The sequence below is a fragment of the Monodelphis domestica genome, chromosome 1, assembly GCF_027887165.1.
Source record: "Monodelphis domestica isolate mMonDom1 chromosome 1, mMonDom1.pri, whole genome shotgun sequence".
NCBI classification, from domain to species: Eukaryota; Metazoa; Chordata; class Mammalia; order Didelphimorphia; family Didelphidae; genus Monodelphis; species Monodelphis domestica.
The window spans coordinates 298,854,651-298,926,739 of NC_077227.1; the positions used below are offsets into that span (position 1 = coordinate 298,854,651).

Below are 72,089 nucleotides of genomic sequence, written 5' to 3' on the forward strand. Positions count from 1 at the left end.
TTAGTAGACTTGCGCTCAGCTTTCTTTTCCATACCTATACATGAGAACTCCAGGCATATTTTTGCTTTTACCTGGAAGGGTTCACATTATACATGGAGTCGTCTGCCACCGGGTTATGTGGAAAGTCCGAGTTTATTTGAGCAAATTTTGAGCCAAGACACAGCCAATATAACATTTAAAAATAGTAAATTAATCAATGCAGAAACATGTCAAGAAGATAGTAAACACCTTCTTTTGGAATTGCACAAAAGAGGACATAAAATCTCAAAGGATAAGGTTCAGTGGTGTCTCCCTAAAGTAGAATATTTGGGATTCATCCTGACTGCTGGTGCTCATTATATTTCTCCAAAAAGAATTGAGAATATTCAAAATTTAAGCGCTCCTACTACTAAGAAACTGTTGAGAGCAATTCTGGGAGCAACAGGGTTTTGCAGACAATGGATTCCTTGCTATGGGGAAATTACTAAGCCCCTTATAGCAATAACAAAAGTTCAGTTCCTGAACCCCTCAAATTAGAGCCTGAACACTTGTCAGCTCTATCTAAAAAAGGCTATCATGTCTGTCCCTGCTCTAGGCATCCCAGATTACAACAAGCCATTTACTTTGTGCATGAGCAAAGAGGAGTAGCTTCTGGTGTTTTAACTCAGACTTTGGTGTCTTCTCAGCACCCAATTGCTTATTATTCTGCCCAACTGGACCCAGTAGCAGCAGGAGCACCTGCATGTATTAGAGGAGTAGCTGCTACAGCCTTACTAGTGACAAAAACTGTTGATCTAGTATTGGGATGTCCATTAACAATTATGTGCCCACATGAGGTAGGAGCATTGTTGCTAAAGCATAGAACATAGGTTTTCTCAGATCAGAGAATTACAAGATATGAAATAACCTTGTTAAATGGTGAAAACATTACCTTAAAACGTTGTACTACTCTTAACCCTGCCACATTGCTTCCAGATTTACCTACTTCAGGAGAACCATTACACAATTTAAGCAGTCCACTCTTATATCTGCCACAGTTTATGTCTTCCACTATTTTAATCATTACACTTTCCAGTGTATTCAAATTGATTATATCAACATGCCTAAAGACAAGGGATACGAATATGCATTGGTTATTGTGGACAGACTAACTAGATGGGTTGAAGCATGTTCATCCAAGAAAAATGCCACTGCAATGGTAGTGAGATTTCTATTAAAGGAGATTATACCTAGACATGGCATTCCTGATACCATAGATTCAGATAAGGGGTCCCACTTCACTTCCCAGGTTCTACAGGAAATCTACAAGAACTTGGGGATTAAGTGCAACTACCATTCAGTTTATCGTCCCCAAAGTTCTGGTCAGGTCGAGCGTATGACCAAAGAATTGAAGACTCAGATAGGTAAACTCTGTTCAGAAACTCCCTTAAAATGGACAGATGTTATTCCTCTTGCTTTGTTCAACATAAGAACCAGGCCTAGGAATGACTTGCATATATCACCATTTGAAATGCTAGATCTAGGTCAGCCACTTTGGCATGGTAGGACAGTAAAGCCACCTTACTTGTCTATGTTAAAAGGGGAATGTGTTCTTCATGAATATTTAAAACAGATACAATGTAGGATTGAAGAACTAAGGAAACTGGGTTTGCTTATGCAAAGAATACCACTAGATTTTTCATTGCAAAAGATAAACCAACTGATAAGGCATATGTCAAGAACTTTAATAGAGAATCTCCTACAGAACCAAGATGGATTGGACCAACAATGGTTGTAATGACAACTCCAACATCTATAAATGTTGATCAAAGAGATCCATGGTTCCACGCTACACATGTAAAATTGCATCACACCCATAATGTTGAGTAGCCCTAGAACAAAGAACTATAATTGATAAGCAGTAACAGTCCCTAATGAAAACAAAGGAAATCACATGAGAGCATTTATCAACAAATAGTCCAGACAAGAGAGAATTGCACATGTTGAAATGATACCATGAAAGTACCCCTGAAGCAAATGGAGTTCCAGATAGTTCTAGAACAGTTCCAGAAAAGTTCCAGAAAGAAAAGCCAATAAAACAAAAAGAAATATGCATTTAAAAGACTAGCAGCCATAGGAAAAAAAAATCTCTATACATTTTTTACAAAGTTTCTGCCAATCATAGTAACAGAAAAGAAAGAAACAATGTTATTTCAAATGAAAATGTAACACCATGACCTAACTAAACACATTAAATTCAAATTCTATCTCCAAGACAGAACTAAAGTAAAACATACAATAAACCTCCTTGAGAAAAAGTCAAATATCAAACAGATTAGCAAACTTCAAATCAATATTCTTAATGAAATCCTGAGAACTTATACACAATGCTATTATGCTTACACACACCCATGAAGCTTACATGAAGAAACATGTGCAAAGCTTACTTAAACACATGAAGATAAATACATATAATGCTTACTTCCACACATGAAGAATAAATAATGAATTCTGACAAGCATTCATGAAGAACTCAGCTTACTTCCATGCACCATGAAAATTTCAATCTTACATACATTCACATGTAAAAACCTTACACACATGCAAATTTGTGATCATTCCAGTTTGATCATTCCAGTTTGATCATTCCAGATTGAAGAACACAGGTCTTCAATCAAGAGTGTAAGAAAACAGGAGAGTGGTATGCTGACCAGAAGATGAAGACAGAGTTTATACAATCAACATAAAAGGACATGGAAGGACTTTGAAATTTTTTACTTTGGATCATAAGGATATGTAAGAATGCATCATACATGTTAACATCACATATATGCATGCACATCCTACATAAAAAATGAAGTTATCTCATGGAATGGGTAAGTATACAACGTACTGCAGAGTTTCAAAACAAAGTTACACTGATATAAAATTTCTGTGGTAAATTCAAAGAGACAAAGATATTTCTTATCTGCATGAGTTTGCACAGAAATCATGAAAATATATGAATGCACATATGTAAATTTGCAATACGTACAACTTATGTACACATGTAGATACTAGTGTACTAATAAACTAACTATATTAGAATAATTTATTAATATTCTAATGACTAACAATAGTGACAGCTTAGTGAATTTGTTCAAGTCTTAGGGAAGTAGAGACAGACATAGAGCTATTTAAGTATAGAAGTAGGTTGCATTATGATTTTAGGTTAACAATTGTTAGTAATAGAATATTTTATTTAGTTGAAATTACAGACATTAGGAGATAAGACAGTTGCATATTCAAAATGTTATGGAAATTGTTGGAATGGTTTGAAAATTGTTACGTGATTTGTTATTATTTAAAAACAATGTTCATGTAAATCCCTATTACCTAAACCATTTCCCTATACCCAATCTTAGCATAGAACTAGGTAGAATAGCCAAGATAAGTTACGATTTGTTATTTTGTGAGGTTAAAGGAATATTCAAGATAGTACAGGGTAAGAATAGATAGCTAGAAATATATGAAAGGTAAGTATCATTAAAATTTTGCTGGTTGCAAAATTAAGACAAAAAAGGGAGGGATGTAAAAGAGAGAATATTCACGTATGCAGAGGACATGATCTGTCAGTCAAAAGGAACATTCCATTTGGAATGTTACCGGGAAAAACAGTTGGAGCTAAGCCAATGGCTGAACTGGATTTTTGGCTTCTGACAGAGTTGGGGAGAAGTAGGAGAAGCTTTTTGGTGTGGCTGATGTGTGGTTGCTGAGTCTGAAGAGCTAATTTGTATCTTTGATATTTACCTGACTGGTTAGAAGAAAAAGAAGAAAGAAGACAAACAATTGTCCTCCTATCTTTCTCTGACTGTCCCTGCTAGTGACTGATTGCCATTTCCCCAATATCCTCCAAACCAAGGCTCCCTGTATAGAATAGGGAAACTCTATCCCTCATACCTTATTCTCCATCCTTTCCTGTCTTCTCCAAATAAACCCTTACTTGAGGTAAAGAGAGAAAAAGAGTATTTCCTCTGAAATCTCATAATTCACCCGGAGTGACTTGAAGGGAGGTGGAAGCTGAAGACTTCTGAAGAGGGTAGGAAATAGGAGGTATAGGGAGAAAGGGTAGAGACAACTTGATCCATTAGTTATCAAGAATCAATCAATAGACACCCTCAGGAAGTATCTATTACAGATTATCTATTACAATATGAGAAGATGTTGAATTACATCCAAAACATAAATATAAAGCAATTGTGTGGGGGCAGAAAAGTCTCCAGTCAGATATAATGTTTGAATTGAGATTTTGGGGAAATTAGGAAGTCTAAGAGGGAGCGGTGGTTGCTTTTCAGGCATGAAGGGGAGCAAAAGAGAACAAAAGCAGAGAGGTGATGGAATGCCATTTGAAGCAAGTTTGGCTGGAACATGAGGAGAAGTAGTATATAATAAAACAGGAAAGATATATTAGAACTAGAAATTAAGGCGTTAAATGACAAATGAGTTCATGTGTGCATCCAAACATGATGTGGTGGGGGGTGGGGGGTGAAGAGTTGTTAGAGTTTATCAATCATGGGGATTGATGGTCACTGCAAGAGAAAGATCTATGCTTTAGGAATTCACTTTGGCAGCTGCATGGAAAATGGGTTGAAGAGGGGAGACTAGAGAAGGGGAATTCATATAGACTATTTCATCAGTGTTGGCAAGAGGTATGAATCATTCTACCAAGTAGTGGCCATGTGATTTGAAAGGTGGTAGATGTGACAATTATGGAAGCAAAATTCATGAGCCGTGACAATTTGATACTAGGATAAGGAAGAAGGAAGAGCTAAAAATGACTGAGGGTGTGAAACTGTTTGACTAGGATAATGGTATCTGGAAAGAAAGAGGAAAGGTAATATATTGTGACAGAATGGTGCTATCTATGAAGTTAGGTGGGCTGAAGCAAGTCACCAAATCTCTCAGTGACCCAGATAATTTGAAGACTTTAAGATGCAATAGTTGCTGATCTGAATTGGTAGAGGAGGTTCCAAATATTGGGGGGAATAATTGGATTGGTTCCAAACAAGATAAAACAAAATACTAAAGATTGTAGTTTGGATAATTCAGAGAGTAGTAGATTATCTTATCTGCTAGGAAGCCTATAAGGGCACAGTCCATAGTCAGACTGTCTTAGTTTCACAATATATGATGGTTTGGTGTCCATAGTAGCCTTGGGCTCTTTAACATATTGTCTTCACCAATTAAATGCCTGTGGAATAGGCTGGCTGCTAGCTGTTGATCATTGTATTTAGGAATTCTCCTTCCCTCTTTCCCTCCCCTCCTTGCTTCCTTCCTTCCTCCAGCCCTGTAAAATGTAAAATTGTAAAATGAGAAAATTAGATTAAATTAGTTTGTCTCTACTTTAAATGAATATTTAATAAATGCTTATAAATGACTTGAAATTGGTGATCCTAAAATGTAATAAATGTCAAAATCCCCATGAGAGTTGTCACTAAATGCTTAGAGAGATGTTTTCTCAATTAAAGAGAGTTAAAGGTTGAGAAAGAGCTGAAGGCGAATTTTCCAACAAGAGAGAATGATGAATGTATCTAACTTTCTTTTTGGTGGGGGATGTTTCAGGACTTCTGCTTATATTATATTATCCCTGCTTACTTCTATTATTCTATCCTCTTCATTTTCACCATCATGCTGTCCCAACCAAACAATTTTTGTACTTAAAGTAGTCACTTCAAAAATTCTTTCAAACAGTTTTATTGTGCCACTAGCAAAATCCATTAGGAGCATGAAATTCATAATAAGCCCTAAAAATGCAAATATTTATGAAATTTAAATTGTACCTTAAGCATAACAAATGATTATTTTGGTCCCTTTTCTTGGTTAAAGCAACAGCTTTATAATCCTCTTCTGTTTTTAGAATTGGGCTCTACCATCACAGTCTATCACGGTCCCAATTCACCTCTAATTAGGTTGCTTAGAACATCTTTTGGAATAGTTGTGAGAGAAGCTGAGTTTTATTGCTTCCTCCTACTCCAACATTTTTGACAGATTAAGAAGCCTCATTTTATGAGTTCATATTTGGTCTTAGACATTTACCAGTTCTGTGACCCTGGGCAAGTTGCTTAACCCTATTTGCTTTAGTTTATTCATTTGTAAAATGAGCTAGAGAAGGAAATGACAAAACAGAAAGCTTCGAATGGAGTCATGAAGATTGGACACAACTGAAAAATGGCTGAACATAGGTACCAGAAAAGAAAGTAAGGATCTGAGAATTGATTTTTTTTGTACTCATTTTGTGATTTCATGGATTCAGAAAATTCTTAGTGTAAAAATTAATTTTATATCTAATAATAAAAATATTATATTTTATGAGGTTTATTAAGGATTATTAGAAATCAAGGATACAAAATAAAAATCATGTGCCCATGACTGATTAGCCCATTCAAAATTCCCACACTTAGCTTACCACTATACTTGCTACATCTTTGCAAAGGAAGGAAGAGCACAGGGGAGGCTTTACTGAAAGTTAAATACCAATTGTGATCTCGCCTACATGAAGACTCAGGTGAGATTATAGGGAATTCTGGGAAATACCAAGGACGTCTGGGGATTGAAGTCTAAGGTTCAAAATCTCCATTTTTACATTTCCCCCTGAAACCCAAGGAAGGCTAGTCTCTCTGATGGGTCTTGTAACATACCAGCTAGGAAATGACAATAATTTGAGGATAAGAGGAAAAGAGAACAAAACCAATAATTGCTAGGCTCATTGACAAAAAGCCATTTAGGGGGCAGTCCCCTTCAGCATAAGCATATACATATACATTGAATTTCATTCAAACCCCACACAGTTCAAATCACAACATCCCAAAGTTCACTCTGGATCTTCTGGTGCAGCATGTTGTCTATGGAGGCATCTTCATGGTGCCTTCTCCAAACAGTTCACTTTCTGGATTTGGAGAGATAGCATGACTCTTAACCTAAAATTTCTCTCTCAAAAGGTATTTAAAATTTGCAATTTAAAATAATAATATATACAATAATTATACATTCCCCCCTAAAGAGGGTGTGGTTGAAAGACACAGGGATCATTTAGGGATTCATGGCTGAGTTATGAGGTATGTGAATCAATTGGCAAGAGAAATTAAAAACATCAAAAATACCCAAATAAAAAAAGATAATTTCTGGATGAAATATAGACTATCAAAGTCTTATGTGTAAACATTCTAAGTAAAGGAAAAATTAAATCTATAACAGGTCCTTGAATCAGGGCCCAATTAAAATGATATAAGCATTTACCCAGTTAGTAGCCAGGACTACAGAAAGTTGCCACATTATGAAAGACAGAAAAGGGACTAGATTATAGGAGTCAGATAGGAACCAAATTTGAGATACTTGGTAGAATGTGGAACAAGGAAGACCTGCCTTTAATACATGTTAAACAGCTGCAACCTCAAATGTCAAACACGTTCAAGTCCTCTTGTCCAGGCTCAAAATTTTTCATCAACACCATTGGGTTGGTCTCTTTGACATTGTGCTCGATTGACACTATGCAGTTTAGCTTTGTGTTTTTTTGGCACTGTGCAATGGCTCTCTTTGTATTTCCTCCTCCTGGAATCAGACAGAATAATTAAGCAAAGTCCCATAATTTTTTAAACAATGAATGGCATCATTTTTATAGTCTCAAGCTTTGGGGCATGCATTGACATTATAGCAATTGTATTTTAAACTTATATTACTGCAAAATCAAAAAAAGAAAACCTTAATATTGGTGACGTGCTTCAAATACAAAAAAGAGAAAAAATAACACTGAAATAGTATATTGCACATGCAAGAAGAATATAATAATAAAAGTTTTAAAAATAAAAATATAGCTTATAATCATTGACACACTGTGTCAACTAAGGAAATGTAGAATACAAGAGTTCTCACCAAAAATGAGATCCATTTCCTTTTCATACCTGGCCATGATCCACTGTGAGTACAAGCAAATGATTTTCACAAAGTAACAGTTTTTTTTTATAAAGAACAATATTACAACAGGTATTCAAAAAGTTCAGGTATTCAAAAAGCACATTCAAAAAGTACCAAAATTCCGAAATTCTCAATAGTCCAATTAATTACAATAGCAAACAAATCCACTATCATATTTCACATAAGTTGCTGTATGACATTTAAAAGGAAATGGATACTTTTCACAGGTTTTTCAGGTGTAGAAATATTTCAACCTTGGCAAATATATTTTTAAACAAAGTAAAATGTATTTGGATCTAGAAAATCATCAAGAAATTTAGGTATCATTCTGGTGAAAGAGTAAAGTGAGCTGAAGAGTTATAAATGAGAGAGGCTCCCTTTTTGGGAGCCATCCAGGGGTGCCATGCCCTGGGATTAACTTCCCAGCTCCTTTGATATGAGACTGTGATGTCCCATCCATTTACATGTTTATAAATGTGGGAGGTGGGGATTATAATTGTATTTCACTTCAGCTACTAAAATGGACGTTTTCTCCTGTTAGAGGCAGGCAAAATGATCAGAGTTGTTGGAAAAAAAATCTAAAAATCATGTCTAAAAAGCCCTTAAAATCAACTCATTAAATTTTTCAAAGGTTGTTGTAAACTGTATTTGATGAAGTCCATCCATTCTCTATGTGACAATTTATTAAGTCAAAATAGAAAAAAGACTGTTTTTATATATGGGCTTATTCAATAATATTTGTTTAGTATAGTTATAGGGGAAAAGCAACAGAATATAACAGTAGTTAAAACACAGTACATTAAAATGATTCAGTGTAACAGAATAGTATTGAATGCAGTAATATATGAACTTAAAACCAACAAAATCAAATCTTAAACAATACAATCAGCAAAATGCAATAAAGTACAGAGATTTTTATAAACATTGGAGTCTGAAAAGCCTTAAAAATATAACCTCCAGTCTCTTTAAAGTTTGTTTTTGTATTTTGTTTTGTTTTTTTATCTGTTGTGATTCCTCGTGTCAGTACTGTGGAATTCCCCATATTGAGGAAGAACATGAGTTTTTAGGAATCTCAAATTGGGCAGGCCCAAGTGGCAAAGAGTTGCAGGGAAATGAATCTCAGGTAAAATAAGTAAAATGATCAGTGCATTCAAAAAATATCTTTTGAAATACACCATGCTTGTAATCAACTTTCTGCTTGGAAAAGTCTCTTCCTTCTCCTCGTTCTTCCCCCTAAAGTCCCCTGCTACATGGAGGCTAATTGTAGCCTAAGGAAAGAACACCCCAGTTTTTACCAGTTGGTTTGTGATTCTGAAGACACAAGGGCAGCTACCAGCAGCCTGGGTCCTGGGCATGGGCCTGGGGCGATCTGGCTTGGAGGTTGAAGATCAGGAGTTGAGATGTTGGGGCTGGGGCCAGGGCCAGGGCGGAGGTGGGAGAGCGATCTAGGTCAAGCAGGTTGGGAGCAGATGGCTGGAGCAAGATGAATCAGAATCAGCTTTGCAAGGGGGGCCGAAAAAGCCTTGGCAGGAGAAACCTAGCTCAAAAAAAATTATCTAGGCTATATTTAAAAAAAAAATTGAGAAGTTCTTGTTGACAAGTGGTTGCCAAAAACTGTAAAAAAGTAATGTTATATCTCTAATAATAAAAATATTCTATTTTATGAGGCTTATTAAGGATTATTAGAAATCAAGGATGCAAAATAAAAACCACGTGCCCATGGCTGATTAGCCCATTCAAAATCCCCGCACTTAGCTTACCACTATACTTGCTACATCTTTGCAAAGGAAGGAAGAGTGTGTGGGAGGTGTTACTGCCAGTTAAATACCAATTGTGATCTCACCTACATGGAGACTCAGGTGTAGAGAATTCTGAGAAATACCAAGGACTTCTGGGGATTGAAGTCTAGGGTTCAAAATCTACATTTTTACAATAGTCAAGAGACTCTACTGATGCTCTGCAACTTATACTATTGAGAGAGTTGTCTGAGGCAGAGAGGGAAAGTGATTTTCCCAGAATCAAATAGCCAGTTTGTTTCAAGAGTTCTGATTTTGACCAAGTTTTTTCTGACTCTCTCCATTCTACCATGCTTCCCTTCATCCTAGAATTGATAGCCCATTTATATTATTTATACTATTTTCCCCTATACTCTGTGGGGGTCTTACATTTTTTTTGGTCAGAGATCTGAATATAGAAGTGATGTTATATTTTATTTATTCCCTTTCAAGCAAAATCCAAAAGAGCACAGGCAACTGGATATAGATCTATGTTTTTTTTTCCCCACAAGAAAATGAAGAAAATCTAGGAGAAAGAGCTACAAACTAGAAAAAATGTGAAATTTTTGCCTTTAGTACCTCTGCAGGAGGGATAGCCATTGCCATAATACTGTGAGCATATCATCACATTGATGTTGACTGTACACTTGGATGGTCTCATCCAGGGATGATTGGTTTCCATAATTCCATTTGGGCAGATTCAAAGCACATTTTCTCATCTAACTTTGAGCATATTTTAACTTGGGTTTCAGGCAAATAAAAGTTAAAATTCTCAGATGGCAGCTATTATATTTTCTTGAGACTCCAGCTGTCCTCATCCCTCAAAAATAGATTTGACATTCTTTTGTATGCATTAGGCAATGAATTTTTCTGTCATTATCTTTGTGTGGAATTGTAGCGCTGTTTGCTATACATACCTATTTGACTAGAAAGAATTGTAAGTGGCAGAAGGAGAAACAGACACTGTAATAAGTACCTAAATCTGTCAGGGTACTAAAAAGGGTGGAGGACACAAGGTCAGAGATTTTAGTTCTGATCTTTGTTCTGTGATTTTAAATAAGTGCCATCTCTTTGTGGGGCATCAGTTTCTTTCTCTGTTAATTGAGGTAGTGGAGAAAGGTGAACTCTAAAATACCTTCCAGCTCATATTTTCTAGAATTTGGCTTGTAATCTTCTTGACTTCAGGGAGTTTTTTCTTTATAACCCCTGTGTCAAACAGCCTATTGTGTATCATAATAACTGATAATAAATGTTAATAAATGTTTATTAATTAATTGATTCATTCAATCCAGGGGATTTTTGGTTTCATAGTAGTGTCAGTATCCCAGAGAGACACTAATGCTAATAATAATTTTATTCTTCTTCTTAATAAAATGTACCAAGGCAGGAGGAACTCTTGTTTGTATAATTGTCTTATTTCTACTCATGTCATGTCTAAACATCATAAGCCCAAGGCCAGAATCTTGTTTATGCTCCCCTCTGTAGAGATCTAGTTGTATGTTTGTGTCTAGGTGATTTTGATTCAGATACTCTCTTCTTTCTCTTTGCCCTCCTGCTACTCCTGCTCTTCATCCTTCCCCTGTAAAATTGTGTCTTCCCTTGTGTTAAGTAAAATTCATTTATAATGAAAGTCTATTGCTTTATTTATTAAGCTTTTTGCTTAGGGAATGGTTTTATTTCTTTTGTGGAAATTTCTAAGAACACCCCCAAAGACTATCATCATAATTATAATAACTCATATTTTTTGTAATACTTTAAGATTTGCAAAATTATTTCATCCCATCTGCCCTCTGAACTACGCATTTGAAAGATTATTACTCCCATTTGAGAGATGAGGGTGCTGAGACTTAGAGAAGAAGATTGTCTAAGGTTACATATCTGGTAATTGTCAGGGTCAGCTCTCAGACTTTCCTCCTAACTCCAAGTCCAAAGCTCTTTCCATTATACCTGGCTGACTGGTTTATTCCTTGAAATATCTAAGACATAAGCAGAATAGGAAGCAGAAAGCATGATGTAATTGAGTCCAAATTCCCTAAATTTTACAGAAGAAGAAGAAACTGAGACCAGGGAGTATGAGTTGCCCAAGGAATTAATCACTTGCCTGAGGGTCAGGTAGGCTTTGGAGTTACTAGTTTCTAATCTCTGCAAGAGAACTTGCTGAATTTGGCCTTTGTGGCCAGAGGGAACCTTTTAAAAGAGATTTTCCTGTCACAAAACTTCAATGGATAGAGTGCTGGGCCTGCAGTAAGGAAGTCTCATCTTCCTGAGTTCAAATCTGGCCTCAGACACTTACTTGTATGACCCTGAGCAAGTCAGTTAACTCTGCTTGATTCATTTCCCTCATCTGTAAAATGAGCTGGAGTAGGAAATGGCAAACCATTCCAGAATCTTTCCCAAAAAACCCAAATGGAGTAAAAAAGAGCCTGACATGACTGAAAATGACAGAACAATAGACTTAGAACAAGGAGAAATTTTAGAAGTTACCAGTCCCAAGTTCTTCAATTTATATATAAAGAGACTAAGTCTTAGAAAGGTCTTAAATGACTTGCCTGGCATCAAATAGCTACATCAGAGACAGGAATCTTTAAATCATAAACACTTTGGTTCATAAATCATAGGATTTGGAGCTAAAAAAGAAACTGAAGCTGATAGAAAGGAAAGGACATATCTGGGTGATTGAGTCACAACCTGAACCTTGACTTCAAATCTCTCTCCTATTCTATATTGGCTCAAAAAAAAGATAGGAGGGGGTGCAGTGAGATGACTAAGTGGATTGAGCTATAAACCCAGATATAGGAGATCTTTGGTTCAAAATCTTGCTTCAGACACTTCCTAGCTGTGTGATCCCAGGCAAGTCATTTAATCCCCATTGCCTAGCCCTTATCACACTAGCCTTGGAAGCAATACAAGTATTGATTCTAATTTGGAAAGTAAGGATTTCATTTAAAAAAATAAGGTAGGTCAGAAAAATATCCAGTCATTTTTGGGCAAACTTATAAATGGGATTCATGAAAATTAAAAAATGGCAATTTAGGGCATTCACATGTAAATGGTGGTAGAGTCCAGGAAAACAAAATGACTGGGATTAGCCTTTTCCTGATATACTGATTCTGTCTCAGCTTTATCCCCTTCTATTGCCTGGCACCCTAGCCATATTCTGGAGCTTTCTGTAATAGAAGATTCAATTTTCTCCACAGCCTCAGATATACAGATACACAGCCACAGATAATGTTTGACATTATCCCTTTGTATGGCAATAAAATGAGCACGAGTGACAGCTCAGTCCTTCCCTATAGAAACATCTGGTCTCATTCTGTATTGCCTACTGACTCTGCTGTATAACATCACCCAAATTTCCCACACCAAAGAACTAGAAGAGTGGCCTAGCTCTTAGGATAATCTGGATGAATGGCCAGGCTCTTTTTTACCCTATTTGGGTTTTTTGGGAAAGATTCTGGAATGGTTTGCCATTTCCTATTCCAGCTCATTTTACAGATGAGGGAAATGAATCAAGCAGAGTTAACTGACTTGCTCAGGGTCATACAAGTAAGTGTCTGAGGCCAGATTTGAACTCAGGAAGATGAGACTTCCTTACTCCAGGCCCAGCACTCTATGGAATGGAGAGTGTTTTTGTTTAATCTCTTCTTCCTGCAAAGGGATTAAGACCATATGTGACTTTCCCCCTCTAATAATCCATTTTATCTTTGCTTTCTCTCTGTTTCACTGTGAGCCCAACTGTGTCTTTGTACCCCTTTCTTTGCCTACCTCCTCATGCTTTCTTAACTGTCCAATGTTTAGATATTCCTTTATGTGAAGTTAAATAAGACCTTCCAATAATGCTTCCAGCATTATTGGCCAATTTGCCTCTTGTGGAAATCTCAAAGTCCCAGAAAAACAACTGCAATAAATAGCAACATGTTTCCCCAACATATTATTACAGTTTCAAATTCCTTCACAAAGAGAAAAAGACTCCCACAAGGGAAGGACTGTTGTGTTCTGGATCTGGCAGGAAAGATTATATTTATAATAAAAATATAAGAAGAAAATGTATAATATTAATAAAAATAATAAAAGTTAGCATTTATATAATGCCTATGTGCCTGGTACTATGCTAGGCACATTGCAAATATCATCTGATTTGATCCTTACAGCACTGGGAGGTAAGTGTTACCATGTTAGAGTTGAAGGAACTGAAGCAAACCGTATTTAAGTGATTTTTCCAGGGTCACCTGACTAGTATCTGAGAGTAAATATGAATTTAGGTTTTTCAGACTCTTGGCTCAACCTTCTGTACACTATGCCAACCAGTTCCTTCGCAGTGGTTAGGAGGAAGATCAGATTGCTTCTCTTATATCTACCAAGAAAGGGTGGGGACTAGTAAAAATGGTACAAGAACTTTGTAAATACCTAAAATGTAAGATGAAGGGGAGCACAAAGGTCATCTAGGCCAACTCCTATCTTAGTGGGATTACTTCCATTTGGATTAAGAAACCTGTAAATAGATGAAACATAGAGTACGATGAGGGGGATGTCTGTCAAAAAGAGAGGACTCCCATGGTTTAAAGTAGGTTTGGACTTCTCTCCACTTCCTTAGTGGTTGTGAATACAGATGAGGTTTCAGGTTGTAAAGGAAATCTAGTTTCAAAGCATCAGACATCTTTGCTATCAGACCAAACTCCTGCTCCAACCACCCAAGGTTTTGACATAGTTAAAATTGTTGTATTGGGTCTAAAAAAACCAAGAGGTTCTAGGCAACCTAGTTAACTATGGAAATTACTTGATTATTGTGGTTAAAACATGTGAATAAAAAAATATATAAAAATAAAAAAAATATATGAAATGCTAATGAGGTAATGGCAAAAGGTTCGGTTCCCATAAAGGCCCACTGGCCCCCAAACACCCAAATGTCTCATAAATTTGAGCCTTTTACCACAGGTGATATCTCTGGAGAGTGAAACCTGCTTGAGGTAGTAGCCATTCTTCATCACTATCACATAATTCAAAGCCATGCTCAATTGAGTCATTGTCTTCTTCCTAAAATCAGAGCTACCTAAAAGTAGGATGTAGTTACTTGGCAGGTAACTGAATTTCTCCATCACTAGTCTCTTCAAATAAAGGCCAGATGACTTCTCATCAGGAACACTATGGAGAGGATTCATCCCTGGATGATGTTGGACTAGAAGACTCTAAGGTCCCATTCTAGGGTTATTATATAAAAACATTTTATTTCCCAGACTATGCAAGGCTTTTCACATTTCTATCACCCTTGTCCATATTTTTACTTCCTTCAAAATAGTTCAGTTTGTTAAGTCATCAGGGAGGCAGTTTTAGCTATCTTTTTTGATATATATATAAAAAAATATATATATGCCTTGCTTTCAGACATTGCCATCAACAGATGACTCAAGTTGAGATCCTTCAACCACAACATTTTAGTGTTACTTTAATCAGCTCTAGCAGAGATAATGGGTGCAGTTTGTAGATGGATACTTTTTTAAAACTTTGGTTTAAAACTCTCAGACGTAAAGACTATAGTGAATTTTCTTAGACCTACCTTTTTGTTTGATTTTATTTTTTAATTTAAGTTAATTTATTTAGTAAATTTAGAACATTATTCCTTGGGGTACCAGATTTATATTATTTCATTCCCTCCCTTCCCCCACACTTCCCTCAGCCAAAGTGCAATTCCATTGGGTATTACATGTGTCCTTGATCAAAACCCATTTCCACAGTGTTGGTGTTTGCATTAGGATGTTCATTTAGAGTCTACATCCGAACCAGATCCCCTTGACCCATGTATTGAAGCAGTTGTTTTTTCTTCTATGTTTCTACTCCCACGGTTTTTCCTGTGAATGTGGATAGTGTTTTTTTCTCATAGATTCCTCCAAATTGTTTGGATCACTGCATTGACACTAATGGCGAAGTCCATCACGTACGATTGTACCACAGTGTATCAATCTCTGTGTACAATGTTTTCCTGGTTCTACTCCTTTTGCTCTGCATCACTTCCTGGAGGTTGTTCCAGTCACCATGGAATTCCTCCACTTTATTATTCCTTTGAGCACAATAGTATTCCATCACCATCAGATACCACAATTTGTTCAGCCATTCCCCAGTTGAAGGCCATCGCCTCATTTTCCAATTTTTTGCCACCACAAAGAGTGCAGCTATGAATATTTTTGTACAAGTCTTTTTCCTTATGGTCTCTTTGGGGTACAAACCCAGCAGTGTTATGGCTGGGTCAAAAGGTAGGCAGTCTTTTAGCACCCTTTGGGCATAGTTCCAAATTGCCCTCCAGAATGGTTGGATCAATTCACAACTCCACCATCAATAAATTAATGTCCTAACTTTGCCACATCCCCTCCAGCATTCATTACTTTCTTTTGCTGTCATGTTAGCCAATCTGCTAGGGAGTTGTTTTGATTTGCATTTCTCTGATTATAAGAGATTTAGAACAACTTTTCATGTGCTTATTAATAGTTTTGATTTAACTGAAAATTGCCTATTCATGTCCCTTGTCCATTTATCAGTTGGAGAATGGCTTGATTTTTTTGTACAATTGATTTAGCTCTTTATAAATTTGAGTAATTAGACCTTTGTCAGAGGTTTTTTAATGGAGATTGTTTCCCAATTTGTTGCTTTCTTTCTAATTTTAGTTACATTGGTTTTGTTTGTACAAACCCTTTTTAATTTGATGTAGTCAAAATTATTTATTTTACATTTTGTGATTTTTTTCTAGCTTTTGCTTGGTTTTAAAGTCTTTCCTTTCCCAAAGATGTGACATGTATACTGTGTTCACCTAATTTCCTTATAGTTTCCTTCTTTATATTCAAGTCATTCACCCATTCTGAGTTTATCTTGGTGTAGGGTGTGAGGTGTTGATCCAAACCTAATCTCTCCCACACCATCTTCCAATTTTCTCAGCAGTTTTTATCAAATACTGGATTTTTGTCCCCAAATCTGGGGTCTTTGTGCTTGTCATCGACTGTCTTGCTGAGGTCATTTACCCCAAGTCTATTCCACTGATCCTCCTTTCTATCTCTTAGCCAGTACCAAATTGTTTTGATGACCACTGCTTTGTAATAGAGTTTGAGATCTGGGACTGCAAGGCCCCCTTCCTTTGTATTTTTTTTTCATTATTTCCCTGGATATTCTTGATTCTTTATTCTTCCAAATGAACTTTGTTATGGTTTTCTCTAATTCAGTAAAATAGTTTTTTGGTAGTTCAATGAATATGTCACTGAATAAGTAAATTAATTTGGGTAGGATTGTCATTTTTATTATGTTAGCTCATCCTACCTATAAGCAATCAATGTTTTTCGAATTGTTTAGATTTAGTTTTAATTGTGTGGAGAGTCTTTTGTAGTTGTGTTCAAATGGTTCCTGTGTTTGTCTCAGCAGATAGATTCCTAAGTATCTTATATTGCCTCATGTGACTTTAAATGGAATTTCTCTTTCTAATTCTTGCTGCTGAACTGGGTTGGAGATATATAGAAATGCTGATGACTTATGTGGGTTTATTTTGTATCCTGCAACTTTGCTAAAGTTGTTGATTATTTCCACTAGCTTTTTGGTTGATTCTCTGGGGTTCTTTAAGTAGACCATCATATCATCTGCAAAGAGTGATAGCTTTGTTTCCTCATTGCCTATTTTAATACCTTCAATTTCTTTTTCTTCTCTAATTGCTACTGCTAGTGTTTCTAGTACAATATTAAATAATAAAGGTGATAAGGGCACCCTTGTTTGACTCCTGATCTTATTGGGAAGGCTTTGAGTTCTTCCCCATTGCAGATGATGTTTGCTAATGGTTTTAGATATATACTGTTTATTATTTTTGGAAACTCCCTATGCTTTCTATTCTATGCTATTCTATTTCTATTCTATGCTATTCCTATGCTTTCAAGTGTTTTCAATAGGAATGGGTGTTGTATTTTGTCAAAGGCTTTTTCTGCATCTATTGAGATAATCATGTGATTTTTGTCAGTTTGCTTGTTAATATGGTCAATTATGTGGATGGTTTTCCTAATATTGAACCATCCTTGCATTCCTGGTATGAATACTACCTGATTATACTGAAAAACCCTTGTGATCACTTGCTGGAGTCTTTTTGCTACTATCCTATTTAAGATTTTTGCATCTATATTCATTGAGATTGGTCTATAGTTTTCTTTTTCTACTTTTGACCTGCCTGGCTTTGGAATCAGTACCATATTTGTGTCATAAAAGGAATTTGGGAGAACTCTTGCTTGGAGACAATCTTGTGTTGAGTGAGAAAGACTGACTCGCTCTCCCTTAGGCTCTGGCCTAGACCATTTTGGCTTAGGCCCTTTTCTACTGCTTGGCTATTCTCTCTCTCACTCTCTCTCCTTCCCTTAATTCCTTCATTTATATTAATTAAAATCTCCATAAAACCCAGCTGACTTGGATATTTTCATATTTGGGAATTTTCCCATGGTGACCACTTATTTTTTTAGATTTTAAGTCAAGACACTAAAAATTATCCTTACCAGAGTGGCCAAAACCTTTAGTGTTTGGCATTTACAGTTTTTAACATTTACAGTTTTGGCAACCACGTTTTTGCAGTTACAGCTAATTCTTTCAAATAGTTTGTATAATATTGGGATTAGTTGTTCTTTGAATGTTTGATAGAATTCATTTGTGAATCCATCTGGACCTGGGAATTTTTTCTTAGGGGGTTCTTTGATGTCTTATTCAATTTCTTTTCCTGATATAGGGGTGTTTAAATAATCTATTTCTTCCTCTGTTAGTCTAGTCAATTTATATTTTTGTATATATTCATCCATATCACCTAGATTGCCATATTTGTTGCCATATAATTGGGTATGGTAGTTTTTAATGATTGCCTTAATTTCCTCTTCATTACAGGTGAGGTCTTCCTTTTCATCTTCGATACTGTCAATTTGGTTTTCTTCTTTCCTTTTTTTTTTTTAAATTAGATTGACCAGTACTTTGTCTATTTTATTTTAGACCTTCCTTTTGATAAATTCTAGGAGTCTAGTTTTACTTCTGGAGAAGGGAACGTGGACATACTCTGGTACGTTTGAGTATGAGTTTTATGTTTGTGACTCTACAGGAGAGATACTAAAGTGATATCTATGTCATGCAGAGGAGTAGTCCATACATAATGAGGACTGATATGCAGGAGGAACACTGTTCTTCACAGGGTGAGTAAATAGTCCAATATTTTTATAGCACTGAAAAGTACTTCCCTCACAATTCTTTCAGGTAGACAATCAATCAACAAGCATTTATTAAGCCCTGATGCTATACTAGGCAGGGTAAATGTTCTAGTTCTCAATATCTAGATAAGGAAGCTGAAACTCAAAGGGGTAAAGTGATTTGGCTGGGGTCAAGTGATCCTGGGTAACTGTTTTCTTATTAGCATTTGACTTAGACAAAAACCTTATATTATATAGCAAGATAAGGCTTCAAATATATATGCATATATATGTGTGTGTATATATATATATATATATATATATATATATATATATATATATATATATACCCTACATATGAGGTGACATCATAAATAAACTAAAAGATGTTCAGGGAAAAAATATGTTTTAGATAAATGGATAGATGGGCTAAGCAAATGACACATAAGATAACATAAGATGAAACAGTTTTTGTTACACAAAATTAGTTTTTTGCTTAACTAATTGAAAATAATTAAAATTAGAAAGGAAACACATACCTGTGGGAAAAGGTCTTTGCAGCAAATTTATTGATCTTTTAGCCAAGATATATAAGGAACTGATTTAAATTTATAAGATTAAGGGCCATTTCCCAAAGAGATAAATGGTAAAAAAAGGATATGAACAGGTGATTTGTAAGACCTGACCATCATATGAAAAATACTCCAAGTCAGTATTGATGAATGAAATTCAAATTAAAGTAACTTTAGTGCATATTCATCAGATTGTCAAAAATGACAAAAGAGGAACACGGAATGAGCTGGGTACTCTACCAATAGTTCACACAAGAATTGATCTAGCTATTTTGGAGAGCAATTTGGAATTCTATCCCAGGCAATTAACAAAGTGTGAGTATTCTTTGCCCCAGAAATACCATGACTATTCTTTTATTCCCTAAGAGATCAAAGAAAGAGATAAAGGATCTATAAGAATAGGCAGCTACATGATAATGATACTGATGAAGAACTGAGCTTGGAGTCAGAAAGATGAGTTTAAATACAGTCTCTCACAAACGTATTAATTATGTGACCTTGGGCAAGTCACTTCTATTCTTCAGTTTCCTCAACTGTAAAATATAAATAATTATGGAATCCTCTCCCAGGATTGTTGTGAGGATTGAATAAGATAATGTTTTTAAAGTACTTAGTACAGTTCCTGACACATATAAGGCACTATATATATAATGCTAGGTGGTGTAGTAGAGTGCTGGGCCTGATGTCAGGAAGACTCATCTTCTTGAGTTCAAATCTGCCCTTGAACACTTATTAGCTGTGTGATACTAGGTAAGTCACTTAATCCTGTTTGCCTCAATTCCTCTTCTGTAAAATGAGCTGGAGAAGGAAATGGCAAAACACTCCAGTATCTTTGTGAAGAAAACTGCCAAGTGGATCATAAAGAATAGGGCACAACTGAAATAAATGAGCAACAACAAAATTATTATTATTTACAAAACTATTTATACCAGCCCCAAATTGGAAAGTAAGGAAATGTCTTCCTACTAGGGAAAAATTAAATTATGGTACATGAATTCCATGCAATATTATCAAAAGAAATGATGAGATGGAGAGGTTCAGAGAAAATTAGGAAGATTTCTAAAAACTCATAAAGTGAACACAACTAGAAGAACAATTTAAATAATGACAACATTATAAAGAAAAACAACTTAGAATGACTTTAGATTTTGGTTAATGCAAATAAGAAACTACCAGTCCAAAAAACTGAAGATGAAACACAGCATTCACCTTCTACCACAAAAGTGATGAACTTAAAATGCAGAAAAAGATACATATTTTCAGATATGGTTAATGTGGGAATTTGTTTTGCTGAACAATATTTATATGTATTGCATTATTTGTAAGAAGGATTTTCTTTTGCTTTTCTTTTTTCTTTTTTGTTTGTTTTTTTCTCAATAATGGGAGAGGGGACAGTGGTAGGTCAGCTTATTTAAGGGAAAAAATTTAAAAAAGAATAGTGTTAAAATAAGGTAGGCATGACATGATAGCATACTACAGGGTCAAAGATCAATTCCATATGGGTGTTGATTTATTTTTCCTGTGCTAGGTTATAGTGTTCTGTTAGTAGCAGTAAATTTATTGGAGCTAGTTTTCTTAGTGACCCTAAGAAACCCCAGATTTAGGGCTAGAAGAGAGTTCAGAGGCCATCTAGTCCAAATTACTCATTTTACAGATAAGCAAAAAGAGTTCCATAGAGGCCAATGATTTTCTTGAATAAACTCAGGTAGGAGATGTCAGATCCATAATTTAAACTCATGCTTTCTCAGTCCATATGCAGCAGGCTTTTCAGTACCCCAAAAGTTGCCTGCTTGATTTACTAGTATCTAAAGACTAAATGAAATAATTTATTGAAAGTGCTTTTAAAAACTTAAAGTCAATGCAAATATAAATGACTGCTTTTATTCAAATTTTCATAGTCTTATATATATATAAACTAGAGTTTCCCCATGTAATTTAGATGTCTTGTGGTCCACACAGAAGAAAGCAGTATCATTCTTATCAATTCCTAGATGGATGAGTAAGAGCTGTAAGTGTTGATAGTGGTGGGGTGAGGGAAGGAGATAGTTTGCATCTTGGAATCAAATCTATACTTTTCAAGTGATCAGGAGAAATATTGAAAGATTAAAAATGGATGATGGGCTTTGTCATTTTGGTGAGCATGTAATACTAAAGATTTTGTTCAGAATTGCCATCAGGGAATGTAATGGGAAGAGTTTGCTCATGCCACAGACAGGACTAAACAGAAAAGCAAGAAATCATCATAGAACAGCTAAGGTCCTTCCTCCCAATATCTAAGGACCCTTCCAGATCTGGTATTCTAAGATTCTGTGGGAATGATATAATTTTTTGTCAATTTATATAACGTTGCACAGTTATATTTCTTCCAAATGAAAAGAACCAAGGACTTATGTGAAAAAGGAAAGCATAAGTGTTAAGCATTGGGGGAAACTGAAGGAGCAGCTACAACTGCCACATAAGGTAAGTGCACCCTATTTATGCTCAGGTGGGGCAGAAAGAACAATCAAATGATGCTTTTTAGACTCTACAGACACAAAACAATGGAGTATGAAAAGGAAGGAGCTGGGTATGACTTTCATTACAAAGAGGTAGTGAAATTGTATAGTTCTAGGATCCTCAAACATTTTCTCATCCATGTATTGTATGCCCTATTGGTTATTGCCTTATCCATTTCTTGCATTTGTCTGCAAAAGTTTTAACTATTTTAGTCTATGTCAAGCTCCTCTGGAGTAAAAGCTGCATACTTGACAGATCCCTTGTCCCCAGGGCATGCCAGGCTGGGGCTAGGGACATTGCTAGACAAGTTGCATACATTTTCCCTAAAAATAAAGGTCATATAGGAAGCATAGGAATGCTTTCTGGGTCAAAGATTTTCTAGGGCATTACTATTTGTCCTCTACTCCATATGAGGAGAGTTGCAGTTCATGGTCCTCTGCCTGGCTACTTCTGCCACTCTAGAGAGAGTTTTTGCCCTTAGTGTGGAGACCCACAAAAATACTGTATCTTAGGAAATACTTCCCCTGAACAAGCTTTAACTTTCCCTATACCTTCAAGGATGACTATGAATTGGAAGGTTTTTTTTTTTACCCCTATGAGAAAACTTGCAAATTTAGAGATTGCTGAGTATACTCTGCTAAATAATGTGATGCTGGTTTGGTCAAAGTGTTGACCTGCCTCTTTTTCTTAGGTATCTAATTCAATGCAACACACATGTATTAAGTGCCTACTATGTGCCAATGGTGTGTGCAGGATGTGCAGGATAAAAAGATGAACCTGCCTTCAAAGACTTACCTGGGAAACACAACATATCTTTGCATCCTTGGTATCTATCTATCTAGTATAATACTCTTGAACTTAGTAGGTAAATGCTTGTTGAATGTTCTCTTCAGCTTTTAATGTGATTAACTAATCTCTCTCCTGAACACTCTTTCCTCCTGGTACTTTCATAACACCCTCCTGCCTGTCTGATCACCCCTTAATGCCCTTCGTCCATTTGTTATTCATATTCATTTCCCCAGCTAAGGATTTCAACAACCTCTGTGGACAAAGCATCTCTCTGTAGATAAATCCCAACTTGACTTCTCTCATTGTGATCGCAAACTCGTTATGTACAAAATAGAAGTCATTATCTTTCATCCTAAACCCCCATTCTTCCTTATTTTTATAAAATATACCAGTATCCTACCACTTATTCAAATTAACAATCTCAGGGTCATTCTAAACTATTCATATGGTCTCACTTCTCAAATCCAAATCCTTCCAGTTCTACTGCCATACCATCTCTCATCTATTCTTTTTCCTATATTTCTCAAATACAACTATCATTCTGATTCTAGTTGTTCTTTAGTAATTTTTGGTCATGTAAGATTAAAATTAATATCCAATAACTCCAAGTATTATATTTTGTAAGATTTATTAATAATCACTTGAAGTAGAGGAAAAGTATAGCTTGAGTAAAGAGCAGTTTACTGGACCTCGAAAGCAGGAAAAGAGAGAGAGAGCCAAGAAGGGTTGGGGGTCTACACAAAACTTATCTCTAAAACATAAGGACATAACATGAGGATGAAAGTGGGATGCTGGGAAACAGAGTCCTGGGGTGCAAAATTCTAATTACACAGTTGTTTCTGACTCTCTGTGACCTCATTTTTTTTTTTGGCAAAGATACTGGAGTGGTTTGCCATTTCCTTTTCCAGTTCATTTTACAGATGAGAAAACCAAGGCAACCAAGAAGTGACTTGCCCAGTGTCACACAGCTAGTATCTGAGGTGGAATTTGAACCAGTTTGGGTGCTTGATCTACTTAGCTACCTTGATTCCAATTATCATTCTCTAAAATTATTCCAATAATTTTCCTGCTTCTTGTCTCTCTACCCTTCAATACTTCCTTCACATTTGAAGGCTAAAAAAATGGACCTTTCAAGCAAAATGTGATCTAATTATATATCCATTATCCTGTACCTGAGATGTGTTTTTGAACCTAGTGTAAATATTTAGGTTAGCTAGGTAGCATAGCAGATAGAGTGCTGGGCTTAGAATCAGGTCTTTCTGAGCTCTAATCTGGCCTCAGACACTAGCTGTGTGATCCTGGACAAGTCATCTAATCCTATGTGCCTCAGTTCCTCATCTGTAAAATGAGCTGGAGAAGGAAATGATAAACCACCCCACTATCTTTGCCAAGTGTGAATTTCAAAACTACTCAACCCTGTTCAAACCATTCTTTAGAGGATGGGATTTGGCTATTTCCTGATCAATAACAATAGAGATACTTGGAATGACAAAATCAGGTCTTGGAAACTACAATCTCCACCCTACTCAGGGTAACAGGATTTAGGAAGGGCTGCAGCAAAGCTCAAGATTTAATTATTTGAGAATATGGCCTTCAACAGATATGTGCAAAAGGGACAGACCTCTGGGCGGTCCTGGGTTAAGCTAGAGCCACCATTGGCACAGATGAGACACCAGAAGTGAGGTAGAGGACAGGTCAGGAGTTCTGGGGACTTCCTGTGTGGAGGGAGAGGTGGTGGTTGGAGCCTGGTGCTTGGAGTGGAGGAGCCCACAGACTGTTCTCCATTTTGGTCACATGAGTGATAGGGACTGATCTCTTTTCTTTGCCTCCGCTATCCAGGGCCTTGGGCCTTGGCTCAGCTTAAGCAGCGTGGGTATTTAAGTCCTATTTCCTTCTCTCCCTTTCCCCCCACCTCTTTTTCCCTCTAATACTTTTCTTCCTCCTGCTTGTAATTAAAACACCATAAAAAGATTGACAGCTGACTTGAGTTTTCATTTAGGAATTACATAGCTGAATTCCTTGGCGACCTTAAATTAATATATATCAGTCTTTTAAAGTGATTTCCGTATCACACAAGATAACACCAAAATGGAGTCATGAATTCTGACATGAACAAAATTCTGTACATAAGGAAAAGTATGAGTCTGTCTTTTTTATTATTATTATTATTATTATAAATGATGTCCAATAATGAAGTCATTTTAATTCTCTGGGCCTTATTTTCCTCATCTATAAAATAAGAGTGTTGGATTAGATATCCTCTAAAGACTAGAAGATCTAGCTCTAAGGCTCTTATTTTTTTTTATCCTATGCACAAAATAAATAGATTTATAGTCCTCTTTGCCATAAAAGACCAAAATACTTTCTGGATATTGTTTTCTTTGGGCCTGTGATTCCATAAGCCACCCACTAATACCTGAGCAGGAAACCAAACTCTAGACATTGAGTATTTTCAGATTTGGGAATGATGGGCCCAAATTGTTGCCTGAGGGCACAGTAGCCTACTGAGGCCACACCTTTAAACATTTATCTAAAGTTCTTTATAATCTCTATATTTTAATTTTTATTGCTTCTTTTTGGAGAAACATATACATTTCCAAAAAAAAGAAGCATGAGTCAGAGTCAGCTTTCTGCTAACAAGTTTGATATAACTTGAGAACTTTTATCCCATGTAATTAAGTACACAGAGAACTGTGATTCCTCTTGGAGTCTGTGACATAACAACTAGAGTACAAAGTTTTTGTGTTTTGGTTAAAAATGCTTTAATCTAATTGCATTCTGATAATACCTTCTAGTGTTCTAAATCATCAACTCATACAAAGGATTATATGACATCTTTCAAAGAAAGACACTTGGGCCAAGAACATGTTGTTATGGAATATGACTTTTGTTATAGATTTGAGTCCTGACTCCAGGAAAAAAATGATGTTTGTTTTAATGGACTGTAGAGTTTGGATATGTGTAGTAGTATGTAGTAGAAGAGTGTGGTAGTGTATAGAAATTTGTCACAGAGTAGGAAGTATCAGGTTGCCCTGATCTCCAGGTGAACATTGGCCTTTGGGGCTTCCTCAATAGTTTTTAAACTTGCTGAATTGGTTTTCTCTTCTTAGAAATGAACAAAAGAAAAGAGACAATGGGTGAAATTCTCAGGTTATTGGTTGGAAACGTGGCAGTATACAAAAGTTAGTAGTACAGACAAGGCAATATGTAGCAAGTTGAGTAGCCCTTAATAGGTAAGACTCCTTGAGCATCAAGATGACACCATCTTGCAAGGTCTCCAAACTCAAAATTGAGGAAGGCAGAGAGAGCGAAACTGTTAGACAGGACTTACCTGCTTTTTCAATCATGCTGATCTTAACTTTTGTTTTGTTTGTTTGCATTAAATGTTACCAGTCGATCACAGGATGACTCATGACTAGTAACATCTAATGAGTAGTCATCTCAAAAGGTGAAAGGATTGAGAAACACACAACACATTTCAGAGGCTGATGACTACTTCTCTGGCGATATTAGTGGATTAGTTGCACCTGGATAAAATCTTGAACAGAAAAACATCTTGTCCTTAAGCTAAAAAACAACAACAACAAAAAAACCCCCAACTCAACAAGACATACAGGATACTGTTTTTTTATTGTGATAAAGACCCTTGTACCTCCCCAGTTAAATATTTTTAATAGAACAATGGTAAGTCAATAGATCTCCCAAAAATTTCTGTCTCAAGAACTCTAAGCCACTGATTTTGCCTTCTGAAAGGTGAAAGGTCTAGACATAACAGAGAAAGGATCAGAATCTGCAGATAAGATTGACAACTGTATTTTTAACCTTAAATTAACAATGGTATGTGAAAGGAAATTGAATTAGATAATGGCCAACAAGGAGATATTGTTTCAACAATTATTCCTTTGGGTATTTAAATTTTCCTTCAATGATTATCAATGTAAAAAGTTGTGTTGAAATGCTCAGCAATGGTGATAGAGAAATTCCTTCTCATAATTATCATTTAGTCTGTATTGCCTCAAATATTATCTAAGACATACAAAACTAGCCATGTGATTGCTGTGAATGGTTATCATGGGTACTTGCTATTTTGGGGTGCTAGAGCAAGGGTCAGCAAAGTTTGACTTGCAGACAAATCCAGCCTATTACCTAAGAGGAAAGAGTGGTAAAAACTATTCTTATCTCATCAAAAACAGGCAGGAGGGGCCAGGTACATAGTTTACTGACCAAGGCTGCCTTTGGTAGAAGGCTGTGGAAGGAAAAAACCTTGGAAATCTAGTAGCCCAAGCCCCTAAAGAGGAAACAAAAGTTCAGAGGCCCAGAATTGAGATCTGGGCATGAACCTCTTAGCTAATATTATATCAATGGATGATTCAGTTGCTTATAAATTTCAGCTCTACACTGTCATAGTTAATCCAGTGTGGTCTAATGTAGTGACTGAAGGACTGCAATTGGAGTTGACAGCCTCAAATCTAATCATATCTCAGACTTACCATAGACTTTAGTTGTGTGACTTAAAAAAATTTTTTTAATTAGTTTACTTACTAGGATGTATCACACAGTATTGTTGTGGGGATGAATATGTAAAGAGCTATATAAATGTTGTTCAATCATGTCAGACTCTTGGTGATCCTGAAGACCAGAGCACATCTATGCTGTTGTGAATTTTTCTCAGTAAAGATACTGGTTTGCTATTTCCTTCTCAAGTGGATTAAGGCAAGTGATTTGCCCAGGGTCACATGTCTAGACTGGATTTGAACTTAGTTCTTCTTGATTCCAGGTCCAATGCTTTATCCACTGTGATATAAATGTTAGTTATTATAACAATTTTAGGTGGTTCTAGTCTAGAAATTTTTTTGTTTGATCCAGATGACGAATAATCACAACTATATAGCTCTGCCACCGGAGTAGGCTGAGAGCCTCTTTGAGTAGTTTTGGTATACTAGAGCACTCATAATTTAATACTTTGGTTTGTCAGTGAATTCATTACTTACTACCTTCCCCTCTCAAAAAAAAAATCACACCTTCCATTCACACTTTCTTCCTATTGAAACTCAGCAAGAAACTAACTTGAAGATTTGATCTGGGCAAAGAGCTCTAAGGCTCAGTTGGTTTCATCTGTTGAGATATGCTCCTGTTTACCTGTCCCCATTGGATAACATATTTGGCTTCCTGGAGGTTCACACCCATATATGTCAATTTCTTTCTCTTCACACAAACTGTTTCACTTTTGTCTTTCATCCCCAAGAGCCAAGCATACTTCCTAGCACATTTTAAGCACCTAATACGTGCTTATAGTTAAGGTGCTTGAAAAAACAGGGCTGGACATAACAGGTGCTTGATAAGTTTTTATTGATTGGCTGAATATTAATTTCTCAAAGTAGTGAATTGGAAGGTACCAATAGGGAGAAGTGTATTTAATCCTTGGGTTTAATATTGGGATGTGAATGGCTCATATACCATCAATCAGGAATATAGACACCCTGTGGAAGGGCCATTGTACTCTCTCCTTTTCCTACCAATGAGATACTGTGTTGAGAGGAGATATTTCTAGATGTTTTCAATGTCTGTGTTTAGCTGACTATAAATATATCAAACCTAATTGCACAGAATAATTGCTTGAGGTCTTTAGGTTTAAATTTAATATTAATTGCACAGATGTAGAGGGACTTGGAGTTGGTTAACCTGTACTCTGCGTTACAGAGAGACCAGGTAAAATGAAGATGGAAGAATGAGCAATATGGTTATTGTAAATTCCACAAGTGAGTTGTGACTCCTGTTGTAAGCTCAGTGGGGAATATGTTCCATTAGGTCCTTAACAGATTTGAATGCTGTGCATTCACCTCTGATAAAATGGTGCATAATTTAGTTACCTATATAACCCTGGATGAGTTAAGGGTCTCAACCATTTTTAGAGATTCAATGATTTCAAAAGCTATATATTCAGCTCTAATTTTTTTTTACCAAAACTTTTTTAGTTTTACCAGTTCCAGCTTGCTGGACATCTCTATTTGGATTTCCTATTGGCATCACAACCTCAACATGTCTAAAATAGAACTTATTTCTCCACTCCACCTACAACCTTTTCCCTTTAGACTCCCCTATTTCTGTTTATAGTACCTTATTTATGCTCCAGGGACTCATAATCACAGAGCTATCTTGGACTCTTTCCTTTTTTTCTTAAAATTCTAAACAGTTGTCACCCAGTATCCATTTTACCTCATTTACATCTCTTGAGCCCATTCTCTTTACTTCTCTCACATGACAAGCCCTAGCTGGAGGATTCATTGTCTTTTGCTTGGAAAACTGAAATAGTTTCCCAACTAGTTTCCTTGTTGCAGGCACTCTTTTCTCTAATCAATCCTCTACTCAGTTGCCAAAATAACCTTCCGCAATTGGGGCCCTTTAACCTCCCTGGCTGCTTCAGTGGTTTCCTATTATTGCCAATAGAATGAAATATAAATTCTTTAATCTGGCATTTAAGGCACTCTAATAATCCATTTTGTTGTTCATTTTCATAATACAACATTCTAGCTAAATTAGATTGTTAATTATTTTCTGTACTCTATCTCTACTCCTATACATTTGTAAGATAAATCCCCCATTCCTGCCATCAATTCCTTTCCCATTCCTACCAGGCTGAATCATTTTTTTTTCAAGGCTTGGTTTAAGTCATCTCCCATGAAACTGTTGAAAAGTTATTAGTGAGCTCTTCCTCCTAATATTACCCTGTATATACTTATTTATGCATCTTTGCATTTTATTTCTTAAAAAAAAAACACAAAACCCCTATCTTATGTCTTAGAATCACAAATTTATACTTTGTGCAAATAGAATCAAACCTCACTAATTTGGCTAATCTGGGGAAGGGGTGAGCAGTCTTAAATAGAAGCTGTTTTGTCATTTTTCAGTTGATTCATTAATTAGGAAGGTTGTCAGAGGTAACTGAGCACATATCAAGTAGGGATCTTCTGGCCCCAAATGTCTCAAAATGCTCCGATCTTGCCCAACCAAAGCATCACAAATTTCAAGTCAGTGGCGGTCCAAATCATTGAGGTTTTATTTTAACTGGTTGCTTTAAGCAACTGATATAGGAAGGAAGCTTTCTCTCCCCAGATTCTGTCCCATTGATATAAATCTGGCATCTTTTCATGTGAGATTTTGTGGGATATATACACACAAAACACAACACATGCATTTATGGATATGTCTTGGCAGATCTGAACCACTTGGTGTGTAGATCTTTTATGAACCGCAGGTGACATGCTTATATTTTCACTGTCAGAACACCATACACAGTGTTTTCTTTGGGAAGAATGATGCCTTGGTGTGATTGCCCAGTCTTTATTGGTCTGGTATGCCTAGAATCAGTTATGCAAGATACTGATAGTAAGATTGGACTAATCTCTTCAAACTTTATAATTCCCCAAGCAGATTCGAGCTTTACTGATCACAATTTTTGGTTTGACTTGCTCATCGGTCCTACACTGGATTAATTAATTTCTTTTCTTTTCTTTTCTTTAAACTTTTCTACTGTGGCTCATTGCTTTGAGAAAAGCACCAAAAGACCAAGGTCACAGGTTTAAGCAGTCTTTCCAGTTATGAAAATCATTTTGTAATGAAGTCCATACTCAGTGTTACAAGCACCCGGAGTCTCATCTTTACTTGTGTACTGTCAGGAGATCTGTGCTTTCCCCAAGAATTCTCAGCCTCCCCTTGAACTTCGGGTGCTCTCTAAGAAGACAGAAATGATTTTTTGAGTACTTTAAACCAATTCCTTTGAACATGAAACCGATTGACTTTTAACCATTTCTAATATTTAGATTAGTGTGAGGCCACACATACCCCCATCTGCATCCATCTAAATAGTTTACACACACAGAGGCTGTAACAGAAGCTATAACAAGTTGCCAACCAAAACAACATTTGGGATTCCCCCCTCCCGTCCCCGCCCACCCACCCAGAGGATATTATCATTAAAGAGCGGTTCTTGGGGAAGTTTGGGAACATGAATTTATGTCCACTGGGACCACTCTAAAACAGGCCTCCTCCCTTGCATCCACAGCGAGGTCACAGAAAAGGGGGCCTTTTATGACCTCCTCCCAGAGTAGGCTCCGGTAAGCACAAAGAATTTGCAAGTCAAAGGAGCAGCCAGCTGTCTTCAGCCTGTTACGTTAGACAGCCTGTGTTTTCCACGGAGTTCTAGTCTCCCTCAGAGAACGATCGTAAGGTAAAGTGGCAAAGAAGGAGTTTTTCAGCTGACAGTTAATGAAGAGCACGATGATAGACACTGACAGCAGGAGGAAGAAGAACAATGCGAGGTAAGTCAGCAGGTCTGGCTTGCTTATCTCCCCCTCCTTGATTTCCCGGGCTGTGGAAACGTAGAGCGCAGAGGAACTCACAGGCTTCGGGGTCCCGCTCCCATACAGCGTGCTGGTGTGCACTGGAAGCGGGACTTCGGCGGCACTGGTGGAATTGAAGAGTTCACCATACATGTTCCCGCGTAGACGCTCGCGATGTGGGGAACAGCACAGGGCAGGGTGGGACAGGACAGAGCCCCTGGCAGCCAAGCTAGGATCGTACCTGCTCCCTTAGGACACCCCCAAGACCTCCCTCCTAACCTACTGTAAGCCAGCCTTTCTATGGATCCAATCACACCCACCTCTCGCCACGTCTTGACATTTGCCTCAGTTGAGGAGCTGGAAGAAGCGAAGCCTCCGCTGGCGTCCGTTGTCCCCAAAGCTTCTATGTGCGCTTTTCTCGCGCCGCCTCGGCAGAAGTAGGCAAAGAGGCACTAGCGGCTAGGCAGTCAGTGCAGAGGCCGCAGAACAGAGGTGCGCCATTGTCAGATCCGGCCCAGGGAGACTGTAGCTTCTGGGGCCCAGGAAAAGGCATTCACCTCAATGACAGGTCCCTGGGGTTCTCAGTAGAGCGGCTGACCTCAGCGTTCAAGGCTCTGGGCGTCCACACCAAAGATGGCATAGTTCCCACGGGCTACCCGGAGGAAAAAGTCCCCAAGGACCCATGGCTGGGCACAGAGGACTGCCCGCTAAGCTAGAGACGGGTGGCGGAGAGCGATCCGTTCCTGCAGGGTCTTCCAAGCAAGGGCTCGCCTTCTCTGCGCCACATTACCTTGCTCCCTGGCGCGGCGCCGTAGTTACGGTGTCCTCTTTGCGGCTGGGGAAAGGTCTGAATTCTAAAAAGGCTCAGCCTTTTCTGTGGTTGGCTCTGCTCCCCTAGTGGCTATCCTCCCCTTCTTCTACCTCTTTCTTCCTCCCCCCTTCCCCCCTCCCCCCAATAAATTGACACAAAGGCTAATTCTTGGTCAGTTCCAGCTGGAAAGTTGGGATTCAAGAGCGCGTGTCCTCCCCTATCCTCACATCAGATCACGCCCTGAGAAGGCGTTTGGGCAGCAGGGGTCTAAGGAGACGTCAGATCTCTAAAATGCTGCTAGTTTCCTCCCTAGCCGGCCGTCTTAGGGCAGATCCCAAAGCGGACTCACAGGTAGCTACTGAGCATAATATCTAGCGTCCTGAAAGTCTCGCGGTGGAATATAGCAACCCAGAAAGGCTGAGAATTTTGCCCCGATGGGGAAGGAAGGGGGCAAAGCCTTTGCCTCTACCTTTGAAGCTACTTAAATTAGGCTGTTACAAGAATTTTAGGGTCCACGAAGATTTTTTTTTTCGGATTAGTTTCTAGTTCTTTTTGCGAATTCATATTTTTAGCGCATTCGCTATTGGCTCCTGGCCCTCAGATGGTTCTTGTCCGCGTTCCTCTTTCCTCCCATTACATCCTAGCCTCATTTTCATGCATCATTGGTCCCAAGCTAGGAGGCCAAGCCTAGAGGATATTCTGTGAAATACTCCAACTCTTCCTGCTGAGCCTAAGAACACAGGTATTTAAGTCCCCTAGTCTTCCAACCAGATCACAAATGCCACCAAGAGATGCAGTTTTCCTCCAGAAGTACAGTCTTCTAGGAAGGAAAAGATGTTCACAAGAATTTGCTCCCTGTTCGGATCTTGGAGGTCATTTTAGTTATAAAGCTCAGCCTACTTCCCCGGCAGTCTTGATGCTTGGATTATCACACTTTCCGTTCCATCGTGTATAGGAAATTCGACTTAAAAATGATCCATCAGGCTTCCCTGTCTTTATATTCGCTGTGCCCACTTCACATAATAAGCCTAGAAAAATCCAGTAAGATCTTCTATTAAGAATTTAGCCTTTAAGAAGAGAATCCAAACTGAAAGCAGGCTGGTTTTATCTATTTAAATCACAAGGTGCAACTGGTGCTGCAGTGGCTTAGCCCCCAACCAAAATATTTATCTTGGCACACTTGGGGTAAGGAAAGGGTGCTTAGGGTTTCAGTCACTGGTGACTTAGGGTAAATAAAGCCTTTTGGCTTCTCTTACTACTAGTCATTAGGGTCAGTTGTCCATAAGCCTTTAATTACCCTTTAATGCCAAGTCAGGCTGAAGACAGAGTTTTATTCAGCCACCTATTTATTGCTCAAGGCTCCAGCTCCATTAAGTGCTTGCCAGGATAAAGAGTATATGGTAGACCTGGGATATAAGGTGTCTCCCTTAGTGAATGGTCTGTTAGGTTTTTTTCCTCATTTTTCTTTAATAACATACAGAAAAGAGCCAATAGTAGTTTATTTAAAGGAATGACTCAAATGTGTAAACTGTTTGAGAGAAAAAAATATCTGAAAACAGATAGGAAAAACATCTTATCACCTTTAGGATTTCTGCTAACTCTCTCAGATATCTCTGAGATATACTTTAATAGTTACACTTTAATAATTAGTGATGGAAGATTGAAAAAGAGTACTGGACTGAAGGGAATGAAATCTGAGTTCTAATATTGTCTATGCTGCTCATTGTGTGACTTTGAGTTAGATAATCCTTTTCTACAGAAGAGTTTCCCTTGATAACAAGAGGGAGTTGAAATAGATCATCTCTGAGAATTCTTTCCATCTCTGAGAGTCCATGACTAGTCATATGTACCTGGTGAAACAGGGATGGGCTTCTTTTGCTAGGGGTTGAAACTCAGGAGCATTTTTTATATCAAAACTAACTCCCTCTCTTTGGAGAATATTTAAAGGATCAAAGATCACCCAAGGGAAATGGTTAACCTAAGCTGAAAAGGTGGACACCTTGGGCTTTGATGCCTGTCATTCTTCTTGGCTCTTCTACCAAATCATTTCTGAACTTTTGAATCTAAAGGTGGAACTTACCATATAACCAATGTAACAGTTAAAATTTAGGGGAGACTGAGGCAGGTAGAAATTAGTTTCTCTCTACAAGGAGTATTATATTTTTAGAGGTTTATTAGAGATTAAGGATTAAAGAAAATACAGGATAAGAAAAAACACGTGCCTAGGCCAGAGGCCTAGACAAGATAACTTCACATCATGGAAGAGATGCCTCTGCTCCAAAACGGAAGTCCAAAAGCCACCACAAAAGCCTTTGCAATCAGCTTAAATCCTTCCTTGATCTCTGCCCAGGTGAGCTTACAAGGCATTCTGGGGAAGTGGAGCAAAGGCTTGTGGGGATTGAAGTCCTGGATTCCAATCCATTTTTACATTCCCCGTTTGATCGTTGTTGGGGGGCAAAGTGTCCCCAAAAAGGATCATGAGAACATAATCAATTTAAAGATTACAATAATTTGAGGATGAGAAAAAAAAAAAGAACAAAACCAATAACTGCTGGATGAATTGACAAAAAGCCAGTTAGGGGGCAGTCCCTTTTTGGCATGAAAGTATACATACAAATAAATGTTCAATCAACCACACCCAAAGTTCAATTTTTGTGCAACTTGTGGTCTGGAGGCTTCTTCATGGTGGCTTCTCCAACAGTTCAGTTCTGGATTCAGAGAGGTAGCATCTTCTTTACCTAAAATTCTTCTCAAAAGGAATTTAAACTTTGCAATTTAAGTAATGATATTTTTTACATTCCCCCCATTAAGAGGGTGATTGAAAAAAAAAAGGATCACTTATGGATGCATGGCTGAGGTATGAAATATATGAATCAATTGACAAGAGATATTAAAAGGATATCAGAAAAATCCAAAAGAAAAGAAAAATTTCTGGATGAAAATATATACTATCAAAGTCTTATGTGTAAAATTCCAAGTGAAAAGAAAAATAAATCTATAACAGGTCCTTGAATCAGGGCCCAATCAAAATGATTTAAGCAATGATGCATTTACCCAGTCAGTAGCCAGGGCTACAGAAAAGTACCACACTATGAAAGGCAAAAAAGGGGACCAGATTATATGAGCCAAAGTTTCGGGGATACTTGTCTTTTCAGAGTGAGTGTGGACACAAGGAAAGCCTATGTCTAGCAATGATAAACACAGTAACCTTGAGTCTTCACACTAGGTTCAAGACCTTTGTATTGGCCTAGAAGTGCATCAATCCATCTTGGATTGGCCTTTTTTTTGGCTCTGTGCAGTGGCTCCTGTGTGTATATCTTATCCTGGAATCAGACAGAATTATTAAGTAAAGTCCCATAATTTATTTAAATAATTAGTGGCATCGTTTTTATAGTCTCTAGCTTTTTAGGGCATGCATTAGCAAATGTATCTTAAACTTGTAGTACTGAAAAATCAAAAGGTTAAAGAAAATCTAAATGCTGGTGACATGTGCTTGAAATATAAAAAAGAGAGAAAAAATAGTATATTGTACGTGCAAGAAAAATATAATAAAAGTCTTTAAAAAATTCAAAAATATAGCTTATAATCATTGACACTCTGTGTCAGCTAAGAAAATATAAAATACAAGGCTTTCTCACCAAAATGAGATCCATTTCCTCTTTGTATCTGGCCATGATCACTGTGAGTAGAAGGCAAATGAATTAAACAGTAGTACAAATATGTAGTTTCAATATCCCCAAAATTCTCAATAGCCCAATTAATTACAATAGTAAGCAAACACACTTTCATATTTCACATAAGTTGTTGTATGACATTTTTAAAAACCTACGAATTGATGGACATTTGCAACAATTTTTACAAATGTAGCAATCTTTCGACCTTGGTAATAAACATATATATAAACAAAGTAAAACTCATCTTGGGTTAAGAACATAATCAAGAAATCTATATATCATTCTGGTGCAAGTAAAGTAGTGAGCTGAAGAGTATAAATAAAGGGGTGCTCCATTTTTGGAGGCTTTTTAGGGGTACAAATCCCCTGAGATTAACTGCCCAACTTCCATTCACATATTTAGAAATGCAGGAAGGTTGGGGGTTATAAAATGTATTTCACTTCAGCTACTGGGCCTTACCTTGTGGTAGGTGCAGGCAAAAATAATCAGAGATTGTTAAAAAAAATTCCAAAAATCATATTTAAAAAACCCTTAAAATCATTTGAGATATTTAGCACATTAAATCTTCCAAAGGTTGTTAGACCAGTTCTGAAGTCCATCTATCCTCTAGCAAAAATAGAAAAAAGCTGTTTTTTCATATATGGGCTTAATTACAATAATATTTGTTCAGCACAGTTATAGGGGAAAAACAACAGAATTTTTAAACTCAATACATTCAAAATAAATTCAATCAACCTTCAGTGTAACAGAATATTGAATCCAGTAATATATGAACTTAAAATCACAAAGTTATATCTTAAAACAATCAGGAAAAATGCAATAGAGTACAGAGATTTGTATAAACCATTGGAGTCTGAAATGCCTTAGAATATAGCCTTTAGTCTCTTCAAAGTTCCTTGTTTTTTTTTTTAATTGATTATCCATTTAAATGTCTATTGTCTGAAGGCAGAGTGGTAAGGGCTAGGCAATGGGGTCTCATCAATCTGCTCCGGACCACAGGGCCATGAAGTGTCTCTGGCCGGATTTCAACTAGAGACCTCCCATCTCTGGGCCTGGCTCTCAGTTCGCTGGGCCACCCATTTGCCCCTTCAAAGTTAAAGCTGAATCTTTGGGCTGAGTCTGCTCCCTGACAGGCAGGTGAAGTCAATGAAATTACCAGAAGAGTCAAAAGGTATCCTTTTAAACAGCCCATTGCTATTAAGTTTCTGTTTGAAAAATCTGTTTCTTCTCCTCTCCCTTTCTCTCTCCCCTGCTATGATCCCTCCTCCTGCCCCAGTCCACGTGGAGCCCAGGCCGCCCATATGGAGCCAATACCCCCATTTTGTTACCAGCTGATAGAAATGAGTCCCGAGCGATCTGCTCCAAGGAACTGGGTTTGTTGGGCAGGCAGTTCACCAGGTGATTGCAATCTTGGTTGAATCAGGTGGGCCAGGTGAGCAAGAGAAAAACCGCGGGGTGGGCAGGGCCGGGAGCCAGAGTGCAGACAAACAGGGCCGGGAGCTTGGGCACCAGGTGAGAGGCCAGGAGCAGAAGCAGGAGCCGGAGAGGGCCGCAGGCAGGAGCTGATCAAGATGGTTTTCTAAAAAGCATCTTGGAGAAACGTGGCTTAAAAAAAATCATTATCTAGGCTAAAAAATTTGAGAAGTTCTCATCCAATCTAGTGGTCGCCAACTCTGTAATAATTAAAATTTAGGGGAGACTGAGGCAGGTAGAAATTATTTTCTCTCTATTTTTAGAGGTTTATTAGAGATTAAGGATTAAAGAAAATACAGGATAAGAAAAAACACGAGCCTAGGCCAGAGGCCTAGACAAGATAACCTCACATCATGGAAGAGATGCCTCTGCTCCAAAACAGAAGTCCAAAAGCCACCACAAAAGCCTTTGCAATCAGCTTAAATCCTTCCTCGATCTCGGCCCAGGTGAGATTACAAGGCATTCTGGGGAAGTGGAGCAAAGGCTTGTGGGGATTGAAGTCCTGGATTCCAATCCATTTTTACACCATGCAGAAGCTCCTTAGGCTTCATGGATACTAGCTCACACAGATGTACTAGTCCTAGAAACCAGGCTCAGTGAAAAAACTAAGCCATAGTATTGGAGTGGAATCAACTTTAAGAAGACACATTTCTATCCCACTTCAAGGATGCTCCTATGAAGCAGGTAGTATGTTTTATTCTTCTACCCCTTTATTTAACATATGAGGAAATCAAGGCACAGGTTGATGAAATGGCATGTCTAAGATCACATTGTTATCAGAGCCAGGCTTTAATCTGGATCTTTTGACTTGAGTGCATTGATCTCTCCACTACTTGTGTTGGCTTGTTGGATGAGGAGCTGTCCTTTTGTGGCTTCTGGAGAGACTGGATCCAGAGAGGCCTTCTTTTCCTGGAGGAGGCTGCATTGGTGGAACACTTGCTGAAGACACTACTAGGACTCCTGGCTTAAGAGACTATCACAATTCCACATAGAGATCAGGACTTGATGGAGCCATTTCTGGGGGGTGAGCTGGACTTCTTCAGACAAAAATTATAGAGTATCTAGGTAGGCAATACTTTCTACTTCCTTCCTACATTTCTCTCTTTTAAACTAAATTGTTTACAGCAGCTAACACTCATGACTTAAGAGTTAATTTTGTAAATTGGTGACAACAGTATTACTTTAGAACTTTCATATTTAGCATGAAACCTAAATTTTAAATTCTTATAAGGCCCTGAAAGTATTACTAGCTCATCCTTGGGATAAAAATCTGGATTTTTGTGTTTATGCTAATCATCTGTGCTTAGATATGATAGTTTTTGTTAATTTCTCCTTAGTTAATCTAGCAATGCTTTCTTGTTCCTGAGGATGTAGGGGAAGAAAGGAGATTGGGCACATACCTTAATTAAGAAATATCAGAAAGGCCTAAGAAGAAAGATGTGGGAAAATCTAGATAGTAGTGCTGTTTTCTACAATTGGTTAGGGTAGCTGAGGCTGTTGTGAGAGGTCAAAACTCAATATGGGAAGGTTACCTTTTTCTTATGCACGCTTCAACCTATCTAAAAATCCAAGGATTTGTTTTCCCTCTGTGGGCTAATTCGGCCTTCATTTGTGTGTTTTTCCTTTTAGAAGAGACCCCCAAAGCCCAGAAAGGGTAGTCCTATTTGTTAAGCAGTCACTCTGATAATGAAAGTAAACAGCATCCCCTGTTCAGCAAATACTAAGCTAAGTTTACACAGCCTTTTATACTAAGTAGAAGGAACTTTCCATTAGAGGAAGGTTTGTGTACTGATACAATCAGTCCAAAAACAAACGTGAGAGACAGTAGTATAATCTTATGTAGGTAGAAGTTAGAATTCCAGGGAACAAAACAGGCTACTTTGTAGTTTCTGAATCTATCAATCAGACTTGTGCTATTTGTTTTTGGTGTATTCTGATCCCATGGAAATACATTATGGAGACTAATGAGAGGGGGGAGGAGATTTAAATTCTTTTTTTTAAATTAAAATCTTTATTCAAAGAAATGTTTGTACCAATTAAACATTAACAATAAATGTTTGATTCAATAACTTGTTTGAATAGGTTGTCTTGGAAGAATTATGGCAATTGTTTATTTTATTTTTCCTCTGATCAATCATTAGTCTGATTGTCTTTATTATTTTATTTTTTATTTATTATTTATGTTTTTCCGCATTTGTTTGCAGTGTTTTTACGCCCCAGTGCATGGTCAATCTTTGTGAATGCACCATGTGCTGCTGAAAAGAAGGTATATATTTTTTCTACCTATTTACTTTTCTCTATATGCGCTATTAACTCTTTCATTCACACCTCTTACTTCTTTCTTATTTTTTTGTTTGATTATCTAGATCTGATAGAGGAAGGTTGAGGTTTCTCACTACTTCCTCCTTAAGCTCCAGTAGTTTCTCCTTTAAAAATCTGGATGCTATCCCATTTAGTGCATACATGTTGAGCACTGATATTTCTTCATTGTCTATACTGCCTTTTATCAGGATGTAATTACCTTCCTTATCTCTCTTAATTAGATCTGTTTTTACTTTGGCTTTATCAGAGATCATGATTAAGACTCCTGCCTTATTTTTTTCAATTGATGCCCAATAAATTCTTCTCCAGTCTCTTACCTTTACCCTGTATGTGCCTATTTGCTTCAAGTTTGTTTCTTGTAGATAGCATGTGGTAGGATTTTGGTTTTTAATCTACTCTGCTATCTGCTTCTGTTTCATTCAGATTCAGAGTTATGATTACCACCAGTATATTCCCCATCATTCTGATTTCCTCTTTCAGCCCTGCCCTTTTTTTTCTCTATTTCCTTCCACACCAATGTTCTGCTTTTAATCATTCCCTCTTTCCCCCACTCTTATTTTACTTTTCCTCCCAACACCTCCCTTCTTATTCCTCTCCTATATCTCTTTAAGGTCTATTAATCACTCCCCCCTTTCCCTCCCTTTTAATGTTCCCCACCCACACCCACACCCATACTTCCTTATTTCCTTTTAACTTCTCAGTAGGGTAATATAGAATTCTATACTCTGTTAGATCTAGCTGTTCTTCCCTCTCAGAATTGATTCTACTGAGAGTAGGGTTTAAGTATTACCTATTACCACTCTCTTTTCCCATTTCTTATAGTTGTATTCTTCCCCACCATGTGCCTCTTTATGTGTTATAATTTATCCTATTTTACTTATTCCTTTGAGTTTCTCTTAGTACTATCCTTTTTTTTTGTCACCCCCTGAAATTTTTTACATATCTTAAATAGCTTAATACCACAACCTCTGTCTATGAATATGTCTTCTATCTACTAGGACAATGAAAAGAATTTTTAAGAGTTACAGACATCATTTTTTCATAAAGGAATATAATCAATTTAACTTTATTGAAGTCCTTAACATTTTTTCCACCTTTTTCTTGTTTATCTTTTTATGGTTCTCTTAAAATTTGTATTTGGACATCAAATTTTCTGTTTAGTTCTGGTATTTTCTTTAGAAATGCTTGGAAATCTTCTATTTTATTAAATGTCCATACTTTCCCTTGAAAGTATATAGTTAGTTTTAATGTGAACTTTAGATTACTCCACCCTACTTAGTCTACCAAAAACAGGAATGTCTACACCCATACTTAAGGATTAAGTATTTAGGAGGATGGCCTATGACAGACATGTGCTAGCAAATGACTAATCAGAAATAACTGACAGACTCCTGGGCCATCCTAAGTCATGCTTAAGGTACCATTGGTACATGTAAGACACAGGAAAGTGATATAGAAACTGTCTATATATTTTGCATCACTTCCTCTTTCCAGCCTCTTTTTGGCGGTGGAGAGGTGGCTGGTGGCAGCATGCTGAGCATTTTGGCATCTTGGCATGGCGGAAGATATTGTCTGGGTTAGCGGTGAGTTTTCCTTGATACCATACTGGAAGAAGCCTAGTAATCTAGTTCAGGTGAGATGTCTTCTCTGAGCTCTCTCAGTCCAAACACTACCCTCTTAGAAAAAGCCTCTAATCTTCAAAGACCTCATGGCAAAAGACTTTGAACTCCCCCTGGCACAGACCAGGTGGGAGAAATCCTATACCTCTCCCTCTCTCTTCTCCTTAATTTTTTCCCTCTATATTACTTAAATCACCCTAAATTTCCAAGCTGACTTGGATATTTTATTTGGAATATTCCCTGGTGACCAAAATTAATTTAGATTAGGTCACAACTCTAAAATTATCCTTACAGTCTGGCAACTATGAAGGGATGACAAGGAACCCCAAATTTCTGTGAAATGTCTTTCTTTTCTCTCTTTATTACTTCCTGAAATCAGTTTGAAACACAGCTGCAAGATCAGGTGAGTATAAAATATTTTTTTTCCTCTCTTTTCTCCTTAATTCGAATTGAACATAGCCATTTCTTAAAACTTAAAAGTGATAGGACCGGCGTGATATTGAAATCACTTTAAAAGACTGATATATATTAATTTAAGGTCACCAAGGAATTCAGCTATGTAATTTCTAAATGAAACACTGAAGTCAACTGCCAGTTTTTTTTATGGGGTTTTAATTACAAACAGGAGGAAGAAAGTATTAGAAGGAGAGAGAGAGAGAGAGAGAGAGAGAGAGAGAGAGAGAGAGAGAGAGAGAGAGAGAGAGAGAGAGAGAGAGAGAGAGAGAGAGAGAGAGAGAGAGAGAGAGAGAGAGAAAAGGAGAGAAAAGGAAAGAGATTTTAAATACCCACTCTGCTCAGGCTGAGCCAAAGCAGGCTTTAAGGCCCTAGATAGCCAAGGCAAGGAAATAGATCAGTCCCTATCACTCACATGACCAATCTGGAGAAAAACAGTCCACGGGCTCCTCCAACTCCAAGCACCAGCCTCCAACTGCCTCTTGCCCTCCTCACAGGAAGTACCGAGAACTCCAGAGGCTGTTCTCTACCTTACTTCCTGCATCTCACATGTGCCAATGGTGGCTCTAGCTTGACCTAGGACCACCCAGAGGTCTGTCTTTTTTGCACATGTCTGTTGAAGGCTATATTCTCAAATAAAATCTCGAGTTTTGCTGCAGCCCTTCCTAATCTTGTTACCTTGAGTAGGGTGGAGATTGTAGTTTCCAAGTCCTGATTCTGTTATTCCAAGTATCTCTATTGTAATTGATCAGGAAATAGCTAAATCCCATCTTCTAAAGAATGGTCTGAATAGGGTGGAGTAGTTTTGAAATTCACACCGGGGAAGCTGTTTACATAGAATCCCCTTTCCCTTAGGGAACAAACAACCCAATTAGGCAACCCTCACTGACAATACTGCCTAGATTACTCTTAATTAGCACTGAGAGAAACCTGGAGAAAGTTTTGGCCTTGTCCTGCTCCCCACATATATTATATTTTATATGTGTGTGTATATTATATATTATATGTTATTATATAACAATATAACTTAAGTGGTGCTCATCCAAAAAATACTCGAGGTGCTAATGCCCCTCAGGGGGGTTCCCAAGGAACTTCCCAAATATTATGAAGGTGTCCTGGGGTGTGTGTGTGTGCTGGGGCACAGGAATCAGAGGATACAACCTTTGATTTTACAGACCCTGATGTTCTACTACCCATTGTCCCTATCCACTCCCCCCCCCCCCCACACACACACTGATGCTATACCATGTTACATTAAAGGTGGGTAACACCTATTATGATTGTCTTTTGGACACTGAGCTTCCAGGTCTGTATTAAAGAGTAATCCTGATTTACATTGCTATTCCATTGGCTCAGAGAATGTATTGGGAGTATCAGAGATACCCCATAGAGTTAAAAAGCTTTCACTTAGAATGGTGTCTGTAGGACCCCTAGAAGTACAACATTCCTTCCTTTTGATTCCTGACTCCCCTTTAAATTTGCTGGGGAGGGACCTTTTATGCAAACTCAGAGCCACAATAACTTGCTCCCCAGATAGTTTCTTATCATTGGAAGTAACTGAGGAATCTTTAAAACCACTCACTGTAATTTTCTCAGAGAGTCAGGAGGGGAAAGAGCATCCCACCTTTGTAATACCTGCAGATATACTGGAGTCTCTTTGGGCCACATCTTCTTCCAATGTAGACAGCTATTCCTCTGCAGATAAAAACTAAATCTAGCCCATCTCCTTCCATTCCTCAGTATCCCCTATCAAAAGAGGCAATTGAGGGTATTACCCCAGTAATAAACTCATTAGTTGAACAGGGAATAATAATCCCTTGTAAATCTGAATACAATTCACCCATATTGCTCATTAAAAAAACAAAAATAGGGCCAATTGCAAGTACCTCTATAGATTCATACAGGATTTGAGGGCTGTGAATAATCACATTATAAAGAGACACTCTGAAGTTTCCAACATAAATACATAACATAAATACAAAAAATTTCCTCTATTCCTAGCACAGCTACATACTTTACAGTAGTGGACTTGTGCTCAGCCTTTTTCCATACCCATACATGAGAACTCAAGGCATATCTTTGCTTTCACCTGGAAGGGCTCTCAATTTACATGGAGTTGTCTACCATAAGGGTTCATGGAAAGCCTCAGTTTATTTGTACAAATTTTGAGCCAAGACACGGATAATATAACATAAATAATATAATAATAATATTATTATAATTATTATATATAATTATATATTATAATATATAATATTATATTATATTATGTTATAATATAATAATAATAAATAATATAACAAAAAACAGCAAATTAATCAAATACATAGATGATCTACTCTTGGCTTCAACAGACCCAGAAGCATGTTAGGAAGATAGTAAACACCTTCTTTTGGAATAGCATTAAAGAGGGCATAAGATCTTGAAGAAGTTAAGTGGTGTCTCCCCAAAGTAGAATATTTGGGGTTCATCCTGACTGTGGGTGCCTGCTCTATTTCTCCTAACCAAATTAAAAATATTCAAAATATAAGAGTTCCTACCACTAAGAAACAGTTGAGAGCAATTTTAGGAGCAGCAGGGTTTTTTAGACGATGGATTCCTTGCTATGGGGAAATTACTAAACCCCTTAGAGCACTAACAAGGTGCCTGAACCCCTCAAATTAGAGCCAGGACACCTGTCAGCTCTATCAGCTCTAAAACAGGCTATCCTGTCTGGCCCTTCTCTAGGCATCCCAGATTATAACAAGCCATTTACTTTGTATGTACATGAGTGAAGAGGGGTAGCTTCAGGTGTTTTAACTCAGATTTTGGGACTTTCTCAGCACCCAATTGCTTATTATTCTGTCCAGCTAGACCCAGTAGCATCAGGATCAGCACCATATCTTAGAGGAGTAGCTGCTACAGCCTTACTTGTGACAAAAACTTGATCTAGTATTGGGATGCCCATTAACAAGTATGTGCCCACATCAGGTAGAAGCATTGTTGCTAAGGCATAGAACACAGGCATTCTCAGATCAGCAAATTACAAGGTATGAAATAACCTTTTTAAATAGTGAAAACATCACCTTGAAATGCTGAACAACCCTTAACCCTGCTGCCTTGGTTCCATATTTACCAACTTCAGGAGAGCCATTACACAGTTGTGAAACACTAGTGTCCATGGCAGAAAAGCCTTGAGATAATCTCTTGGACACTCCCTTAGACAATCCAGATCTGGTCTTATTTACTGATGGTTCCTCTTTTATGAGGGATGGCATACGCTACATAGGAGCTGCTGTAGTCACAGAATTTGCCACTGAGTGGTCAGCTTCACTGCTCTCTAATATTAATGCTCAAGTTGTAGAACTCACAGCTCTGAAATAAACCTGTATAATTGCCAAGGATAAAAAGACAACAATTTATACAGATTCTAGATATGCTTTTGGCATTTGTCACTCAGTCTGTATGCTATGGCCCCAGAGAGGATTTTTAACCTCAGATGGAAAATCTATAGCTAATGCAAAAATTATTTTTTTGTTTTGAACGTTATTTTTATTTGGTCAATTTCAAACACTATTCATTGGGTACAAAAATGATTTTCTTTTCCTCCCTCCCCTCCTGCAACCCCACTCATAGCCAACATGTGATTCCACTGGGTATCACATGTGTCCTTGATCCAAAACCATTTCCATGTTGTTGGTATCTGCACTAGGATGTTCATTTAGAATCTACATCCCCAATCATATCCCCTCGGCCACTGTAGTCAAGCCTTTCCTTGGTGTTTTTACTCCTACAGTTTGTCCTCTGCATGTGGATAATGTTTTTTCTCACAAATCCCTGCAGATTGTTCAGGGACATTGCATTGACACTAATGGTGAAGTCTATTACATACGATTGTACCACAGTGTCACTGTGTGCAATGTTTTCCTGAATCTGCTCCTTTTGCTCTGCATCACTTCCTGGAGATTGTTCCAGTTCCCATGGAATTCTTCTACTTTATTATTCCTTTTAGCACAATAGTATTCCATCACCAAGATATACCACAATTTGTTCAACCATTCTCCAATTGAAGGGCATCCCCTCATTTTCCAATTTTTTGCCACCACAAAGAGCGCAGCTATAAATATTCTTTTACATGTCTTTTTTCTTATTATCTCTTTGGGGTCCAAACCCAGCAGTGCTATGGCTGGGTCAAAAGGTAGGCAGTCTTTTAGCGCCCTTTGGGCATAGTTCCAAATTGCCCTCCAGAATGGTTGGATCAATTCACAACTCCACCAGCAGTGAATTAATGTCCTGACTTCGACACATCCCCTCCAACATTCATTATGTTCCATAGTTGTCAGTTAGCCAATCTGCTAGGTGTGAGGTGATACCTCAGAGTTGTTTTGATTTGCATTTCTCTGATTATCAGAGACTTAGAACACTTTTTCATGTGCTTATTAATAGTTTTGATTTCTTTACCTGAAAACTGCCTATTCATGTCCCTTGCCCATTTATCAGTTGGAGAATGGCTTGATTTTTTGTGCATTTGATTTAGCTCTTTGCAAATTTGAGTAATTAAACCTTTGTCAGAGGTTTTTGTTATGAAGATTGCTTCCCAATTTGTTGCTTCCCTTCTGATTTCAGTTACATTGGTTTTGTTTGTACAAAAGCCTTCTAATTTGATGTAGTCGAAATTATTTATTTTACATTTTGTGGTTTTTTCCTAGCTCTTGCTTGTTCTTAAAATCTTTCTCTTCCCAAAGGTCTGACATGTATACTATTCTGTGTTCACATAATTTACTTATACTTTCCTTCTTTACGTTCAAGTCATTCTGAGTTTATCTTGGTGTAGGGTGTGAGATGTTGATCCAAACCTAATTTCTCCCATACTGTCTTCCAATTTTCCCAGCAGTTTTTATCAATTAGTGGATTTTTGTCCCAAAAGCTGGGGTCTTTGGGTTTGTCATAGACTGTCTTGCTGAGGTCACTTACCCCAAGCCACTGATCCTCCGTTCTGTCTCTTAGCCAGTACCAAATTGTTTTGATGACAACTGCTTTATAGTATAGTTTGAGATCTGGGACTGCAAGGCCACCTTCTTTTGTATTTTTTCTTTTTCATGATTTCCCTGGATATCCTTGATTTTTTGTTCTTTCAAATGAACATTGTTATGGTTTTTTCTAATTCAATAAAATAGTTTTTTTTGGAAGTTCTATGGGTATGACACTAAATAGATAGATGAGTTTGGGTAGGATGGTTATTTTTATTATGTTAGCTTATCCTACCCATGAGCAGTTAATGTTTTTCCAATTGCTCAAGTCTAGTTTTAGTTTTGTGGAAAGTGTTTTGTAGTTGTGTTCATATAGTTCCTGTGTTTGTCTTGGGAGGTAGATTCCTAGGTATTTTATTTTGTCTAAGGTGATTTTGAATGGGATTTCTCTTTCTAATTCTTGCTGCTGAGATGTGTTGGAGATATATAGAAAAGCTGATGACTTATGTGAGTTTATTTTGTATCCTGCAACTTTGCTAAAGTTGTTGATTATTTTGTTTAGCTTTTTAGTTGATTCTCTAGGATTCTTTAAGTAGACCATCATGCCATCTGCAAAGAGTGACAGCTTTGTCTCCTCATTGCTAATTTTAATATTCTCAATTTCTTTTTATTCTCTAATTGCTACTTCTAGTGTTTCTAGTACAATGGGATGATAATGATAATGATGATGGGAATCCTTTTTTTCACTCCTGATTTTATTGGAATGCATCTGGTTTATCCCCATTGCAGATGATGTTGGCTGGTGGTTTTGGATAGATATTTTTTATTATTTTTAGGAAAGACCCTTTCTTCTTTTGCTATATCCGTTTAAACCAATGGTTTACTTTTAGTCAATCCCCCTATTCCCTTCCCTTGATATGCTTCCCTTTCTGGCCCCTCCATTTTTGTTCCCTTCTTGTTTTTTAGGGTCTGTTAAGTGCCTCCCACCTCTCCTTCCTTCCCTTTTTTTTTTGAACTCCCTCCTCCCTACTCCCCTTAGTGTTTCCTTTTTTCTTACCCTGTAGGATAAGATAGACTTCAAGATTCCAATGGATCTAGATGCTCTTCCCTCTCAGAATTGATTTCACTGAGAGTAATATTTGAGTATTATCTATTAGCACTCTCTTCCTCTCCCTCTTATAAGTGTATTCTTCCCCTCCCCTTCCCATGTGTATCTTTGTGTGATAAAATTATTCCATTTATATTATTTTTTCAAGTATCTCTTAGTACCATCAGCGATTCCCCCCACCCTTTTTTTTGCATATCATTTTATAGGACCTATCCTTTCCTATAAAGGATTCTTCTTTTTACTATAAAAATGAAAACAGTTTTTGAGAGTTACAAATAACATTTTCCCCATATATATATATATATATATATATATATATATATAATTTGATCTAATTGTAGCCCTTAAAGAAGAATGTTTGAATAAAAAAAACCAAAAACATTTTTCTCCTTACCCCTCTCTTTCATATTTACCTTTTCATGTTTCTCTTGATCTTTGTGTTTGGATATAAAACTTTCCACTTAGTTCTGGTGTTTTCCTTACAAATACTTGGAAATCTTCTATTCTTTTGAATGCCCATACTTCCCCCTGGAAGTATTTGGTCAGTTTTGTTGAGTAGGTGATTCTTGGTTGAAGACCCAGTTCTCTTGCCCTTCTGAATATCATGTTCCAGGCCTTGTGGTCCTTTAGTGTGGAAACTGCCAGATCCTGTGTGATCCTGATTGATGCTCCTTGGTATCTGAACTGCCTCTTCTTGGCTCCTTGTAGAATATTCTCCTTAGTTTGAAAGCTCTGGAATTTGGAAATTACATTTCTGGGAGTTGTTTTTTGGGAAGTTTAGTATAGAGGGTGTTCTATGAACTCTTTCAATGTCTATTTTCCCTCCTTATTCAAGAACTTCAGGGCAGTTATCTTCAATGATCTCTTGTAGTATGGTGTCAAGATTTCTGTTTATTTATGACTTTTCATGTAGACCAATGATTCTCAGATTGTCTCTCCTTCCTCTGTTTTCCTGATCGGTCACCTTGTCAGTGAGATATTTTATGTTTTCTTCTAATTTGTCATTGTTTTGACTTTGCTTTATTAATTCTTGCTGTTTTGCAAGATCTTTGGTTTCCAGTTGCTCAATTCTGGTCCATAAGGCCTGGTTTTCTGTTATAATCTTTTGGTTTTCTGCTTTAACCTTTTGGTATTCAGCTATGATTTCTTCATTTTTTTGAACCATTTCCCACTTCTGTAACCAGAAGGCTTCCATCTTTTTGATAAACTCCAATTGAAATTCTTCCACGGTTTATAGACAATTTCCATTTTTTTTTAGGTTTTTCCTTTGTTTGAATTTCGTCCTGTATTTCCTCTGTAGCCTGGGTTTTTCCTCTGTAAAAATTCTCAAGGGTCACAGCCTTCTTCTTCTTCTTTTTTTTTTTTAAAGGATTTTGAGGCTCCTGTGCACAATTAGCCATTTTTCTGGATGTTTTCCCTTCCCTCTTTAGTCAGAAATCTAAGTGTGCTGGGCTGGTTCTTTGTGTATGGAGTTAAGAAGCAAGGATTTTGCCTGAGGCAAGCTCTCAAATCTCCACAGTCCTTTGCAGCTCTTCTATGCGCTACCTTCCCAGGGGCGCTCAAGGTCTGCTCTCTCCTGCCCACCATGGCTTTCCGTTCTAGCTGCTCTCAGGGGTAAGTCCCCAGGGGGTCCTAGTCAGCTCCCAAGGACCTAGAAGTGCCCCTTGCTCACTTTAGAGGTGTTCTTCCCTCACTCCCTGGTTCTGGTGGGCACGCTGGCTCTGGGCACCTAAGGTCTCTGCTTCCTCATGCACTGGGGTTTCCCTCCTAGCTGCTTTCATGGGTGGTTCCCCAGTGATCCTAGTTAGCTCCCAAAGACCTAGTGGTGCTCCTTGCTCACTCCAGAGGTTCCCCTTGCTTGCTCATCTTGGCGTGTGCTGGTTTTGGCTCTGACTCCATTGTTGGGGGTGGGGGAGGGTGGATTCACTTGTGTTTAGGTGGATGCCCTTTCACCCTCTTATAGACTGGAAAATCTCCAATCCCACTCACCTTCAAATCTGGTCCCCACTGTACAGCTCCTCCGCTCCTCTGAAAATGATTCTTAAGGTCTTTTGGGGTAGTCCTTGTCGGTGTGTGCTGGGGAGAGGAAATGATCCATGTTTAGACTGTCACCAGGCTTACCTGGAACTCTCTAATGCAGAAATTATTAATGAAGTTCTTTCTGCTCTACAGCTGCCTGAAGCCCTAGCTGTAGTTCATTACTCTGCCCATACAGGTGGCACTGATCTCTCTAGGGGAAATGATTGAGCAGATTCTGCTGCAAAGCTAGCAGCCATGGAAGGGCCTGAATGGATTTTTAACATTAACAACCACTGATGACTTAAATTTATCACTTTTCAATAATGAAAAGGAAGTGGAAAAATGGAAGCAAAAATTCAAAGCAAAACAGATTAATGGAGTATGGGTGTCATCTGGAGGAAAACCCCTGCTCCCTAGAAGTTTCTATCACCAAATTTGCCAATCTGTTCATAAAAATGGTCACTTTGGTACCCAGGGCATTGTGGACTCTGTTAAGAGAGTATGGATAGCACCTGGTATAACTACTATAGCCTCTTCAGTTTGTACAGTCTACTCTACCTGATAAACATATAAGCAACATGCATTTCTTGGCAAAGCCTTTGGTGGGCATCCTCTGGCTTACACACATTCTGAGGACCTACAGATATATTTCATAACAATGCCAAATAACAATGCTGAACATTATAAATTTTGTCTAGTCGTAGTAGATCAACTGACCAGATGGCCAGAAGCATTTCCTGTAAACCGAGCCACAGCAGTTTTTGTTGCTAAGGTGCTTTTAAAAGAGATTATTCCTCGCTTTGGACTGCCAGTACATATTGATTCAGATAGAGGAAGTCATTTTACTGATTCTATTCTAAATCAGATATATTCTTGCTTGGGGATAACTCCCAAATTTCACGTACCATATCAGGCCAAGTTGAAAGAATGAACAGAAAACTTAAAACTATGATTGGCAAATTATGCACTGAGACCCATTTAAATTGGCCTGAAATTCTCCCTCTGGCCCTATTTTATCTTAGAAGCAGGCCTACGGAAGACCTACACAGCTCACCATTTGAGATGCTTTTTGGACATCCACCTATACAGCCTAAGCCTTTCTCCCCTGCATATACATCACTCCCTATTATTAGGGGGAGATACTACTATTGTTTCCTACATATAGGAATTACAGCACAAACTGTGTGAACTCCATGAATCTGGACCACTAGACTTTTCACTTCATGACCTGAACCCAGGATACAGGGTTTCCAGCATACTGGAGCACCTCAGCCTTCCTGGGAAGGGCCATTCCAAATATTGTAACATCTATAAAGATTGGAGAGAAGGACTCTTTGATTCATTGCTCACATGTAAAGTGATCATCTGTTGAGACTAATTGACTGTATCCTATCACATGCATTGGAGATAATAATAATCCATAGACAAGTGGATACTGTTTTCAGGAACACATTGAATTCCTGATTTTTCCCCTTATTTTTTATGATTGCTTTTCTTTTATTTTGATTGGAATATTTAATTCCCCCCCTTTTTTTCTCATTTTTTGTACTAAAGGTACATACAATTAATATTTTTTGTAGTAATAGAAGTTTAAATATATATGTAAGTATATATATACATACATATATACATATATATATATATATATATATATATATATATATATATATATATATATATATATACTTGCTATAATATTAATGCATACCCAAAAGCTTTAAACTGTGGGAACCTCCCATTTATTGGTAAAATGTTATGGGACTGTGATTAATGTTTCTGTCTGATTCTAGGAAATGGGATAAAAACAAGGAGTTCAGGCTTAACCTGAATAGTGCCAAAAAAGAGCACACAGGTAAAAAAACTAGTGTGAGACTCGAGGTTGCGGCGCTTAACATATGTTAAGTATTAGTACTTCCTTGTATCTACACTCTTTGTAAAGTACTCAGACAAGTACCAAAGTTTGACTATCATCCTGTCTCTCCATATCCCGAAGAATGACAAAAATCAGGCCAGGGAATGACACTTCCGTATCAAAATGAAATTCTAGTTCTTTTTCTTCTTACAGTATGGCAACTTCCTGTAGTCTTGGCTGCAAATGGGTAAGTGAAATATTACTGCATTCTGTCCTACAGACTTGTGGGATAGAAATTTCTTTAAATTAGACCTGTTCAAGGTCCCATTATGAAGTTATTCTTGTTTACTCAACATTTTATATACATAGATTTTGATATTTTTATTCTGATTTTGAATTTTTTTCTTTCTCCCAAAAGTTTAACTTTCTTCCATTTTTTTCTTTATGTTCTTGTTTTTTTTTTCCTTTTTTTTCTTCTTTTGATAATTGCTTCATACAACCCCATAAATCAAACATGCACCCTGAGCTGAACTGGATGTTTCTTAACACCCACTTCAGGGGGTGATTGTATTTTAATAAATATCTAATATTTTGAAATTTTGTTCAAGAAAAGATCTGCAAGGAAGAAGCTTGCTAACTCCTAAATCCAGAGAATGAACTGTTGCAGAAAGATGCTGGAAAAACTACATCAAGAAGATCCAGAATGAACTTAGCATGTGGTTGACTGAACTGAAGTTTGATTGAACATTTATTTGAATGTATACTCCTATGCCAAAAGGGGACTTCCCCCTAATTGGTTTTGGTCAATGTGCCCAGCAAGCATTGGTTTTGTTGTCTGTCTTTCTTCTATTTCCCTCTTCTATCAAACTATTGTAGTTTCCTCTTAGAAGGTGAAATTATGTATGTACCTGCAGTTAGAAAATTTGGAGGTGCAGGATGATTATGTTTAGTGATCAATTGAGGAGACTAGTCTCCCAATCTTCATCAGGGGGATTGTGAACTTTAGATTACTCCACACTATTTAGTCTTCCAAAAACAGGAATGTCTACACCCATACTTAAGGATTTAGTATTTAGGAGGATGGCCTATGACAGACATGTGCTAGCAAATGACTAATCAGAAATAACTGACAGACTCCTGGGCCATCCTAAGTCATGCTTAAGGTACCATTGGTACATGTAAGACACAGGAAAGTGATGTAGAAACTGTCTATATATTTTGCATCACTTCCTCTTTCCAGCCTCTTTTTGGCGGTGGAGAGGTGGCTGGTGGCAGCATGCTGAGCATTTTGGCATCTTGGCATGGCGGAAGATAATTGTCTGGGTTAGCGGTGAGTTTTCCTTGATACCATACTGGAAGAAGCCTAGTAATCTAGTTCAGGTGAGATGTCTTCTCTGAGCTCTCTCAGTCCAAACACTACCCTCTTAGAAAAAGCCTCTAATCTTCAAAGACCTCATGGCAAAGGACTTTGAACTCCCCCTGGCACAGACCAGGTGGGCGAAATCCTATACCTCTCCCTCTCTCTTCTCCTTAATTTTTTCCCTCTATATTACTTAAACCACCCTAAATTTCCAAGCTGACTTGGATATTTTATTTGGAATATTCCCTGGTAACCAAAATTAATTTAGACTAAGTCCCACCCCTAAAATTATCCTTACAATGGGTAGGTGATTCTTGATTGTAGACCCAATTCTCTCACCTTCCTGAATATCATATTCCAAACCTTGTGGTCCTTTAGCATGGAGGCTGCCAGATTCTGTGGAATACTAACTGGGGCTCTTTGAGATCTGTATTGTCTCTTTATGGCTCCTTGCAGTATTTTTTCCTTGGCCTGGCAGCTATTGAATTAGGCTATAACATTCTTGTTTTTTTTTTTTATTTAATGTAGGGGGTGATCTATGGATTCTTTCAATGTCTATTTTTCTATCTTTTGTTTGTGAATATCAGGGCAGTTTTCTTTGATAATTTCTTGTAATATGATGTAAAGGCTTTAAAAAATTATTATTCCAGTCTTTCAGCTAGTTCAGTAATTCTCAAATTGTTTCTCCTGGATCTTCTTTCTAGGTCAGTTATCTTTTCAATGAGATATTTCATGTTTTGTTCTATTTTGTCTTTCTTTTGATTTTGCTTTATTAATTCTTGCTGTCTTTTAAGTAATTTTATTTTTTAATTTTATTATTTATTTTATTTTTTAAGCTGTTAATTTCTTTTTGTATTACTTTCATTTCTTTCCCCCACTTTTCTTCCCATTTTTCTTCTATCTTACTTGGTTCTTGAACTTCTTTTTTGAGTTCCTTGAGAGATTGTGACCAATTTCCATTATTTTTGGAAAGTTTGGATATGTTTGCCTGTTTTTCACTCTGCTTTGGTTTCTGTATTTTGCTCTTTTTCTTCATAGAAGTTATGCAGAGGCAAGAGCTTTTTTTGCTTTTGCTTATTCCTTTTGCCACTAGCAGATTGGGGTTCCTGCGTGTTGGTGGTCTTTGCTTTCTTGGCTTCTGTCTTGCAGGCTTTTGCTTTGGTAGTATCTTCCCTTCCCTGTCAGTAGGCTGAGTGAGGGCAGGTAGATCTGTGATATTCTTTGTGTAGTATAGGCTTTAAAGTTTTCCTGAGACTATCTTTCTAGCCCCTGCTGCCTCAGCTGTAACCAGCCATGTTTCTGCCCAAGTGTTGTACTCTGCTGCCTAAGCTCTGTGTTGTTCAGCCTCAGATTTCACTATCCTCAGGGGTAAGTTTGTAGTGCTTTCAGCCAGCCCCCTAGAATTTAGAGATTGCCTCTACCCTCTCTCTGACTCTGACATGGTAGGTGGTGTGATCAACTTGCACTTTGATTAATGTAGTTTTGCCCCACTCCCTTATAGCTCCACTCATTGCCTACCTTTAACTCTGTATCCAGTGGGAGAGCCCCTTTACTCATCCAGTTTGATTTTTGTCCTTTTGAGATTCTTTGTAATGATTCATTGAAAGGAGATTCAGAAAGGCTCCTGTTACTAGGTTGCCCTCTTGTCTCAGATTTAAATTCTTCATGTAGCTGATTATGTCCTATTGTTCTTGAGTCTGCCCTTCACAGTGACTAATAACCTGGGCAAACAGCGTTTATTAGGTATGCAGAATCTCTAAAAGGTTCTGGATAGTTAGGGAGTCAACTCCTACTGTTATGGGGGTCCAGATGTGTACCCCTGGGGATACCTTTTGCAAGAATGCAAGACTCCAAAACTTGGCTTAAAAACAAAAAGAGACATTTATTAATTTAGAAAGTAATGCTGAGAATGGCCAGGAGGATAGCAAGGTGGAACAGCAAGATGGGGAGCAGTTCCTGGGAGGACAACATGAATGGAAAGGCTGTTCCTCCATGAGGACAGCATGGATGGAAAAGCTGTCCCCCAGAAGACATCAGTTCTGGGGCTTTTATATTCTTTACAACAGATCCTATGTCATGGTGTGGATATGACTTAGAGTGGTAAGCCCTCAGGCATTTGGTGGGGTGGGGTGGTCATCTGACTGGGGTCTGCCTGGAGGCATAAAGATTCATTTCTTTGTCCATCTTAAATCTAGAGGTCTATCAAGGAGGATAAACATCTCAGGATCCTAGGAGGGTCATTGGGTGTTTCTAGGAAGGGAGTTTCCCTGGTAATAGTTCACCTGGGTTTCTGGGGATACAGTGCCCATGTCACTACTCTTGCTAGAATTATATAACTATTGAAATGACCCTGGGGTCTCAAGGGCTGTGTCAGAGAAGCAAAGGGTCTGGCAGATCTCACCAAGCTGGAAAAGTTTTTGGGTAATTTAGTTTGTCAGAGGACCAGAGTTGACTACTGAGTAAGTGATTTGCTTTGTCCAATACAACTTTGGAAGCTTGAGGTTACTGAGCATAGTACAGGTTGGAGTACTTTGGAGGTTTTTATAAGCAGTACTTGACATTCTGATTTGTGTGTACTCAGACCCTGAGAATGAGAACTCCTGGAGATGGAGAGGGAAGTGTCTCCTTCTGAAATTTTCTGGGTATTTAGAAAGATCTTTGAATAATCAGGAGAATTCCCTTGATCTGCTGGACTAGGTTCCCATGGGAATCAACCCACAGAATGTGGTTGGGTGTATCCTTATGGAGACTATTCCACAAAGTATGCATTGAACTCAAATTTGAAATCCCCTGGTCCCTTCTGGTGGCACATACAATTTGTGCTGAAGCAGTTTTTTGCTTTGGTGTGATCCCCAAGTCCCTGAGATGGCAGTGAAAAGGAAGTGGGGCAGTATCAGGAAGGACTATAAAGAGTATTAATCACCAAGGAGACCCATTCAGTGGATTTTAAAAGGCCAGACAACTTATTTATTTCTCTTCACTTCCTATCTCTACAACTCTCCTCCAACTTTGACTCACTATCCTATAGACCAGTGATGGCAAATCTATGGCCCAGGTGCAAAGATAGTATACAGAGAACTCTCTGCGGGCATGTGGCTGTCTCCCCACCCCACCCCCCAGAATTTGTTACTAGAAAGGTGGAGGGACTCAAGCAAAGCTCCCCACTTCCCCCTCTCCACTGCACCTGACAACATTTTTTCACATCCCCTGCCCCTCTGCCCAGCATCCCAATGGGAATGCTCAGTGGGTAAGATGGGCAGCTCACAGGTGGCAGAGATGGAGGAAAGTAGAGCACTTAGGCTGCTCCCCTCCCCCTCTCTATAATCACTGAGGACATTCTTCATTTCACCCACCCGTCTGTCAGCCCAATGGGAGCACTTTTTCTCTCCCCTGTGTAGGGTGGTGGTAGGGGGATGGGCATGACACTGGTGGTTGGGTTGGGGGTGGGGCCCAGCACTCCATCTCTTAAAAGTTTGCCATCACTGCTATAGACATTCTAATTAGTTTTTTTCCACAAGTATTCATTAAGCACCTACTCTTTCACTTGAATCCAGTTTGATAATGTGCACTATTTGTTATGTTCTTTAACTTCTCCAGGCCTCAGTTTCCCTATGTGTAAAATGAGGCAATTGGACAAAAAGGTTCAAGAACTCACTGGAAGTGTAGCCTTGATGTAAAAATCTATATGGGCAAAGCAAGGGATTTAAGGGAAGGGTTTCTTACAAGGAAGATGTAGGAAGCATTCCTGGATGAACCAGAGTCAGGAGTTAAATGCAGAAATGAAACTTGGTAGAAGTCAATTATGAAGCTGTCTACGCTTGACTTCTGCAAAGTTTTTGGTGCTGTGACCTTTTGTTTATTCTCTTCTTATTCATGAGTATCACCTCCACTTCTTAGCTCATTCTCCATAGCTGTGCTGGCAGCACAGTTCAGACAGTGCAACACTTTGTACCTGTTTTGTGTTCTTATTATAGTTTCCTCTGAACTGTACATAGGCATTTGACATGGGCACTGTACCCCAGAAACCCAGGCGAGATATTGTCAGGAGAACTCCCTTGTTTTTCCTGACTCTGAGCCTAAAAACACCCAATGACCCCTCTAGGGTCCTGAGAGGACTATCTTCCTTTGATTATCCTCTAGATGGACAGAAAGATGCACCTTCACACCTATCACACCTATCAGACATCTGTTTGTTCCCTAAAACTAAGGAATTTTTATGTCCCCAGGCAGACCCCAGTATGATCACCCCACCTCATGCCTGAGTGACTAACTCTCTTGTAAAAAATGTATAAAATTCCCAGAACTGATGTCATCTGGGGGGACAGCCTCTCCATCCATGCTGTCCCCATGAGGGAACAGCCTTTCCTTTCATGCTGTCCTCCCAAGGAACTGCTCCCCATCTTGCTGTTCTTCCTTGCTATCTTCCTGTCCACTCTCAACATTACTTTCTAAATTAATAAATCTCTTTTTGTTTTTAAGCCAAGTTTTGGAGTCATTGCATGCTTGCAAAAGGCATCCTTCCCGAACCCCAAAAGGTATCCTTCCTGCCCATAACACATTGACTTCAGTTTTTCAAGGATTTGGAATATATTCTGTGTAGATACTCCATCCACCAAAGTAGATTATTTTACTTCCATGTCTTAGTCGATGGCATAGTCACTCTAAGAATTGCTATGGTTAGAATAAATGATCTCTTGGTAGTTATCTCTCTGTTGATAAGCATCTCTAAATTTATTTGAGCAGTTCTTCTGATGATTGACACAAAGTCAATTACTTAAAGATTTTCCCACTTGGTTGAACTTTCTGGAGTTTGGGTTTTCTGGCCCATCATTTTTTTGCATCTAATGTTAAACTCTACAACATGAAGAGATGACTGAAGGAGATTATAGTGGACTACTGCAGAGCTTTTCTATATTTATTTTCAAATGTTATGAACTTGCTCTTGTGCAGATCTATGTCTGACTTCTTTCCAATTCCATTATAACTAATGATAATATCATTTTTATAAAGTTCCATATGATGTGATATAAAAGGGGCTGGCTACATGACAGTGGATAGAGTGTTGAACATGGAGTCAGGAAGATCTGGATTCAAATCCAGCCTTAAACACCTACTAGCTTTGTGATTCTAGGCTAGTCACTTCAACTTCTGTCTACTTCAGTTTCCTCATCTGTAAAATGAGGAAAATGTCACCCACCTCCCAGAGTGGTTGTGAGGAGTGTAATGGAGAAAAGGTTTGGGAATGGTAAAGGAAACAGGATCTAGGAGAAGACAGATGATGTTTAGAGTTGGCTCAGAGAGAGGAGAGGGAGTTTGAAGGTTCTCCCCCTTCTGCCTTCCCTCCTTAGCTGTGGCTGCTCTCTCAGATTTGCTTTTGTCCTTCTTATCCCCACTCTGCTACTAGAGGCCAAGGGGTTTCTTCTAAGGAAGATGTCTCTCCCCTTGATCTTTTCACTCACACTTGATTCACAGCTTGGGGAAAAGAAAACTACTTTAATGTCATTTAACTCAATCAGGGTAATACAAAGGAATAACTGGCAGGGAAAGAATGAGAGAAGATAGTGGGGAAAAGGAGTCCCTTTCTCTAAATAAAACCCCTTTCCTCCCTGCTTGAGTTTAGGGGGAACTTAGGCCTTGGCAACCTAAGCCCCCTGAGAGGAAGTCAGTTAGGAGCTGAGGTGAAGTCTGACAGAGATTCCAAAAATGTCTTTTCTCATGTTTCTCTTCACTGAGTCTCTTCAATTTGGAAGTGTTGGGGGAAGTCCCAATTAGGAAAAAGTGGATAACCTTCAGGAGAAAGTCTTATTCCACCCCCCCTCTTCAGCTTCTCCAAACTGAGAGACCAACTGCTCTTCCAAAGGGAACCTTCTGCTCCTCAAGATTCCAATCTCCTGGGGCCCCTCCCCCTATAAGGAGAAAACTTTTCCTTTAGTGCCAGCCTCTGTCACAGGATCAAATGAAATAGTAGCTGTAAAACACATTTTGAAAACCTTAAAGCATTATATTAATTCTACTTAATATTGTTATCATTATTCCCTATATAATACTGAGTTCCTCTGAGAGCATGCTTAATTATCTTTTATTTTTCCCAGCACCCAGCATGATATTTTGCACAGAGTATCTATTAATAAATGTTTAAAATAATTTATTGGTTTAAGTGGAATCTTCTGCAAGCTTTTTAACAAGTAGGTATTAAGTCTCTGTTTAAAGGCTTAGAGATGAGAACTATCTAACCATTGGAGAATCCATTCTATTTTGGGGCAGCTTTATTTATTAGGAAAAAAAATTCTTACCTGTCACCAAAATCTTTTTTTTTTTTTTGTAGAAGATTGTGATGGCACAGAGTAAACTCTAAATGTTACCTTTGTAGTTTCTACTCATTGCTTCTAATTGTGTCCTGTGGGGCTAATGCTTCTTCCCTATGAGAGGCTTTCAAATAATTGAAACCAGTCAACATGGGCTTCCTCAAACCTTCTTCTTTACAGCTTAAACCTCCTAAGTTCTTGTAATGACAGAGAACTTGAATTGGCATAATTTGAAGTAGGGTGGTGGATGGAGGAAATTTCATGTGGAAGAAGGTGAGATATTTGGGTCCCTGAGTGGGGAAAGTGAAGGGAAAGGGACATTTTTAATGGTATTCTTTAGCCTATGAACAAGGTAATCCCAGTTCTCTGTAGGGGTAGAGGGAGAGGGATATTACTTACTATAGCCTAAATATAACAATTTTTAAAGCATTAACAATATCTCATAGGAATAATGAGAAAGAAAACACTCATGGGAAAAGAGCCAGAGACCTCAAATTCTGAGAGACATTTCATATGCAAGAGTCTGCCCCTTTCATATTTTGGTAATTATGCTAATTGAAAGAGACAAAGACAAGTGTAAGAATTTCTGTGGGGGGGAAAAAAACCTTGGAAAAAGCAACCCAAGTAGAAAATGCACTTACCTTGGGCAATGCCTCCCTCAGTGTCTTGTTTTTTTCATCTACTCATTTCAAACCTGGGGGACTCTGAAGCACCAATTTGATTCCTTGTTAGCCAAGATGAGAATGCTTGATTACTGGAGTTAGAGTGATATCTTCCACTGAAGGGACCCAGCCCTGAAACAAGAAGGTTGGTCCAAGAGAATACCTCAGTGTTTGGTAGAAGGGAGTGTTAGGGTCCGAGTTGCAGACCACCCAAGGAGCACATGAAGACAATGCAATTCAAGCAAGGGAAAGCCTTTATTACTAGCACACCATCACTAGCATGCTAGGGGAAAGCTCAGCAAAGCAGTTCCCCAGAGTTGGGACCCTACATATATATTTCACAATATTACTTAACCTGGATGATTGTTTAAACCCTAGAGCACTTTATGGCTAGTTATTTCTCTGAAATGTTGCAACAGTCCCAAAACACCCTATGGTCAGCTATCTGCAATGTTTGCGACTAGGCAGCATAGCAGGAGGATGTGTTTATCAGATGGGTTGGAGGTCCTGTGCCCTTTTTCCTTTACTTCATTCCTCACTTTTTTCAGGGACCACCATGAGAAATCATCCTCATGGGAAAGGCCTCATCACAGGGGAACCCTCTTCTGTAGCCATGGGTAGATATCCCTGTATTGAACCAAGGGGTTAAGGATACAGGGCCCAAAGGTTAAGAGGAGGAGAAGTACTAGGAAGGGGCCTACAATTGTTTAGATCAAAGTAGTGAGCCAGGGGGATGTCTGAAAAACTTGCTGGTACCTCATGCCTGAGATTCGGACAGAGCCAGGTCGCAGGAACTTAGGCTCTTCTGAAGTTCTGCCAGGGACTCTCCAATATGGTCTGTGTAGAAGCAACACTTCTCCCAAAGGGCAACACAGAGAATAGAAGATCTAGCCCTCTCCAATTAAGACCTTTGAGTCTATGGAGTCTTTAGCTACACAGGGGGTCAAACCTGAGGATGAGCACAACCATTGGGCGCCTTCCAGTGACAGAAGGTATTTACTGTTGCTAGAAGTCACGAAGATTTAAGGGAGCAAAGGAATTTCCCTGACAATAGTCAGCCCGAGTTTCTTGGGGTACAGTGCCCATGTCATCTCCCCCCTCTCCTAATATGTAAGGGAAAAGGGACGGTGGTCTGTCTTCTGTAACTTCTTCACAGCTGAGAATGGGCATAGAGTATTCCCTGCCTATGTTAGGAGAAAGAGGAGTATTGACTGTAGGCCATGTCCTCAGGCTGGGATGGTTGCCGAGGTTATGGTGGCATCTGGCATCTGGGTGACTCCCATGAGTGCTTTTACCCTAGAAGCAACTAGAGAGATGACAAGGTTACAAATACAAGGTCCACATTCTCCACAGGGGAGTAGACAAACCTGGAGTGGTTGCTAATCTCCTTAAAGCCTCAGTTCTTGGATACACCTCGGCACCAAGACCTTGGGCTAGAGGCCTGGGGTTCCCTCCACTTTGGGGGTGCTTCATACAGACCCAACAGTTAGAGGGACCCACTTTGGCTACTGCTTCTCCAAGATGAATCAGAGAATTATATGTCCAGCTGGCTGGGCATGCATGATTTAAAACATAGAAGAAGACCCAAAATTTAAGAAAAGAAATAGTTATGGTCAGGTAGTTAAAGGCTAAAGGAAAAGGGGTTAAGAAAGCAGGGAAGGAAAGGCTGTGGGCACAGGGTCTTAGGGACATGTCCTCAGTGAGTGCTTGGGTCCTAGGTAGACGGGAATCTGGGCAAACACTACTAGAACACCAGATAGAAACAGAGATTACACATTTGCATTTGGGTATCTTAGACAACAGACTTCTTCAGAAATCATCTTCTGACAGGAATAGATCCCTTTAGGAAATGGGATTCCTGAGTTGTTAGCAGAGTTGGTATGTGATGTTTCTGTTAAAGAATATCCTTTTGCAAAATACTCATTAACTATAACATCTATAAACACTGGAGTAACAACATTTTACAGATGTATTCCTTTACCTCAGATTCTGTGGGAAATTCAAGAAAGCTTTGAGCTATATTTCCAAGCTCCAGATCCAAACTTCAACTGTGGTAAAATAAAGGCTGCCAATACAAGCCATCTATGAATAAACTTCACCTACTTCTCAAAGTATGTTCCCTAACAGTTTGAGAATGTTCAATTATTAACCTAATAGGTTGTTTGGGGAAATGGAAACTTTAATTTTCTAATTTATATTATGTGCTGATTATGGGGATGTCACAAAGGAAGAAGGCCCAGAAGGGAAAATATCTCCTCATGTCACAAAGACACAGTGAGTGACTTCTTGTACCAAGCAAGGCTGGCACTGCCATTATTGTTTCACTCAAGGATTCGCAGCCTAGATGGTCAGGAAAGTCCAGTCCAAGGTGAGCTGCCTTCTCTAACCATCCTAGGACTTTCTCTCTCCTTAGAGCACTTGCCACTGGATCCCAGAAGCCTTCTGTTTTCCTTAAAAGGACAAGTCTCACCCACTATAGCTTCAGAGAATTTCTGCTTATCAGCAGTCCAGAAACAAATTTCCATACCCTCAAACAAGCTTTTCTGACCATTTGCCCTCTCTAAGGGTTCCCTAAAGCCTATGAGTCTACATAGCAATTATTCTTGCATATTTTGGCAATAGTTAATTTATCACAATTTAGTCATAAAACCTGAACAGGAATGTTAAACTCATTAGCTCTACAGTAAACACAAATCAGGGCCAGATAAAATCCTGACCTTAGGCCATCTGAAGGAACTAAGACAAGATTAGTCAGGAATCTCTCTAAGGAAGCTTTATGGACTTTAGATCAAAGTCCCTTTCTTCCAAATTCAAATGCAACACACCATCCCACCTTCTCTGACTAACTCATCTCAAACAAACATTCTGGTGATATCACTTCAATTGCTGATTGGTAACCCAAACGAATTCTGATTTAAAGGATTACATCATTGAAACATTATCTTTATAGCATAGTGCTCATCCACTATAAATTTCAGTTCATAGTACAAATTGGTAAACTGAGGTAACCACTGAGTATTGAACAAAATCTGTGGCACAGGTTTACAATGAGCGTTTGTTTACATCCAAAAAATACTTAAAATACATATTTTAGCAGCAACTCTCATAAAAATTGTAAAATTCTGAACAAGCATTTTTCACATATATATCATTTTTTTAACATCCTACCCACTCTTTGACTACTGTTTGCAACATATATCCTTATACAGATCAAAAAATATAATCAAAATATCAGCCAACAAATCCCCAAAACTCGTGTGAGGTAACATCAATTACATATCACCCAGCTCATTTTATCACTCTGGACATGGAATGTTTGCATTAATATCCCACAGCTTCAAGCAAGCATCTTGGTCAGACAGGGTTGACGTTTACTGGCTGGAAGCACCTTAAAACCTCCAAAATGTACAATTAAAATGTACTCATCTTTAAGTTCTATCACACAGTGATTGTCAACCTTTTGAGGTCCCTATTTCAGTCCCTAAGTATCAGTGTGGAATAATTATAAGAACTTCTTTCTCCTTTCTGTGAGCAAGGAAGGGGTAAATAGCTTCTGAGCAATTGATCCTAAGGCTGCTTGGCTTGATTTAGATTTTATTACTTAGCAACCTTGTCCCATCCTTCTTTAACCAGTGAGTTTACTATAATTTAAAAGTTTGAATGCATCAAACCCTTTTCATGATAATTTACTCTCAATGGATTTCAGTTAGAACCCCACAATTTCCAAATAACTCTGATTATGTCCTTTAGCAATGTTTCAGTGTAACCAAACTGAAGTGCAAAACATTTTCCTGTACTTCTCTCAAACCTGCCCAAAGTAGAATAGAACCTTCAATTTAGTTTTCTTTTAACTCAAATATTGCAGCATTCCTAATTAAATTCCATCAATATTATTCCAATTATATCTATTTCATACCAGAATTCGTAGTATCAGTTAGTATCTCTATTCATTACTATTATTGAAGTGGAGCACTTCATAAAATGAATCCAGACACCCCCAAAATTCAATTATTAACTTATATAGATAGGTTATAAGACATAAAGTTATTTCCTTTCACATACAGGTTCTTATTCGGCAATCAAGCAAACCTTATCACAGACATAGTTATGCATAGAGGTCAGTGATGAGTGGACAGTCCTTAGGTTTGTCCTCAGGGGTTGGTTACTTTCACATGTACTTAATCTCTTCTTCCTAGTTAGCTACATATTACCTGACATTCCAGCCTGACCTCTTTGATATTCCTGAAATTCCTTTTGTTTCCCGACCCTCCTAATTCTTATCCTTTAGCTAATTATAGTCCATTCTGTGGCCTGCCTAACCTGCTTGACCTCCTGGCGGGAAGGGGACTGGATCTGTTTCCTAAGAAGAATGTAGGAAGGGATAGATGTGCTTTATCTACTTCAATTTAATTGTCTTCTCTTATTGGGACTACTTCATTATTTCTTCTGGCTTCTCTTCTTTACCATTATTGTAATAGAGGAAAGGCACTATACTGTATTTAATCCTCATGACAAGCCCTCTAGATTTCAGGATTGGTTTAAATTTGTCTTGTTAAGGACATACAGTTTGCATATCATAAGCCCTTAACCTTTTTAGGTGGAACAAATATAGTACAAATGCACACATAATTTATATCTGAATACATGTTGATCTCTAGATCACAAATTCCTTTCTATGCATTTTAAAATAATTCATATAACCTTAGTCAAAGAAAATATGTTTAGCTTAGTACTAGTATTATTAAATCCTATACACAGATTTAAAAACTTCTTTACAAACTTCTTGTGTTACATGATTTCTAGTTCTTACAGCACATGCATTAAAATAAAACTGATTTGAAAGATTCCCAATTTTAAATCCTAGAATAAGTTCTTCTCAACAACATAACAGTTTCTTCTGGATGACTTTTACATCTATAAAGTAGACATACAATTTCTGTCCTCATAAAATAAAACATTTCTTCTCTGTCAGGCAATCGCATTTGGACAATTCTCAAAAATTCACTGAAACCATTATGCATTGCAAGATCTAACAAAACAACCCTCTAACCATAAGTTTTGTCCTCAATAAGATCTGGCTAACATTTCACATGTACTGACAAACAGAAGCCACAATATATTACATTTATACCATATCAAAATCATTAGCAATCCTCCCAAGTTGAGAATTAATTTTAAATGAAAATTGCTAACTGTGGAGTAAAAAAAAATCTCCCTTTTCTGCTCAGAATTTCTCTCTTTCACTCCTTTGGGGGCCCATTCAAGGGAAGAAAGAGGGAAATATCATTGAACAGGTATTTGCTTTTGTCCTCTGCTAAGGATTTTTTGACAGTGGAGAGTTCAAGCTTGCAACTCCACCCTTCTTTTCACATAAAGATGAGACTGTGACAAAGACAAAGACAAACAGTAACATACAAAGCTGTGACAAGCATGCTTTGAGAGAAAAAATATTTGCAGGGAGAAAAATTCATTAAAACAGTTTCAGCATACTTGGGGAAGCTGTGATGAGCTAAGCCATCCGATTGGCTGAGCTGACTTTCTTGTTCCCCATCTTTCTCTGAACTGATCTTTATCAAAAACTGACTCTTTTTGGCTGAGATTTCTTAACAAAATGCTCTTGGAGTATCTGGCCAATTGAGTTGGAGGTGGGCTGTTTCCTGAGGCTTGCTGGTTTTCTCAAGGAAAGAACTTTTAAATCTCCTCCTATTCAGACTCTCTCTCCTGCTTAGGAGCTTGCTGCACAGTCCCTCCCCCATAACCTACCCCATTGAGATGCAGGTGGGGGAAGTGGAGGAACAGCCACTACATTCCCCACCTTACCTTCATTCCCAATTTATTGGCAAGGGCTTTGAAGTCCAGATAATGGCTCAGAACCAAGTCCAGGGGGACTGACTGCCCCTGGCACATGACTGGGATGGAGGAAAGGATCAAGGGCAAAAAAAAAGAAGAGGAAGAGAACGAGACAGAGAAGTGTTAGGCAGAGTGGCAAACAGAGGATTTTTCTGTGGCTCAGTAACAAAGAGAACAAGACAAACAAAGAGACAAACAGACAAACGAAAAATTCTCTTTCAACTCCCCCCTTTTACTTGTCCTGTGCCTGCAGTGCACAGTGCCCATTCACTTAATCTGTGCCCTAGTGAGCCCACTATGGGACTTACCTTGTTGGGGACTTAAACCTCAGTCTCAGGGACTTGAACTGTGGACCACCAGAGACTTGAACTCTGGTGCCCCCGATACAATGTCAGGGCAGAGGGACTCAAACCCCCTTATGTTCCAGATGAGATTTCAAGGCACCTGACAATTCTCTCCACCCATCTCACCGCAATCACTTCCCACCTTTCCCGACCTGATTCCTCTTGGAAAAACAGGAAATGCGGATACTTGGTGGTCTGCACTCAGAAATAAGTGAGGATTAGGACTTTACCCTGGGGGCTTGGCATCGGAAGACCCCTATAATCTGGGAGTACAGGATCTCCCATCCACTAAGCCTTATGCCCAACCAGAGTCCAAATCCCCCTATACACATCCATACAACCATTTACACTTCCACAGTCACTCACCTCTCGAGAATTGTCACAGGACCTGGAAAAAGAGCTCCCCTTGTCACAGTGGTCCTCAGGGGGTCGCACAGATGAGCCCCCAAATGTTAGGGTCCGAGTTGCAGACCACCCAAGGAGCACACGAAGACAATGCAATTCAAGCAAGGGAAAGCCTTTATTACTAGAACACTATCACTAACATGCTAGGGGAAAGCTCAGAAAAGCAGTTCCCTCCTTCCAGAGTTGGGACCCTATATATATACTTCACAATATTACTTAACCTGGATGATTGTTTAAACCCTAGAGCACTTTATGGCTAGTTATTTCTCTGAAATGTTGCAACAGTCCTGAAACACCCTATGGTCAGCTATCTGCAATGTTTGCGACTAGGCAGCATAGCAGGAGGATGTGTTTATCAGATGGGTTGGAGGTCCTGTGCCCTTTTTCCTTTACTTCAGGAGGTTATAAAATTTTCTTCAAACTACCTGTTGCTAAAGAGGTAAAAAAACAAGTCAGACCCCAGCCAGAAATGGGAGAAGATTTTGGAAATCCCATGCTAAGAGTCTTTCATATTTCTGAAAGTTTGAAGCACTTCCCCAGCAATGAAGAGGCCCAACTCCAGGGTATTTCAACCATGCAGAGAAATAACTTGACCCTGCAAAAGAGGAACTACCTGGTTCAGCAACAGAGTTGCCAGCTTTGCCTTAAAGCCACTCAGCTGTGGAACAAATTATAGTAACAGAATCATCTATACAACAAAGATGTCATGTCCATCATTGAGGCTAGTCCCTAAAAAAAAAGAAAGAACTGCACTGTTCAGGGTAATGACTGGCTTTGTTTCCTACACATGTATCTCAGTACTAGGGTACTTTGTAGTCACTCTACTTTTTGGCTGTCTGTGTATTTTGTAGAAGAGTGTATCCTACATTTATAGGTAGAATGTTATGAAATGATAGTTCTTTGCTTTTTAAATAAATGTCTTGGTTAAGACTTGTTTGAGTCAATTGATTTTTAAATGGGGAATCATACTGGTGGAGGCTCAGGAATTTCAATAGTAGGAGCAAGTATTCACAAGTTTATTCCTAGAATCCAGAGAGCAGTAGCAATCACCCTTTTCAGGACTCAACTGACTAGATCTGAAATAAGTTAGGAGAGTAAGTCTGGAGAAAGTGGTTAGGGAGCTCTACTACACATAGAAGAATAGAATATAGGAGCTGAAAATAACCTCAACAACCAATGAGTTTGACAGAGGAAGAATGTGAAGTTCAGAAAGGAAAAATACTTTCCAAAATTATAGAGTTAAGATATGGATGAGCTAGGATTCTACACTGATTTCAAATCCAGTGCTCTGGATACTTAATTATGTTGAAGCAGGAGCAGAAATCGAGATTTCCTGACTGCCAGAATGAGAACTACCAGTTCTGTAGTGTTTTCTTTAAAGACCACAAAGCAATTTATTCATAAAACCATCTAATATTGATTTTGTATATCTTTCTTAAGATGAGGATATAAATACAGAAGTTAATTGATTTTTGTATGGTCACATTGCTAATAAATAGCAGGCCTGGGTTTTGTTGTGTGAATAAAGAAGAGATGAATATGAAAGACATGGAGGAGATATGAATGCAGGTAGAGTTAGGCTAGATGTCTTCTAAAGTCCCTCCTATCTCTGAAATTCTGTGAATCTATTTGTACAATAATATGACTACAAATAATATTAATACTCACTAAAGAGTGGATGGTAAAACAAAGTTATAGGAAGTTTGGTGAAAAATTCAGTTTCAAATTATCCCCAAAACATTGCATGTTAAAGCTGGAATGAGGGCAAGAAACAGAAAAAATAGAAAAGATGACTGTAACAAACTATTCTTTCCATAAATGGACTCATTTATGTATTTTAACAATGGTACTTCTCAATGTGTTTAATGAGGAAGGAGAGTGACAGGAGTGCATTAAGTGGCAGATGTAAGAAGCACAAACTTGTGGGCATTAAAAGATCAGGTCTCAATATTTGAAAGAAGAGAGGATGTAAAATGTTACAAGATAGGAATATTATTACTATATGAAAAATTGATTGAGAAAATAAGTACTATATGCCTATATTCTATATCTACAAAGATCTATGGCTATATTAGGGAGAAGAGAAAAATTAAAGCTTATTTAAAAAAAAATTTATCAAGTATTTCTTGCCCCTAATATGTGCCAGGCACTATGATAGGCAGGACTTAGGTATCCCAGGAGGGAAAAAAGTTAATCACTACTCTCAAGGAATTTACCTTCTATTGGAGGAACACAACATGCAGTTACATAAGTACATACACAATAAATACAAAATGGTGAAATACAAGGTAGTTTGGTAGGCAGGACACTTGAAGTTAGGAGCATCAGGAAGGGTTCTATGTAGAAATCAGGATTTAAACTTCTTTGTTTAAGAAGAGAAGGTGAGGTGGAGATATTTAGAAAAGTGGATTTTCCCTATGCACTGTATTTAGTATATTCCCCAAATTGGTAGTTTGTCTCATTGTTGCCATTATCTTTAATAAAATAATACACTGTTTCTATGATTTGCTTTTTGACTTCAATTGTTTAGAATTAAGTTAGTCTCTAGTTTATTTTGACTACTTTTCTCAGTGACCTTTAACATATTTTTTGCTTTGTGGTCAATAAATGTTTTGATCCCCAATAACATTACTTTGTCCACTTCATCCTTCCTTAGTCCACCTGGTACTCCTCTTGTTCTTCCCCTCATACCTTCCTCCATTTCTTGAGTTTTTCCATATTAATATTGAACTTATTTTTAGTGCAGACACATGGTTAGTATAGCTTATTGCAGCAGCTTAGAACTCCTGAACTCAAGAGATCTACCAGTGTCAGCCTCTTCTGGTATTATAGACAGGCACTACTATGATGGTAGCTTTTTTTTTTGTCTGCTAACTACTCAAGGTAAGAAAAGGAGAAACTTCTGGAGAAGGCTTTTTCTTGCCAGAATTAGTATTGTTTATGGAATTACTAAAAAAGTCTGGGTAATTCATGAGGAGAGCAGAATATGGAGAGATGGAGAGCCCATACTGGAGACTGAACATGTGAGAAGACTCAGGGGAATGTTAGACTAAGCACTGGCTCAGTCTTGTCCTTATGACTGCAGTCTTAACATTTCCCTACTTGATGAAAAAGTTTCTGTTTATTCCCCAAGAGAAACCTGGATGAAGTAGAGAATTCCAGAGACACATATACCTAATGTGAGTAAGCATCCTGAATCACATTCATACTCTTCTATTTAAAGGAATGCATTCAGAAGGAATGCTACTCTAGCTCATGGGACTTGTTTATAATAGCTCAGCATGAGCCTCCAATCTATTTTTCAAGTGTCCAGGCAATGATGAAGGGAGTAGGAATTGGTGTACAGGGTTTCAGAGCCTTGTCAATATCAGAGATTGATGTTTGTATCTTGGAGTCTTGGTGTGAAAAATGGAAAGCACTGAACCATGACTTGTAATTAGGTCTTGGCTTTATGTTCAGGGATTGGGGGGGAGGGGGGAAGCATCTGTGTGGTAGCCCTGCCTCCTCTGTGAATAAAGAATAGTATAGCCTGGAATCCAATGTAGGCTCCCTACTATTGGCCTTGAAAGTGGAGTTTGGGGATTTGTTGACAGGCTATACCTGCCTGGGTCAAGAGGATAAGAGACTGTGGCCAAGTCTGGGTGATAGCCCCTGCACCTGGGGTTAAGCCTAGTGTGCATTGCGGGAAATGGAAGTTGAGAGTGATGGAGATGTCTGCAACTTGACATTCTGGCCTGTCACAAATATCCTATCACCAGGGAAGGGAAATGCTCTAGAAAAATCAGCAGTGGTCCAGATTGTCAGTTGGAACAAATTGAATGAATGACATTATGGTGAGGTAGAGGTATGTGACTTGGTGTTAGGAAGGAGTTCAAATTCCAGCTCAAATACCTAATACAATATGACCATGGGCAAATCACTTGATCTCCCTGGGTCTTATTTTTGAGGGATTGTCATGAGCCTGACACTTGGAGTCCTGAGAGGTTAGAAAATATGAAGGCTTCCCATTAAAACCCTAATCTAGCAGTCAATTGTTTCTAGCGGGGTGAGGCTAAGGTCATTTTGGGTGGTGGAGAATAGACAGGGGTGGGGATCTGTGATATTGGGAGATTGGTAAATGGGCCTGTCTTTTGGTTATCACCAATGTTAGTCAACTTCCCTCAACTTTGCACCTCTCTGAAATTAGTCTTCAGCTTGCCTTTTCTTTACCTCCACCAAAATGCTAGAAAGAATAGCTCATATTTGGATACTTCTATTTTAGTACCCCTTACTTGCTCAGTGTCTCAGTGAGTGAGTCTGAGACTATCATTTGTCAAGTATCATTGAGGAGAATACTACATGTCTGTTACCTGAAGAGACTATCAAAAAATAATAAAGCTCATCACTAGATGGGCCACTAGTTTTCCCATCAAATCTAATGTTCCTTTTTCACTTCTCATTTTTATTAATATCTGTTGGTCACATTTGACACCTACTCCTGCCTCAAACACAAAATACCCCTTCCCCTCCCCATATTCTGGGTATCTTCTCTCCAGTTTTCTGATGACATTTACTGCAATTTCACCTCCTGTTGTTTTCTTTCTCTTTTTTCCATTTTGCCTTTTCTCCCCCTTGATCTTTAAATTTAGAGCATTTGAAAGATTTTATTGTTGGTTCCTATTCCTTTGATTTTTCCTTCTCCCATATTGACTAGTTCACAGCCTATTTTCTTATCCCTATATTGGTGACACCCCAATATTAATCTTTGCAGCAGCTCCAGGCCCACATTTCTATTTGCTTTTACAACTGACATCTGGAGTGTGAAACACCATGTATTATCTTTGCTCTTAAACCAGACTCTCTTCCTGGATTTTTCCTGGATATTTCCATCAATAGTACCATATATATATATATATATGTATATATATATATATATATATATATATATATATATCAAAGTCCACAACACTTGAAAGCTGATGGGATATACTTGGAACTATAAAATGTTGTGAGGATCAAATGAGATATTTGTAAAATATTTACCACAAGGCTTGGCACACTGTAAATACTTAAAAATGATTATTCTCTATGCTTCCCTTCTCTTACCCCTTTTTCCAGCATTGCTTCTTGGATTGGAATTTTGGGTTAGGGTCAGTTCTATGCACTTTCAGCTGACTCTGACCTATGGAATGGGGTTGGCTAGAATAATAGCCTCAGGGTATAGGCTAGCATAATGGGGGCTTTCTTTGGAGTCTTTGTATGTAGTCAGATGAAAGGGCATGGCCAAATTGATGATTTCCTGGGCTTTCCAGGCTCCAGGCTCCAGTTTGGGTTTATATGCCATATCTGTAAACTTACTCCTGTACGGTGCTATAGAAAATAGTAGTTGAGCCCAGGCCTTGTCACCTAGCTAGGAGACTCAGCAAGTTCAAAGCAACCATGCTACTGGCCTATGCCTATTCTGGATCTCAGGCTAAGTTCCTGATCTGTCCTGGGAATACTACTTGCCTAGCACTGTTCTGGCTGGGTATTTAGTCTATTACCTGATCTCTGCTGCTATTGCAGTGAAGTGGGACACTTCACAAATGAGTTCAAACACCTAGAATTTCAATTTTTCAATAGAATTTCAATAGAAATTCAATTTTAATAATTTATTAATAAAGGAGAGAAATAAAGAATTTACCATCTGGAGCAGAATTCCCTAATGGAAAACTGTGTTGGTTTGACATTAAAGACCAGATGATATACATTACAGAGTTCTTATCTAACAAACAAACCTTAACACAGGAATGTGGGGAGGACAATTCTTAGATTTACCATGGGGCTGTTAACCAAGGAGTATTTAT

At 38.2% G+C, this 72,089-nt stretch overlaps 1 protein-coding gene and 1 long non-coding RNA gene across 2 annotated transcripts; both read right to left on the reverse strand.

Annotated features, from left to right (window-relative positions):
- Positions 1 to 26,332: 26,332 nt before the first annotated feature.
- LOC103092106 (uncharacterized) lies at positions 26,333 to 31,941 on the reverse strand. Its single transcript, XR_457505.3, has 2 exons — positions 31,379 to 31,941; positions 26,333 to 30,450 (listed from the first exon to the last, which is right to left on the reverse strand). It is a non-coding gene; the product is annotated as an uncharacterized LOC103092106 (long non-coding RNA).
- SMIM32 (small integral membrane protein 32) lies at positions 30,686 to 31,368 on the reverse strand. The gene has a single exon (XM_056811064.1). It carries the CDS (start codon positions 31,209 to 31,211, stop codon positions 30,891 to 30,893), a length of 321 nt encoding a protein of 106 aa, XP_056667042.1. The 5' UTR covers positions 31,212 to 31,368; the 3' UTR covers positions 30,686 to 30,890.
- Positions 31,942 to 72,089: the final 40,148 nt, after the last annotated feature.

Excerpts from the sequence above, each read along its gene's own strand:
- SMIM32 (XM_056811064.1), bottom strand. The coding sequence starts at position 31,211 with ATGTATGGTGAACTCTTCAATTCCACCAGTGCCGCCGAAGTCCCGCTT.